This window comes from Amblyomma mixtum, chromosome 3 (genome assembly GCF_055824585.1).
Source record: "Amblyomma mixtum isolate Tamu chromosome 3, ASM5582458v1, whole genome shotgun sequence".
NCBI lineage: Eukaryota > Metazoa > Arthropoda > Arachnida > Ixodida > Ixodidae > Amblyomma > Amblyomma mixtum.
The window spans coordinates 60,180,642-60,252,563 of record NC_143014.1 but is presented as its reverse complement, the minus strand read 5'-3'; the positions used below and the strand labels follow the sequence as shown (position 1 = coordinate 60,252,563).

Below are 71,922 nucleotides of genomic sequence, written 5' to 3'. Positions count from 1 at the left end.
TAAGAGGATTAGGGTAAAATGTTTAACCTTTCTATCTTGCTGTTCGGCTGCGCTGCGGTCGATGGAAATTCAAATTATTTGCTCACGTCTACCATCAGCATAAGCTCTGAGCCTCAGAAGAGGGAAGCTGGACTAGTGCAGAAGATGTCGGGACTACAGCAATAAGAAAGTCGGCCCAGCGAACTCCCACCCTAACTAGTTCGTAATATATGCACCTCTTACATCACGGCAAGCTTCAGCCGCTACATTTCGTTGTGATGCATCGGCGTGAGCCTGCGCCTGCGGTTTGTCACACCTGGTCGAGGCAGCACACACACGCACACACAAAAAAAAGGTTTGCGGGGCCTACATAGCGACAGTGCCTTCTGGGCTTCCCATGCATGTTAAGCCTCCCTTGAGGGTGGTGGCGAATGGCGTCTGGTTGTATTTTAGCATTTCATCACCAGATACCACTACCACCAGCTGCCGGTATACTGCATGCGCTGCAAGTGGGGCTGGCGGTAGCGGTATAACAGCATACGGTAGCCGTCAGCAGCGATATAGGGCAGCGTTCTGCTAGATCTTCTAATTAGAGCTAATAACCCCGCAGGCAAACAAATGACATTCTTCGCTTTAGTACTTCAGTCGGTTTTAATTGTCTTGATGATTACATTTATAATGGCTTTAACTTAGATCAGGGCGGCAAAGTTTTAGTGAATATATAAGAACTAAAGCAAATGGCACTTGCTGATTTGCGCGGTCTTGGATTTATGTTCACGCGCATGGTCTCGTGCCTAAAGCCTGCGTGCGATCTAAATCTAGAGTCACTTCACTATTTTACGTAAAAACGTATTTGCTTGCGTAAAGTGCGCGCTGGCACATTGAACGCGCCCCATATTTTGGCTCTCATAAAGTACAACTTTTTTACCTCCTGTAATAAGCGCCCCACTTCCTTTTGCTGTGCAGTTTGCTCATGAAGACAGTGAATGCCACCAGACACCCGTCTTCGAACCCTGAAACAACTGAATCCTGACTTTAAGATAGATAAATAGCTAGATGATAACTATTGGTACCCACTTTGTATTGGGGCGTTGGCGAGTGCCACCTTACGTAGTAAATGAAATGGTTATATAGCTCTGATTGCGTTAGAAAGTCCCACAGAACTTCCCGGCTTACATGCACGGTTTGTTTCTAGAAAAGGTAACCATAGCGGTCTGTTTTGCGTCCTAGCTATTTCAGTGCGCTGTGCTACTACAGACACAGATTGTCCTCCAAACGTCCGCCCTGCCTAAAACCATTTGCAGTTCTCCCAGTACTGCATTTTTCTCTGTCCATATTTGCAGCTTAACTTTGATAGCCTGCGTCCCAAGCCTGTATACAACCGAGATTATCGCGATTGGTCTCTGTGGCTCTATTCCTGCTTTCTTTCCTTTACCTTTGCAAATTAAACTTGGTCTGGTTAGCCAACCTTCTGACGGATGGACGGACGGACGGATGAACGGACGGACGGACGGACGGACGGACGGACGGACGGGAGCGTCCCCTTTGAAACGGGGTGGTGGCAGTTGCCACAGTGCACGGCATTATTTCTTTATTTTTATTGAACTGCGTTGTAAATCGGAATTAAAATTCACCATTTTCTTTAAATACGTTTCCAGTCCTACCCTTCTAACCTTATGTCACCTCTCTGCTTTTCAGCTATCTGTCTTCAGATAGCTATTTGCTAACTTCCACCGCAGATTTATTTATTTGACCATTGTTAATTCTAAAGCTAGGGCCTCAGGGAGAGTGGCTGTGCCTGCAGCGACATCCGGATGGATACCACCACATTCGAGTATGAGGTGTTCACTAGTTTCTACAGATTTACCAAACACAGCACATGCGTCATCTTTTTCATTAAATTTCTTTTTGTAGCCGCTCGTTCTAAGACACCTTGATCTAGCTTCAAAAATCAGGGCACTGCCTCTTAAGTTATCATAAAACGATTCCTTCCTGATCTACCATTTCCAATCCAGTTTTTACCTTCCGCGCTTTTTACCTATCGCTTAATGCTCTTTCTTTCTCCGTCCTCGTGTCCTGCATACTTACTGGTTAGTTCCTTAGTTCTTTTCCTCCATTCTGAGTGAACGCTCTTTATAAATATTGAAATACCTTACCTGCCCACCTGTTATCGTCCAATTTCCTCAGGCGTTCTTCATATAATATTTTACTCTGAGCTTTCCGCGCTATATCCCCCTGTACTGCCTCATTTGTGGTTTTGCCTTTGGCACCTAGTGCTTTATGGGATAAATATGGAAAGAAGGCTATAATAAAGCAATTCAGGTTATAACCGGGCGTGCAGATCAGGCGGAAAGATAGTTGAGAAATGGTTCCCCGGTTTAATGTTTGCCGACGATATTGCACTGTTGCCAGATAGCCAGGGAGGTTTGCTGACTCTGGTTAATGGTTGCGGAGACGAAGGTGACGCTATTGATTTACTTCTAATCTCGACTAAACTTCTGTCCTTATGCACAGAACCGCATTCACGAAAGTAAGCCCCAGCACTATTATTCCTTTCCAAATACCTCTCAGTATACTTCATATTTGTTGTACCCCCATAATGCCCTATGTTTCATTATCCCGGCACCTCTTCTCCCTTTAGCCCTAACAGACTGCTCGTGATTTTCCCTGTATATCTGTCCTTTGTTTACCCATACCTCGAGATATTTGTATTCGGCCGCTCTGAGTATGCCTTGTATTGTAAGCACCTGATCAGTTGTATCGTCGAAAATCATTGCATCTGACTTAACTGCCCTAAAACTGAAACCTAAAGCGTCATCTTCGTCTCCACAACAATTAACCAGAGTCTGCAAACCTCCCTGGCTATCTGCCAACAGTGCAATATCGCCGGCAAACATTAAACCGGGGAGCCATTTCTCGACTATCCGCCTGATCTGCACGCCAGGTTATAACCTAGATTACTTTCTTGTAGCTGTCTTTCCATATTTATCCATAAAACACTGACAGCAGCGGTGATAGAGGACAACCTTGCCTTAATTATTTGCGTACCTCGACAGCTGTCGAGGTACTTAACAATACAAGCGCCATTTCTCGAATGTCAAGAATACTGTACCTCACCCTACGGGATGAACACGCAATAAGAATGTTCCGCGAGGTATCAAAGAACTAATCACAAGGCCTCATCACAATGGGTTTCTATGTTTGATCTGCCTTATTAATGACTGTAGCAACTTGTTTCGGTTGGCCTTCGTGTGAAATTCTGCCTGCTGTGCTAGACTGAACTCTAGCATGCTTTCTTCGGACAGCATTAATATGCACTGCTACGGGGGTTATATGCACGCGTTGCAGATAAAAGTTGTTGACTATGTTCTCGAACGCAAAAACCGTGCTGATGAGTGCGTTTTGTTCTATTTAGAATACGAGCCGTACCGGATGAGGCATTTAGTTCCCTAGCATAACCTCTGTCGCGTTTTTACCGTTTCAATTTTTTTTTCTGAATATTTTACCACGCGTAATTTATTGTACCCACCATTATTTTTTTTTTTCAGATAATTTTCATTATGCGACTAAATACGGTAATGCGCCGAGGGAACACGCTTGCACTCTGCCAAACCGCGATCGCACCGCGTCCTTCCTGCACACATGTCAACTTTCCAACCACCATTATCTTCAAGAACCTTCGAGAAATCTTTCAGTATTTGAAGCTAATCATAAAGCAACACGAAGAAAGCAGAACACAATTTGTACTGCACTCTTCGTTCATGCATGTCAGCTCACGAAACACAGCGCGTCCACCCGAGCTCGCCGAGCAGAGCACTTACACGCAAGCGATCCCAACAGACTGCCAGCCTGAGAATAATCCCCGACTGCCCAGTATAGAAAAAAAAAAAGCCAGGAAAGCGCTTTCCGGCCTTTAAGACCGGCGCAGGACGAAGTAGACTGCATTTCACTGGCGACCCTTTTCATGCATTTTAAGGGGGAAAGGAAGTCTAATAATCCGCACTGCTTAGTACACTCGCTTGTATCTCAAACCCCTGTTTTTTTCTTTTTCTCTCTCGCTCTCTCTTCGTGTTCGGCGAATCATGTCTCTGCTAACGCGTGCGCGCTCCTCGGCCGCATCACACCAGTTCAATTTACATTCTAAATCAGCACGGCCCTCTTTTCGTCTTCTCGCAGGGCCGCCACGGCGTTCGTCGGGCCAAGCCAGAAAGACAAAAGAACAGTTTAAGAATGCAGCAGGGCGGCGAGTCGCAGGCAGACACACACCCCGCAGAGGCAAGGCCAACGAATAATAATGATAAGAGAGAAAACACTAGCGTTCCTCACGGTGATTACAACGATGGAAGAAGATTGTCCCACTGGGCAGGGGACTGCAGTGAGCAATTCTGGACTGCACCGTTCTCGCTCCGGGCAGCGCTAGCGAGCTGCTGCTGCCTCCGCCGCCGCCACGGCTGCAGCTGGGCTGGGAAGCCAGGCCGGTCTCCGCGGAGCCATCGGTGCTAATGGGGTAAACGCTTGGACGAGCCGGCCCTTTCGTCGCTGTCAGTCTCGCAGTTCCCTTTATTAGCTCCAGCGGCGGGGCAAGGGAAACAAAGACGCCACCGCCCAGTATCTCTGCCCGCGCGCTGCCTTTGACCGCTCACTGGGAAGACGGTAAAAATGGCCGCGTGTCGAAAGAGACAAACTTTCGCCCGGCGGACAATGGCGCTCGCCACCGGAGAGTGGTCGGGAGAGACACCACTGCCAACGAGGCGTTATGCCGGAGAACGAAGGGCCTGGCGAGGGTTCGGCGCCGGAAGATTATTGCGTGCACGAGCGGACGATAAATAAAGAGGCTGTTTTTACTGCAGACGCGAACCCGAGACGACGAAAGGGCGGCCTGGTCTCCTGTCGGCTTGTCAGGACCGTAGTAAGAATCACAAAGGCTATTTAGTCACTCGTAGGGCAGGCAAAGCGCAAATACTGCAATGACACATTCCACCCTGCTACGTGTCCCTTCTGCTCCGAAAAACAAACTCCCGGGATATTCTGTATTTTTCTAGTTTCTTTCAGAAAGAGAAGGGCAGAGGGGGCAAGCTTAGCATTCGTGAGTGCCTTTGCTAAACCACACTGGTCTACCCGATCATGATAAGTAATTACGAGAGCTCAGCATGTGCAGAACGGGAGAGGAGCAAGCGGAGCACGACCACTGTATTCAACACTGTCCTGGCAGAAATCAAGGGTCGCAGTGCGCTCACGAAAGACCGTATTGGCAAGACTTTCACACCTGCACATACCACGCGTGGGGATTTGGGTGAGCTGTTTATGAATGAAGGCACTTTGTGACGCAAACACAGCACATGACGTAAAGACGGGTAGACATACACAACTGCTAACCGCGAACAGTCTAGCATCGATAGTGTCCTTGTATATCCAAAACTGCTGCTTCGCCACCGATCGTAGAATCCACGTTCCATCATTGCTCTTGCCACCTATGCCGCGTGTCACGTACAATATCTTCCCTACTCTATTTTTTCGAGGTATTCTGCTCTGTGCAATCATGGCATTGCTTGATGGTTTATAGCTGTCAGCTAGTCACGCAAAAAGAATCTGCACGATTCTGTGATTGGAGTGGAGGCGACAGTTTCGGATCTTCAGGGACGCTCTCAATGCTGTTCTGTTCGTGGTTGGCGCTTGTATGCGTATACTCGTATTTACGTCCTGCGCTGTGTTTTCGTTTAGAAATGCGTCTAAGCACTAGCCGCAACTTCCGATGTCCGCTTAGCAACGCGTGAACTTAGTTGCCGAGGAGCAGCGTGCTTCATTCGGTATATTCTGACATTGTGCAGGTGACGCCATAAAAAAAACTAAACTGAGCACGTTTCCGGCCTGCAGTGCGACACTGTGGAATTGAGCGGGCAAGCTCAATCACTTATTCTTACGCATCAACACAGAATGCTCAGTTTTTTTTGCGCCTTCGCTGCCTTCAGAAAAGTTGATTAGATAAAGCAGCTTTTCATTATCTTGTCAATGCTTCCTCCTGCACACCGTGGCAGAAAAGCTATTAGGATGTATTTCACATCCATGTAATATGATCACCCCGTTTCGTACTTATCGTGCCAAGCTGAAAAAACTAGCACAGCGCTGGCTATGTTAGAGCCCAAAGGCATTTCGCCATCTGCGCAAAGTACTACACTCAAATGTCGGTTGAATCCCAGAGAGCAACAACTGAACACTTGACTATCACGACAAATCAAATGGCCTTGACTGCGACAATCAGCAAGTGGCACGATTTGCTATGCCACGAATGTTTTTTTTTTTGTGCCTTGCCAATAGGACCGACACGCGGTGGAGGGATATGCTTTTGCGTGAGCACTAGCTGTTTGCGCAGCTTCCACAGCGTTCGCGGAGAAAGGAACTGAGTATAAGTGTCAATAATTTTACGTGTGGAAATTTGAGTCGGTCGGTCGGTCGGTCGGTCGGTCGGTCGGTCGGTCGGTCGGTCGGTCGGTCGGTCGGTCGGTCGGTCGGTCGGTCGGTCGGTCGGTCGGTCGGTCGGTCGGTCGGTCGGTCGGTCGGTCGGTCGGTCGGTCGGTCGGTCGGTCGGTCGGTCGGTCGGTCGGTCGGTCGGTCGGTCGGTCGGTCGGTCGGTCGGTCGGTCGGTCGGTCGGTCGGTCGGTCGGTCGGTCGGTCGGTCGGTCGGTCGGTCGGTCGGTCGGTCGGTCGGTCGGTCGGTCGGTCGGTCGGTCGGTCGGTCGGTCGGTCGGTCGGTCGGTCGGTCGGTCGGTCGGTCGGTCGGTCGGTCGGTCGGTCGGTCGGTCGGTCGGTCGGTCGGTCGGTCGGTCGGTCGGTCGGTCGGTCGGTCGGTCGGTCGGTCGGTCGGTCGGTCGGTCGGTCGGTCGGTCGGTCGGTCGGTCGGTCGGTCGGTCGGTCGGTCGGTCGGTCGGTCGGTCGGTCGGTCGGTCGGTCGGTCGGTCGGTCGGTCGGTCGGTCGGTCGGTCGGTCGGTCGGTCGGTCGGTCGGTCGGTCGGTCGGTCGGTCGGTCGGTCGGTCGGTCGGTCGGTCGGTCGGTCGGTCGGTCGGTCGGTCGGTCGGTCGGTCGGTCGGTCGGTCGGTCGGTCGGTCGGTCGGTCGGTCGGTCGGTCGGTCGGTCGGTCGGTCGGTCGGTCGGTCGGTCGGTCGGTCGGTCGGTCGGTCGGTCGGTCGGTCGGTCGGTCGGTCGGTCGGTCGGTCGGTCGGTCGGTCGGTCGGTCGGTCGGTCGGTCGGTCGGTCGGTCGGTCGGTCGGTCGGTCGGTCGGTCGGTCGGTCGGTCGGTCGGTCGGTCGGTCGGTCGGTCGGTCGGTCGGTCGGTCGGTCGGTCGGTCGGTCGGTCGGTCGGTCGGTCGGTCGGTCGGTCGGTCGGTCGGTCGGTCGGTCGGTCGGTCGGTCGGTCGGTCGGTCGGTCGGTCGGTCGGTCGGTCGGTCGGTCGGTCGGTCGGTCGGTCGGTCGGTCGGTCGGTCGGTCGGTCGGTCGGTCGGTCGGTCGGTCGGTCGGTCGGTCGGTCGGTCGGTCGGTCGGTCGGTCGGTCGGTCGGTCGGTCGGTCGGTCGGTCGGTCGGTCGGTCGGTCGGTCGGTCGGTCGGTCGGTCGGTCGGTCGGTCGGTCGGTCGGTCGGTCGGTCGGTCGGTCGGTCGGTCGGTCGGTCGGTCGGTCGGTCGGTCGGTCGGTCGGTCGGTCGGTCGGTCGGTCGGTCGGTCGGTCGGTCGGTCGGTCGGTCGGTCGGTCGGTCGGTCGGTCGGTCGGTCGGTCGGTCGGTCGGTCGGTCGGTCGGTCGGTCGGTCGGTCGGTTTATGGGGTTTAACGTCCCAAAGCGACTCAGGCTGTGAGAGACGCCGTAGTGAAGGGCTCCGGAACTTTCGACCACAAGCCTCTAGAATTTCTCCTCCAAAGAAATTCCGCCGCCGCGGCCGGGATCGAACCCGCGTCTTTTGAGTCAGCAGCCGAGCACCATAACCACTGAGCCACCGCGGCGGCTTGATTCAGTTGTGGTCCAAGTACGAACATCCTTCAAAGTCGGGCGGTGTCGTAGAAATGCCTTTTTGTATGGGAAAGGGGGGCAAAATGCGACATTTTGGTCCTTAGCACCCATTAAATTTTTAAAGTGCAATAAAAAAATAAGTATTTATGTGGCACGACCCGCCCCCTGTCTACAAAAACTTGGCTTAGGAACGACTCGGTTGGCTGCTTCCAAAAGGAGAAAAAAAAATAGCGAAGTCAGCATCGGGGAAGGGCAAAGTGGTCAAAAAGGTGCGAATTTCTGCTCGCTACATTTTCCCGTAACGGTGCAGGTCAAACAGCGCCGAGGCCTGGAACAATGTAAGCATTTAGTTACTAAGATTGGCTATTCGTCTTATCGTATGCAAAGTATCGGAGTGTTAAATTTGCGCATTCTTAATAGAGAAATATTTCGCCAGCAGATTAACACATGGGCCAAAACGCGATATCATGGTGTTCTCCATCGTCTAAAGTAAATATAATGCGAGGAATAGTGCATGTAACTTGTCACCAGCTGTTTCACTACTCTGTGCAAAAGTCGCAGCAAAGCCACATTGTTTCTAAAGGTATTTTGTGATACTCGAAGGACTGGCTCGTGTAAGACCTGCACTTGAGCAAAATTTGTGGGAAAAGTGTAAGTCGAGTAAAAACAGTGCTCCCAACCATATAGGCATGTGCATTCGAATACTGCTAAGACTATTTCACAGAGCTGACCAAGCACTGTAAAATAGTTGCCTCACCGAAATGTTGTATTGTTCTTTTCGACAAAAGAACTGGCATATGTGGACTCTTGCAGACGGCACTGATACTTCTCATATAGACGGCGAGCCTTCCTCCAACGAATTTGGTGAAAGCACGTCTAGCAGCACGCGGTACGTTGGCAATTGGAAGCAGATAATAAATAGCACAAAATGATCCTAGCCCACAGACAGGTGATTAAATAGCAGAAAAATTTAAAGCTTTGTGCTTTAGGAAAAGAGACGTATCATATCAGCAGCACAACCGAACATTTTCAGTACGAGTTTGTTATCCGACTTCCTAAACAGACGGCTAAAGTTTTCGTATTATTCATCCGCCTCATTTAAAAAAGAACGGCGTCTGAACCCGGTACAGCGGTTCTTAGAGTCTAAGGTGGGCCAAAAAAAGAAAGGCTTTTTCCGGATAAGTCCGTGCCCTCGTATATGGAGCCCAGTCTACGCACCTTCTGGAACGTCAGGCTGCGGCCGCCAGTCCGGCTCCTGAGGGTTCCGCTCTGTTTGATGAGGCGAGGCAAAAGAGACACAAAGGGAATTTTCACCCAGAGGAGTTTCAAATGAATAAATTCAACGCGCGCTTCCCGCGCGGGTCTGTGGCAGAAACCGGGGCGAAATAAAGACAGCGCATACGCGCGGCAGCGAAATCGCAGTGGGCCGGCGAAAATTATGAGCGGCCGAGGGAGAATATCGGGTGGCTGCCAGCGCGCGGTGCCCCGGGGGCCGAGCACGTGGGCTGCGATTAGGACTCTGCCGGCGCTCTACGCCCATCCAAATTGAATTGTGCGAGGCGCGCGCTATCGATCTCTTGACCTTTCGGCGGTGGCTCAAGCCGCGCAGCGCGTGTTCATTCAGACACGACTCGGTCGCAGCCTCCGTGTGATTGATCGCCCACACGCCGCCGAGGACTAGCCGTCGGCGACTGCTCGCTGCTGGGCGGCCGCCGTCGCTGAACCAGGCCGGCGCCAACAAGTTTTCACGCCTTTCGGCTCGCCGCCGCCTCTCGATTCTGTTTTCTGCCACCGTGCCGCCGAAGTTTCCGAATGAGGAGAAAGAAGAGCGGCGCTGCATTGCTTATTCTCTCTGGGGACGATGTGTATACTCTGCCAGCTGCTGAAGCAACCGCCAGCCGGCAATATTTCTGAGCGTTTCAAGCATATCTGAGTGGGCGGCACGACGGTTTCAAGCAGGTTGGAAACGTAATAAAGCCACAAGTACACAGAGAGCAACGAACTTTATTACTGTGTCCTTGACCTGTTAAATGCGCAAACAACGAAGCCTTTTAGTCTTCTTTCTTCTATGCTTCCTTCATCTTTCTTTGTTTCCTGAAATTTTCCTTCCTTCTTTTTTCACCCTTCATTTCCACCACTCCCTCCCTCTCTCCCATTTTTCCTTCGTTACTTCTTCTGTCCTTCCTTTCCACCCTTCGTGACGTCACTCTACCTTGCTTTGACGCGTTGGCAGGACAAGCGACTGTTCCGGGAGTGGTACCCAACCAAGGCTGCTTACTGACCTCAGCTTGCCGAAAGCCGTGCAGCAAGAAATTGAGTCGCCAAATCGATCCCGCTTGTGTAGCGACGCGTGCGCACGCTACATAAACACACAATCATGACGCCTGATCCAACAGCGTATTCTGTTGCAAGTGAGCGCCACAAACCCGTTACGATGCTTCAACTACTTCGAAAGAGAGCTTCCAGGGATCAGTCCTCGCGGGGATCAAAGTTAGCATACCGGCTCAGGTCGCCCGTTAGCGATACCGACTTGTGTTTTTTTTTACTTTTGTTTGTTTGTTATTTTGTTTGTTTGTTTGTTTGTTTGTTTGTTTGTTTGTTTGTTTGTTTGTTTGTTTGTTTGTTTGTTTGTTTGTTTGTTTGTTTGTTTGTTTGTTTGTTTGTTTGTTTGTTTGTTTGTTTGTTTGTTTGTTTGTTTGTTTGTTTGTTTGTTTGTTTGTTTGTTTGTTTGTTTGTTTGTTTGTTTGTTTGTTCAAAACAGTGTATCCAGCGGCTTGAAAAATCGAGGCCGTAATCCAAAACACCGTCGAGGTTGCGGTTGTTGGAGCTCTTGCGATCTGTTTGATTGCAAAGCACCATTAGCGACCCTGCAACCTGACCGTGAGGTATCGAAGATCATCTCTCTTTCACACCTCAGCTGCATGTGCACACCTGCAACTGGGCATAAAGGTGCTTGCGGAACCACGCATTCTCGACAGTATAAGCGACTGCACGTCGTGTGGTGGCCACCAATGTCGAGAGACAGAACCTGGACCTATTTTGCACGCTCCTACACGGCTTCTGTTCGCGCATCTCATTCGTATACATTGCCGGTGGCAAACTCGGCGCTGTGGGCGGCGCGCCTATTAAAGTAAAAGAACAACCAATTCTCACTGTGCAATATTTGTTTATATACCTCCACCTCACACCACCGACATTAGTGTTTTTTTTTCTCTCCCACTTCAGCTGACCGAAATACAAACAGAAAAAAAGGCGGCTGTGGGGCGGGCGGGAGGGAATTTCAGCGTTTAGATTCACGGTGCCCAGACGTCTGCTGTGTGTTGTCTAGACGCATCCAGCGGCACGATTTTTTTTATTGTCATTTTTGTCATTTCCTGTTTCTTGAGGGCAGTGGGGAAAGTGGGAGGGGCGGTTTGGAGAAAGTGCATCGAAGAGGAGAAGGTGCAGAAGATGACTCGCCGGTGTTGCGGCGCAGCCCGAGAGACCCACGTGACCCCGTTCCTTCTCATTACCTTTCGCGCGGACAGCCGAGGAAGGAACGACGTCGCGGTGTGAAGACAAGGAAAGGTGAAAGTAAATACGGCGCAAAAGCAAGGGAAGGGGGCGGCAGTGGGGAGGGGGTGAACGGTGGCCCGATTCGAGCCCCTGGATGGCGGCGCCGACAAACGGGAAAACAAGGAAGCCGCGCGCGCTCCGCTCCGGGAAAACCTCGGACGAGGAGTGCTGTTCCTAATGGGTTTCTAATCGAGTTGGCTCTTTTCTTGAGCGCCCGCGAGGACTTGTCGCTGAGCTGAACGGCCATTACGCCTCCGCCGCTGCAAAGAAAGCAGCAGCGGCGACGGGCAAAAGACACAAGCGGCGGCTCCCCGCCTGGCTCCCTTTTCCAAGAAGAAAACACTGGCGCACGGCACAGCTCGAGAAAAATTGTTACACACCGCAGCCAACGTCGCCTCCTGCGCGCAGGTAACGGCCGCGGGAAGGCGGTCGAGAGAGGCAACAGCGATTGGCCCGCTGAGGGCGCCGCGACGGAACTGCAATATTCTGTAGTAAGCAAAGCGCTGGAGACAAAGCCCGAACTCTGCAAGTCTATCAGGCGTTCGTGGCGCGAAGTATAACAATAAAGAGATTATATTGAAAAGAGGCAGAAATGAGAAAATGCGGCAGGTTAGGTTTGCTGTTTCGTAGCACTGTAGTCTGTCATTTTATTACTCGACGACTATTAAGATGGCAGGTAGCGGCAAACAACCGCTTGCAAGGGCGCAGTGCGAACAAAAGCAAACGAGAAGCTGGAAATGAGGAAATGCAAGATGGGGAGATAAATTTTTCAACGAACTTGACACAACAACCGACAGTGAACACCAGCGATTTTACATATGACAGGTGAGCAGTAGTCAGAAAGTAAAAGTTAACGAATAAGGCCAGGCACTCATGGATCCATGCCCGAAAGCTTCTTGTAGTTAAGGAAGAAAGCGTTCGCAAGCATACACACTACAAGAAAGAACTTACGGCTCCAGCACAAAGCTAGAAGAGGACAAATCCTTTGTGAACAAATCTCTTTAGAAATCTCGCTGTCGCGAGTTGTTTTGTGCAGGAAAGCGAGTTGATTTCATTCCACAAAAATGGTAATCGACAGTTACAGAAAAAGGTCATTTCTTATTAACAAACTTGTACACACAGATGTCCAGTGAATACTTGATCAAGTTCTGAACCGATAATTCAAGAAGGGAAAGAGATCACTCAAGTTTCAGTGTTGTTTAGAACGTGGACCTCGACAGGGCACGACATGTAACGGCCATAACGACGGAAAAAAAACTGTTAGGTGCCGATGAGTATAATAAGGGGTCAAGCCACTCACATTCTGGTCCATGAAGCCAAACGATATTACAATACTCTTCATAAAAATTAAGTTGAATATATGGGACACTAGAGAACCTGTAGGTTTTGGACGCGAATTATTTCACTTTACACTAGTTATTCGAGGCCGGTGCTCGTTTCTCGCGGCAGTTTATTTCCAACATCTTTCACGGCTTTGTATCAGTAGATGATGTAAATTCTAGGAACTGTTTTGCATCGCTAGACAATGCGTAACAAATACAAAAATTAGACCAGATGCTATACCACGCATGCCAACTACCAGCTGCATTTCAAATGCTGACTGGTCCCCGCCTGCCTAATCGCCCCAGTGTCGCGCATAATAGATGGTGAAAAAATGTATTACCGCATAAACTCGGGAATGGGCCGCACTTTTTTTTTTCAAGATTTTCACAGTGTGTGGTTCTTACATGAATGCGGCATTTTTCACTCACGTTTTCCGACTACAGCGGTACACAGATTGTGCGGATTCCCACGACCCGTACTTTAAGAGGAGTCAGCGTGGCGCTGGAGGACCCTTCATAGAGATAACGCACTGACAGCCTTGATGATACGACGACCGTCAGAAACCACCCGCAGCAAAAACGGGCCGGTGGGGCACTTTATTGGCGGACGTCACGTCACCCCAAGTTTTTCCCATCAAAAATTAAAGCGGATACTTGTGTGTAAAGCCGTGAGATTTGGCACTCGACAGTAAAGACGGTTTGCCGGGAGTTCAAAACGGTGTTTCGTGCGTTTGATCTGCAGCGACCCGCGGCCGTCAGTGCAATATCCGGCCCTCCTCTGCAGCCTGCCTTCCCACTGGATTCGTGGCACACGGCTTCGCGGAAATTGGACAAATCTGAGGTTTTTGTGTTTTTCGAAAACTGGTAACAAGATTAGGCACTTTAAATCAGCGATTGATAGCTATAAAGCACCTTCCGTTGCGGCTGCGATGCGAAACGCGCTGTAGGACTAGACACCAAGAGAGCGGAGCGCTAACAGTCCGCCCTCACCCGGCGCGCCGATGCGCGGTGCGTGGCTGCAGATAAGCATACCGCTAGCATGGGTAACCTCATCCTGGCAGGCGAGCATTGTGATAGCGTTTTCATCTTTTCCGGAGATAATACTTGGCATGTAAGACCATTTAGCAGCGCTGAAGCATAGAAGCATTTTAACGAAGCCTCCACATGATAACCATTTCAGGCGAAATCTGAACGAACGACGCGTCTTTGGCACGGTCGCACCACACGTCGCAGGCAAATCTCACAGTCCGGTAGCTGCCTGCGAAACGTGCTACACGAGGAAAATCATGGGCATGTAAAATGAACTCGCATTCTGTAAGCTCTGATTTTGCTTTTCTTCAAATAATCGCCTCCCGAGGTGGATGCTGGGAGCGGCCCTTACACGAGGGCAAGCGGAATATAAACCGATTCATAGTTGCCCTTCTGGGCGCAGCCATATTTCCACTGGACTATGGTAGCAGCGTTTCTATCGACCGAATTCATACAGGTGGCTAAGTGCGCATGCACGTCGAAGTCAGCAACGCATTCGCTCTCCATCGAGCTGTAAACAGTCAAAATGTCCATCGGAGCGCCAAGCAGAGGCGAGCAGAACCAGTTTTAATGTTTTGAAGCTCGGCTGAAAACATCTGAAGCGTCAGGATAGAATGCAAAAATTTACGTGCCAACATTATGCGTGAATTCAGCATGGAACACTACGGAACCGTGAACAAAGGACTTGGAGCTGTCGGTTTTAAAGCAAACAAAGTGAATGAACGTTTATACAAGGTTTCATTCTCCCTAATAAAAGGTGCTATTGAAAAAAAAACGATAACAGAATTAGCTATCAGCAAGCACTACGTTGTGCTGAAATCAATTCTCTGAAAGCACTTTTTCCTGCTGTAGTTTAGTGACCTAATGCCAAATGCTCTCTTTAGACATTCAAATGCCACTCGTGTTGCGTTTTTAAGTGTTGCTGATTGCCCGCGGCACAATATTTTGAATTTATTTGCTTCTCTCACTTGCTGGGCACTTACGTAATGGCACCGCGTCCAGTTTTCACCTCAACTTGATTACCAGAAAGCTTACCCTAATGACCACATAGGCCCGACCTACCTAAGAGTCCCGTGATTACACAGGGCGTACGTACTCTTGACAGCGCCCCCTCCCAACACACCCAGTTAACACTGTTACAGACCTACAGGCGACCTTGGAAGTTTTTGGCTACTGTATGCTAACACGCTAACGCCCGGGCAGTTTACTCCGGAGAATCTCTAGCGTATACACCTATGGTTGCTTAAGTAGCTTGGAGACTGCAGAACGGTACTGGTAACACCTGTGATACGAATCTGTTTTCCAATGTATCAGTAAGAAAAAAACACACCGAAGCAACTTTATTACTGCTAGAAAGTTCAACAGTTGGGTGTAGACAAGATATCACGAATTAATTTAGTCTCAGCGAGCTATTTTGTGTACATTAAAGCGCGAGACACAATGCTGGGATTTTCATTCTTGGATTACATGCTAGCTTAGCTCTAAGCACGGCCGCCATATTTGGAAGCGTACGTTGGCTCTTGGAAACGCGTTGTAATATTTTTTAGGAAAACTTTTATGGGTAAACCTCCCCTTTACTCAAGGGCGTAAATTCTGAAAGCAGTTATCCTTATCAGCGAGCTTTGCACGAAGGCTTCGTTAAGACAACGGATGAAGTCACGTGGACTGGTTTAAAAACTTTAGCAGTTATTCACGGTAGAACTGCAGACAGTCTGCGATGCCTACTAAAACTTAAATCTTCCCTTCTTTGGCTAGCACTTTCAGTAGCGAATGAGTGCATGCCAAATATGCTGGTTCAACTATGACCGTCGACTATACACGCTCCAAGAAAGGCAGCCATGCAAGCACAAGACTTTATCCCCGCCGACTCGAAAATCTGAGCTTCGAAAATTTGGTCGCCGCTAGTGCAATACGTTTGACCATTGCACTTTTTTTCCATCCGCGTCTACTCTATGCAGAACGAGATACAACTTCCAAGCCCTGACTATATCGTCTGCTTTAATAAGCCCCCTATGTGGACCAGCGAGCGGATAAAATACACGATGATATGAAGGAAGGCTCCAGAATTGAGCATTTTTCTGCGGGCACACGTCGTCTCCCTTCATCTCAGGAAAATTGAGGTCGATCACACTGCTACATTCTCAAGCTTCTTTGAGCATTTCGGGTTTATACGCAACTGAATCAAGCTAAAAAAAAAAACAGCATACAATAATTCTGTTCCGCATTTTGTGTAGCTCGGAAAGCAATTGAGTTAAAACAGGCCGAAACAAAAACAAATGCACTACATTATTATATAGTGACTACTTTATCTGCCGTTACCCCGCTTCTCCCACGACAGCCATAACGAGTGCAGAGCGCCGCACCAGCGGCACCCGGTAGTGAAGCGTTCTCTACGCTGTCTACAAAAGATAGTATCAACTAAACAAAAAAAAACATAGTCGAACCGACACACCAACAGAGAGCATTACTAAGGGAGTTAGTCTTATAGCGCTGATGACGCCGGTCTTCAAAACCAATAGTTTATTTTTTTCTTTTCATTCTCCTAGTTTCTCTCAGCAGCTACACGGAGATGAGATTTTCTTGGCGATTTTAACTCATCTCCAAGAAACACTTTTTTTCAGCAAAGCTTCCTGGAACCCGAGGCAAGGAAATGCCATTACCGGCCCCCCCATCCGGACCACCGAAGAAAAGCACCCACTCAGTCCGCGCCGGCGTATTTGAGCCACTGGCAATGTGAAAAGCTTACGGCCGAGGCAATTCTCGGGCCTGGCTGCGGCACGGGAGCAGTTTGGCACGAACAGCCACTTCAGTAGCCGAGGCAGCCAAAGCCCACATTAAGCTCCTGTGCAAACGCAGACCGAATTCACGAGGACCCACCGCGGCCACTGCGACAACCGCAGAAATGTGGCGGCGGCGCTCGATCTGCTCTTGCGTTACAGGCAAACATTTAATTGATGATAGGGGATTTAAGAAGAGCCCGAATTCTGCTACTACCTTGCACTGAAAACCAGCAGAACGTTGGAGACGGTTAGAACGCTTAAAAAACTATTTGTTCTAACTGCAGCCCAGCCTGATTATGGTGAAAGAACGGGCCCGTTTTACCCAAATAGTTCGGTAGATAGGTTTCATACAGCCTAAGCGTTTAGGGATGCTGCTTATTGTTTAAAGAAGCCCCGAAACATTTTTTACAGTCATATTCTAGGGCCCTAAATCTGAACAGGAGTCGTTGCGTGCGTTCATGTAAAGTGTAATACCTCTGCCTGAGCCCTGTAATACATCATTGTTATCGAGGGAGCTTAAATGCAAAAGTAGAACGTGTGCTGTGCCATGTCAACGCACACTGAAGAATCCCAGGTGATCTTAACTGATCCGGATTCTACCACAATGGTGTCCCTCATAGCTCGCGCTCAGCTTCGGGCCGTTAAACCGCACATATAATTCCATTTTTATTTTTTTTTAGTTTGCGGGGATTCCTTAACTGATTGCAGTACTTTACGGTTTACAAATTTCAGCGCGTTAGCAGTTTAAGGCGACGGCCGTCCGTGTGTTTGTAGCTGTCCTAGCTATGTATGGGGCTAGCCATTTCAATGGGCTCCTAAAGGAAAGGCCACCACTCGGTCCTTCCGACCCATCACTTTATTACACTGCGAAGACAAGGGTTTTCCCGGCAAAAGCTATTCCTGGCATCCTTCACATCCGCTTTCTAAATAAACTGCTATTTCGCATTCAGCCAACATGAACCACCCGAGCTCTGGCTTTCGAGTGAGCGGGGCGCTCCACAGTGACAGTCATATGACCGTAAAGTTTCACAGGCGGCACTGGTGCATTCATAAAGTTGGCAGAAAATTTTATCTTCCCATCATTCGGGCACTAACTTCATATGGGCTGATCCAGCTTCTTAGCCCCGAAATATTTATCAGCTCGCGTGTGCTGCGGTCGTAAGAGCTTACTGTCTTGACGCCATATTTGCTTGCACTACGTTACGCTTGTGACAGGTTCTTGCAGGATTATTCACTTTGATTCACTTCATTTCAATCGAAGTCCGTAGCTGCTGCCGCATTCGTAGCTTTTAAATAACCCTATTCTAAGTTTCTTCAAATACTGGGTTTACGAAGCTGATTTTTTTGGACTACATATTTTCGCAACCTGTGCGGAAAGGCGCCAGGAGTCTTCTCCTTCCTAAGCACTGATTGTACTTTGTTTAGTTTTTTAAAGGTAATTCTAAGGACACATGCTATTGAACCAAATCTATTAGGAGTATAGTCGTCCATTTTCTTTTTTTTTTTTGAAACGCCTCATACGTCCGAGTGTTATCGACTGGAATCTTTCCAGCAAGTTTCTTTCCATTCTTTTTTTTTTTCTTCTCAGTGAACACAGCGAAGCAAGGCGTTACGCCATCCAATTTATAGAGCAGTTCCATCACTTCAACTTGTCCGATACTTTTTGATGAAGCGTACGCAAGGTGACACTGTTATGTTTCCGTTGGAAGCGTGATGCGCAGTACGATGGGAGCAAAATGAAACAAGTCAATCATCCGAAGCGAGCACCCATTCGCTCAGCCATGAACCCCTCCCTAACGCTTAAAGGTCCCTTTTTTAGCCTCGCCTTCCGCCTCGCTGTCGGCAGATCAATTCAAAAGGGCGTGGATGGCTCTCGTGGTCTTTCGTTATGAGCCTGTAATACTTCGCTGTCGTGCCGCTCGTTAAATAAGCGAGCAATCAGAGGGCGTTCCGCTGTTCCCCCGTAATGGGCCGCCAAGGCCTCCGCAACCGCCGCCGCACAGCTCTTGAAAACAAGGCAGCGGTGAACGCTTAAGGGGCCAAGCTTTCTTGATACAGCGTTCTTTATGCGCATCTGGGCGAAGCGTTTCTGGGATGGGCAGTGTTTCTACATCGTACTTGAAGCGGTTACGGTCATGCGGGCCGCTTTTCGAGAGTTCTCGTGTTCGTCCCCCATTATGTTTCCCCTTGCTGTTAAGAAAGAAAGTTATCAGAATGTGCGATCACTCCTCCTCTTGGCTGCTAGATGCCTGAATAAAAACGAAACTTTGCCAGTTTTGTTGATGTTTTTCATGCTGTTATTAATTTTTTAATGAGGCTACTGAATAATAAATAACGGTGCTCCATGATAGCGCTACTCCGAAAGCGCGTATCTACGGGTATAATTTTCCCCTATTTTATTCAATCCTCGCAAGCTCTTCGCTTCGAAAGACTCTTGCATCGTGGCTGGCTGGGAAAAAAATTAAGCTACTTTGCGAAATACATATCAGTGCGATCTCAATTTAGGTTTCTACGAGAACTCATGCACCCATTTGTTACCATGCAGTGATAGCGATATGCGGCAAGAACTAGTGCAAGACTACCATGCTGCTGCTCGCTACAAATGAGTAAGTACAAGTGATTCGGTTATCAATAACGGAAAAGTTAATTTAACGTGACGAAGGGACATTATAAGGGCTGCAAACTGGCACCGTTTCATGCTGAGCTCCAAAATAGCACCCACTCTGAGTTTTCTTCTAAGTTGTTTTCCTCTAGTGCGGGTTTATTTTTATTTAAGCTCGTACCTACTTCTCCTGCATGCCTATTAGTGCTCATTTTCGCCTCCTGGTATTTGCTTACCTCAATTATTTAGGTCTCGTTCATGGCTTCTTAACCGTCATGATTTCTGATTCTGTTTGTCAACTCTTCCAACAGGGCTTCTGCGTTCTCGCTGCCCCCTGACGATTTTATTTCTCAGCGTTCTCAGGGCGGCCGTCTCTGGTTACCAGTTCATCACAACTACACCGCTGTTTTCAGCCCAGCCTCACCGTAGGCTGCAAGCATGTAATCAAGACAATCCTTCTAATCCGGTTTGACGTAGAGGCAAGCACCAATATGCATACCCACGTAATTAAGGCGTTGTTGAGGAAAAGTGCTTCTAGTCGTTTTGGTTTCCCCAGCAGCGTAGTGATGGCGACCGCTGTGCCGCGCCCCATCGATGCAGCTGACTCCTGAAAAAGACTTGAATGCAAAAATAAACCGCTGGAATGTCGTAGTCGTAGAACCTCCAGCTTGTGTTTGAAAGGTACGTGATTCATAACCCTGTGCTCACAGAAACACACCAGGTTTTTTTCTTATCGGGCCAGGGGACCCTGCCTGATTGGTCATATTTTGAAAAACGCTAAAAAGTGTCTTCTGTGGAAAAGCATCCGCCTCGTCGCAGAGAGTTACGATTGGGAGCAAAAGCCCCCAGTATCGAAGCGCGGGGAGCTATTCAGACGCACGGGTGTCATGTCTGCTGAGGATCACCTCACTTCACCGGCACGCATCAGAGGGTGTAAGACCGACTTTCATCTCCGCAAGGATGATATTGAGCCACCGGACGATTGATATCGACTTCTATTGGAGCTAACGGTTCCTTTAAAATTTTCACCGATGGTACTCGATTCCAGACCCGCTGCTGCCGGAAACGCGCCGGTTTTTCTAATGGCTATAAGAATCCGCCGGTCAGGTGCTCAGATTTCCCAAGGGTGGAGTGCTTGGATAAGGCACTACGCGCTTTAAGCTTTGATTACAAAACGCTCTCAGCTCCCGTTCTCGGAAAGGGGCTCATTGTCGGCAGATGAATAGCGTCCGTAAACCGCAGTGAATTGAAGCCGAACTTGAGGGCGAAATTATCCGAAATATTTCGATGTCCCTTCGAACAGCATTAAGAAGAAAAACGTTGCGGTGTAATTCGTGCTGCGCCTGGACTATCTCACCGCAGGTATTCATGCCTGCTCAACGACATTTTGTTGCCATACATAACCAACGAGCATTGTCAGTTAAACACCGTTGTTACCGCGTTTCGCTGTGGTTCTCTTTTGCGGGGTTGCCCAGGACGACGAATAGTGGCACGTGATAGCTGAAATACGACACCGAATTCATGCTTGATACAACTAATGTGTCATGCACAGACTTAGTTGAAGAAGCTGCCGCTTGTGTGGTTGGCTGGAGAGCGTCGTTGACTACATTCGCACTGAGAAGTTCATCCACGTAGTCCTGTAACCATAGCGTTTGATTTTATTCGACGCTGAAGTCGCCGCAGCGCAAATGACGGTGGGTACGTAGAGCCGTGGGAAAAATTAAGAGGCTGCCCCCCCCCCCCCCCCCCGTTCTTTCCTGTTCCGAACGGGTCTCGACGACAGGAGGGTTTCGTCAGGTGGCGCCCCGATGCAGAGCGGCAAGCTTCGGAACACGAAGGGTAGTGTCTGTTAATTTCATCCAGGACTGTTCAATGACTAGTATAGCAAGCGAGCACTTTAGTATGATAGAGCATAGTGTGTGTGTGTGTGTGTGTGTGTGTGTGTGTGTGTGTGTGTGTGTGTGTGTGTGTGTGTGTGTGTGTGTGTGTGTGTGTGTGTGTGTGTGTGTGTGTGTGTGTGTGCGTGCGTGCGTGCGTGCGTGCGTGCACGTGTGCGTGTGCGTGTGCGTGTGCGTGCGTGCGTGCGTGTGCGTGCGTGCGTGCGTGCGCGTGTGCGTGCGTGCGTGTGCGTGCGTGCGTGCGCGTGTGTGCGTGCGTGCGTGTGCACGTGCGTGTGCGCGCGTGTGTGTGTGCGTGTGTGCGCGCGTGTGTGTGAGTGTGTGCGCGCGTGCGTGTGTGTGTGTGCGCGCGTGCGTGCGTGCGCGCTACTTACTTGCGCGCGTTTATTTGCTCGTACCTGCAGGTGCAGACAACATTACTTAATTCACACTTTTCCATTGAAGTAAACCTACTTTTCTATTTCTGAACTGCGAGGTAGTCAACAGCACGCATGTTCCGCGTGACCATTAGATAGGCTGCAGATAATATGTGCTTCACAAACTCCTTGCTGAGCAGGCTATGCAGCGAGAAACAAGTAAGAAGATAAGCTGAGCGTAATGAAAAATATAAAACAACAGGTAGCAAAGACACCCCCCCATGCCAAGACCGGAAGGATGAGGTGCCTGCTGGGCATAATTAGACAGCGACTTCGGACACGAAGTAACGACGTGTAAGAAAGGTCTCCGAGAAAAATCGCTCCCAGAAAGGCAAGAGGACGCCTAGGCCTAACTCCTTGTCATGTAGGTGCGCACTTAGATATAAGCGAGTAAACGATGTGCTGAAACAATTAAGTTTTGTCTTGTTATAGGTGTTTATAACGACCTTAACGAGTTCTAAGCTTTAAAAGTTGGCACTTACGTTTGCTCTTGCTCGCCAGCCACCCTGTCAACAACATAAAAAAAAACATGCAGCCCCTGTACGGAGCTTTTCATGTTGAGCCCCCACATGCAAAAATAGGCCATTTCTAGAAAGGCGAAAAGTAGGCGGGACATCTTGTGCCTAACTAAATTTTGAGATTCACAGAGGACCGGGCATGCAGCTCTTAAGGAACGTACCGCCACAGCTGAGTACGCAAATCATGCATCTCATAGTATCGATCAAATCTTTATTGCGCATATCACAGATTTTACACATGCAAACGAGAAGCCTTCGTAGAAGGATGATTAATCCCTCGTAGGGAGGATGGATTAATCGCGCATTAATGCGAACTTTACGAACGCGCTATACTAAAGGCTGATTTAGTCGTCGAAAAACAGTGCGCATATAAAGGTGCACCGTATATTTGATAAAGGGGCATGCATATATCCAACATCGAACGCATGCGTGGGCAGGCTGCAGAATAGCACGAAGTGAAGGCGCTTCGCTTTGCACAAACACAAATACGCATCCGAAAAGTAAGTCGGAGCCGCACTCAAAGGAGATATTGGAAGTAATCTACAGAGAATGCACGTAAGTTATGCTTCAGTACTCCTTCGTTACCATGGTACGCGACCGAGGTTGACTTCTTGGAAGCGTCTTTGTGTTAAATGTGCAGCGAATTTGTTGCGCTTTGTTCTATATGCTCCCCCCCCCCCCCCACCCCCCCCCCCGCGCATGCGCTCGATACAGCATGTATGCGTGCCCCCTGATCAAATCTGCGATGCACCTTTATGGTGCGTACGTCGCATGAAATATTTCTGTGAACTCCTTTTCTGTGAATGAATCAGTTCTAAGTTGTCCATGTCCGCCGCGGTGGCTCAGTGGTTATGGTGCTGTGCCGCTGACCCGAAAGACGCGGGTTCGATCCCGGCCGCGGCGGCTGAATTTCTATGGAGGCGAAATTTTAGAGGCCCGTGTAGTGTGCGATGTCAGTGCACGTTATAAAGAACCCCAGGCGGTCTAAATTTCCGGAGCCCTTCGCTACGGCGTTTCTCATAGCCTGAGTCACTTTGAGACGTTAAACCCCATAAACCAAACCAAGTTGCCCGTGTGATGCAAGTCGTCATTGCTGTGTCTCCTCCGTTGCGCAAAGTTTCCTTCAATAACAAAAAAGGAAGAATCATGAGCTTGCCCTACAAGGGCAAGTTCATGGTTCTTTCTTTTTTGTATAATATAGTAAGTGTAAGATAGATAGTAAGATAAGATAGTTTTGTTATATTGTATGAAATCGCTCAGAGTTTACCTTAGTCCAGAAAATTTAGCGCCGAGTCATGGACAGCAAACTGTGGTCGACTTAGGATACAAAGTCCAAAGTAGGCAATGATTGGTCTTTCAGCAATCCAGTGGTCTGTAAGTACCGCTGTACACAACCGGCATTCAGAGTTTCAGTCAACATTTTTGCAGGATGCGTCCATGCAGTTTGCACGGCTTTTCCAGAGGCAGCGATGCATCGTGTGCTCAGCCTATTCATTCAATTCGCCTCAGCACAGAACGAGCAGCAGCTCTATATTGGTCGGAATATCGCCGCTTTTTTCCAATAGTCGGCGTACCCCAGGGACTCCTAGACGGTGAGGGATGAAAAGGACGCTTCTGCCCTTGAAGAAAGTTACATTGAAAGGACGACCGCTTGCGCCAGGCTCCGCCGTCTTCAGGGAGGCAGCAGCCTTCAAGATTGATGAGACAAGTGTGGCACGTCTCTTAGGGAACCCCGAACTAACGAGGTCGACATGGACCGTACAAAGTGGCGCTGTTTTTATTTGCCGTTAATCCGCCCTCTTGCGAAATCGAGACGGGCCCTATTTGCCGGCTTCAAGCTAATAAAGCTTCTCCCCCGACGTCTCTTCTGTCTCTTCTAGCCTTCTCTTACTTTTCGAGGAATACAACTTCGCACAGCAGATGATAAGGTTTTGTCCTTAAGCCTCAAGGATGTTTTTTTATTCTATTTCTTTTTAATTTTAAGCTCTTTAGCACCCGACCTTGCTTCATAGTCCCATTCAGAGTCTGATTCTCTTGGGAAATTTCTTCGTGCTCCAGTACACACTGCCTATGATTAAAGATTGATGGCTAGAAGTCAACAGTTACGAAAAGAATGAAATAATCAAGCACAAACTGGAGGTCTCTTTTCATTTTTTTTTTTTTGCAGTTTGCGTTTTTCCCCTACTGCAGCTCAGCAGAGTGCGATTAACCGCAGCGTCCATACATAGCTTCGTTTTTTGCAGATCTGACGAAAAGTAGTCACTTCGATTAAAGCATACGAGTCAGCTCACTCAAAAACAGTTAAAAGAGCCATAGCCACATCAGGATTAGGATCTGCACTAACAAAATCATGCGAGCATTGCATGCAAGAGAGCTTCCAACTGCAGACCGCACGGTTAATACAGGCAGGTTTTCCGCAGACTGTGATTTCGGCAGTGACTGAAGCTCTGCTTCAGAAAGTTAAAGGCAAGAAGAAAAACGTTACTCAGGAAAGCAATACGAGGGTGAGGCCTGCCGTTATCCCGTATTCCCACCGGGTAGCACATAATTTGAAAAAGGTTGCAAATAAATATGAGATTCCCGTAGTCTTTTCTGCCCCTTGCAAGCTAGCTACGTTGTGTCACAGGATAAATAATGAAAAGCCAAGACAGCAAACCTGTGGCGTAAAGCATGCCAACATGTTCGTCAGGTGTAGGGAAGGTGTGATTTATCAGATTCCGCTTACATGCGACAAAGTTTATATTGGTCAAACCGGAAGGTGCCTGAACGAACGTTTAAGGGAACATGAGCGCTCACTTGAAAAAGGCACTGGCTCTAATCTAGCGCTTCATTGCAAAGATTGTAAATGCATGCCTCGATTACGCGACACTATTGTTCTTGATAGGAGTAGAGACAGCGTAGCCCGGGAGTTGAAGGAGGCTTTCTTTATAAAAAGAAAGGGCTTGGAATGTGTCAGTGACGCGTCAAAATCGTTGTACAGGAGTGAACTTGCCTTTTTGGAACAACATTGCTAAATTTTTATTGTTGACTACGCGTGTTTCAATCGTTGAGTGTCACTGTTTCATTGTTTTATTGTTAAGGCCTGTGCATGTTTTAGCCATACGTTGTTACATTCAGTTAGTTTTTATTCTTTCCACATTTCCATTTCGTCATTTTTTTTTTTTTCGGTTTTACCCTTGTTACCTGCTATGGATATTTTATCGGTTTTTATGGCTCTTTACACCTTGTGACATTAACTGTTTAAGTCATCATGTATTTTTTGTTACCATCCCCTTGAGATTCTGCTGACTTTTAGCCTTTTCACCCTGTTATGTTTTTATCGCTTTTATGGCTCTTTACACCATGTGACATTAACTGTGTATAGTCATTGAGTGTAGTTTTCATTTTGTTACCATCCCTTTTGATATTCAGTTCACTGTTAGCTTTTTCACCTTGTTTTGTTTTTATCGCTTTTATGGCTCTTTGCACCATGTGACGTTGACTGCATCTGACTATCTTTGGCACTGCCTTCCTATATATTGCGCGAGTTTCGCTCAATAAATTCAGTTGTCAGTCAGCGCTCTTTCCTGTCACTTCCTCGTTTCGCCTTCGGGCTTCTTCTTTCGCGCTGTTTTCACCAATATCATGTTGGAAGTCAGCGCTCTTTCCTGTCACTTCCTCGTTTCGCCTTCGGGCTTCTTCTTTCGCGCTGTTTTCACCAATATCAAAAAAAAGTTTCAAGATTATTTTCCTTATTGTGCGATAATTACTTGTGCCTCACCAAAGAACAGTGGCATCAATCTCTTCCATTTGTGCATCCTTTTTTGTACTTCACTTAGAAATTACAGATTAGTGGGCTTAATTTTTGGAAAGGGCTCTCTGAAGCAATGAATACTTATATGAAATCGATCCTGCGATTCCCTCAAGCATGGAAATAATATACAGAGTGTTCAGTGCTGGTCGTAGATTTTTACAGTTTTGCCGCTTTGCTGCTCAAAGAAAATCATGTGCGAATCTTAAAACTTGAGCTCTTCATACGTCGGTGGTCGCAGTCAATAACGGGTCAAAGAAAGCTTTGCGATCTCTGTCTGCCCTCTTCTCCAGGGGACAGAATGACTTCGACGACCAACCACGCACACCCGTTTACCACCTCGCTGCTGTCACAAGCAGCGACGGAGGCAAATTTGAGAAAGCGAAGGTCAGTGAAAAAAAAATGAGACAGGTGCCGAGCTATTACAAGAAAGAAGAAACTCTCTCTATCATGTCGAAGCGCGACGCTGACTGCCGCCACAACCGAACCGGCTGATCTATTAAGTGACGCACAAAAGTCTACAGGATTCAAGTTCGTGGAAAAAATGAAATTACTTCTGCATTGTCTGAAAAGTATGAGACAAGCTTGCCTTGCTTTCTAAACTGCGTTTTCTCCCAGTATCGACAAAGCTGTTGCTGTTCTTTGGTGTTAAGGAAGTTATTTTCTAGCTGATCTGATCGCTAACCAGTAAAAAACGTCCACAGATTCGTCGAGTAGATCGCTATTGAATTTCAAAGCGCAGAAGGATCGCATACTTCTGTCCTTGGGTCTAAAATCACGTTTCCTTGCTTTTAGTAAAGTTCCTTTCTGACTGGGCAGAAGATTTTTTTTGTGTGTGTGAGCCCGCTTTTCGCAGACTCTAGTTCATGACTGCATGTTTCTATCTGTATGCATGTGGAGACAAATGCAAAAGCTGAAAGTTTTTAACCTACATACATGGCACATCTGCAGCGTAACTTTAAACTGACAAAAAGACAATACAAGTGCATTCAATCATTCATTCATTCAATTCATTTATGCTGTCAGCCTTTATGGGCTATTACAGGAGGGGAAAATTGAACAAATGCACATTCAAAAGAAGGTATACATTTCACAACTATGACATCCGACAGAAAAAACTGGAGAATGCACTGGACTTAAAGGAACAAAAGTCAGACACCATCGATCAGAAAACGCACGTGCAGAGGCAGAACTATTCTATTGATGTACTATGGTCCAGGTATGATTTCAGGCATTCTAGAGAGGAATCGAGGGAATCATTTTAGGGAATCAGACAGCATAACTCTCAGCCGCTGAACCTGCAGAGCTCAGAGGACAGCTTGTGATAAATGCGCACATGGTAAGCCAGCGTCTAAATGATTGACGGACGCAGACGAAAAAAAAAAGAACGTATTGCAAAACGTACGTGATTACAGCAGCTAAGAAGCCCAGAGAACGTAAAAAAACTGGGTTACTGCGCGATCTGCCTGCTCCTGGCTCGTTTTCGCCGCACTTATTCTTTGCATTCGCCATGAGCCGAGCTGCGCTGCGGGGCTTGCATGTGTGTCATAGTGACCAAGATCGTTTTTCTCTCTCCTACCTGTTTTTTCTCCCCCTTCTTGGAGAAGACGAGATGGGCGGTTTACTACGTCGAGTGCTGCTTTTCTTTATACATGTATGCTTGAGCAGGGACGCTTGATCTTCGTTAAAGGTACAACTAATGATGCGTTGCCGTATGATTTATTCAGATGCGTGCTCTCCTCAAGGAAGGTCAACCGTTAATGTTTTAGGATGTTGCCGAGCGAGCCACGGGGGGGGGGGGGGGGGGGGGGGGGGGGGGGCCTGCTATCCCAAGCACGAGTGTACAGGACTGAAGCAGACGCAAAGCAGTGCCTTATGTATGGTTGAGGAGAAGCGAACGGCGGATGTGTATTCTTACGTGTCTAATTTCACTATTTATTCATTTCACTATAGTCGAGTCCCCTGCAGGGTTATAGGAAAGAGACGCAAAGGAAAAGATGTAATGCTGGCAATAAATACACTATAAATAAAATGAAAACGTATTAACATAACAGGAGCAAAACAAAAACAGCTCCCAGGTGCGAAAAAATTGTCTTTAGACGCGCAGAGCGGAATGCCCAGATGTGGTACAAGGAAAATAATAACGATGAAGTACGCAGGTTCAATATGGGGAATGTTGTTCGCGACAGCACTTTTATAAGTAGTTAATAAGACCACAAAGGTTGACAGGTTGCTCTCTTAATTAGCAGTTTTTGATCAACTTAATCGTAGTATGCAGCTTTTCAAATTAACTCTCCGGGGAATGGTCATATTGCCACTGGCGTGTGGCAGAAGCGTTCCAAGTGGCGGATATCACAGCGGCAGCTTACAATGCATACGCGCACAGTCCAGAATTCACGTGCGCTCAGTGAAGTTCTCAACAGTGAAAATGTGTATAGTCTTTGCGGCACTGAAGGACTACGCGGTGGTGATCGATGCAGGAGGATATACTTCATCACATTTAGGTTGTTACACACACATTTGTGGCGCTCAGTTTAGACTTCCCGGCTTACTTGTTAAATGATCGAATAAGATGATGCTGCATGCAAATTAAATTTCATAGCATCCTCTCTCCTAGCAGCGCATCGCTTCTCGACATAGCCGTCTGCAGCGGCGATGTCCTAGCACTTATGCGCACTACAGTCTGTGCCAGCACTGATCGTAGAAAAATGAGGGCTCCTGTCGACGACGCCATCACCACACTGAATTGGTGACTTCTTTGTCAAAACTCAAAGCGCTTGCCCTTCAGACGTTCCTTCATCTAAAGAAACAACTAAAAGTCCGACAACGCAAGGTTCGCTCTGTATAAGGTGGGTGAGTCGAAACAATCTTCCTCATTCTTCTACGACAGCAAGCAGAGACTAGTGTGCCATTGGCAGAGGAGCATCGCCGCTGCTGGGGACTATGTCGAAAATTCTGCGCTTGTAGAAGAAAGGATGTTACAAACTTTCATTTGTATCTCAATATTCATTCATTTAAAAAGCAAGTCACAACCGGGAAGTCAAAGCTTATTGAACATGATTCATGCACCCCAAAACGATCTAAATATCACCAAGTATATCGTGTCGGATCGATCACCACTGCCACGTCCTCCAGTGTCATGCATACTTATCGTATACTATACATACAAGGCAAAGGCATAACAGGCAGGAAGGGTCAGCAGAAATTAAGCACATACATTGCACATAATTATTTTACGCTTGGAAGCTAAGGTTTCACGCAGTTCTTTCTTGCAGCGACATGAATAGCAGTCACAGAGACAACAAGGGTTAATACCGCTAACTGACGCACAGTGCCTGTAGTAACAATTACGCCTGGTTCAGAAGGAAGGTGGTTTTGTTCTCACTCCGTAACATCGCACGCAGCGGTGAGAGTACACCAATGTATAAAAACTTCGTCAGGACCTTACCCAGCTGTGGTAAATTTGAACTGACGGCACGCAGAGCATATTCAGAAGGGAGTGCACCTTTGAATCCTTTCAAACACAAGTTTCTTAGAGAAGCCCAATCCTTACGCTTGCAGAAAAGCTCTAGGTATTTGGCGGATTACTGCGACGCGACATTGAGCATGAATAGAGAAAGTGCACTGCTTTAAGTTCACTGCTCTTTGCGCAACTTCTTTCTGCTCTTACAACACTGTTCCACCGTTGTTGTTTTCTCACATCCCTCATCCGCAGTGCGGTGGGGCATTACTGTCAGTTCAACGCCAGTTGGGAGGCTAAAAACCTTCACTCTTCGTTCTAATGTGGCAACAGTCTCCATGCCGAATAAACTGCAGCTCAATTTAGAGACCAATCTGCACTTAGCCACATTCATACAGATTTTGGACGAGCCGCTGGCTCGTTCCTGCGTTGCTGTGAACCACTCCTTACTTCATCCATGGTGTAGGTGTGGTTTTTTTTTGTTTGTCGATGAAAATAAAGGCGACTATTACCCGATTTGTTTTGTACACCGAATGGATGAGTCGGTTCACGAGAGCGTCTTGAAAAAAAATTTAATGGAATTAAATGCCTTGCCTCTGGGCTACGCACTAGTAATGCTCAAATAATAAGGAAAACTTTGAAAAGCAAGCGTCGGCAAAGAGTAGTACTTCAGCGCTGCTTATTTGAACGCAGCCGACAGATACGCGCAGTTTACGCTTTTCTTGGTTCACATAGCCTACCTGTGATGCGCATAACTTTTTGGACGTGACTTCGGCAAGACATCTTGTAGCTATACTGAATATGTTCACGAAAAATTGAATATTCTCTGACAACTGTGTGTCACAAAACTACCGTGCTTTCATAGCGCAATCGCGCGCGACCTAAATATTCTCCCTCGATAATAATCCTTCCCTGATAAAACTGGCGTGTTTTTCGTACTAAGTGGGAAAAGAAAACGATACGCAAACCCGCATTTCGCTGCAGCCCATTCTTTCCTCAACTCGAAGCCAAGGACCGCGCCCAAGCCGTGCAGTGGCCGTCTTGTGCAGGTCCGTGCGGGGAAGCGGCTGGGAGGGGGCGGATATCGGAGGCGAAGGTTTTCCCCAGAGCCAATTAACGAGATGCGTGTAAACAGGGCCTAATTGGGGACGCTCCGGCAGCACCTCGCGGAGAGGCGATGATGCCGCTGCGGCCTCCGCGACGACCGCCACCGCCGGCTCGGTGGAAGAAGCGGGAGCCGCTTTACGCTGCTCCGGGAAGGGCTGACGACAGCGCAGCGGCGTCTCCGCGTCCCCCCCCCCCCCCCCCCCCCCTCCGCTGTTGTCCTTCGCGGCTTTGGGAAAGGCGCAGCAGTCACGAAACAGCGCCGTGGTTTTGACTTAAAGCAAGGCCTAGGAAACGCGTCAATCTGCGAGGGGTCGCACCTGAGGGAGTTACGCTACGCAAACTTATAGGCGGTATATTAGTAGGATGTACGCTCTTGGTCCCAAGTCTTCAGACCATATAGTTTGCTTTTCAGTCGTGCAGTGTAGCCCTTTATATCTCCAAATCTCTGTAACCCCTTGCACTTTTTTGTGAAAGCCTTTTGCTCTCTGGAGGTGGAACAAGCGCTGCACTATAGCGCTGAAAAGCCAACCGTGCGTACTGAAGACAGGCTGTACAGCTCTGTACACAGAATGTACTGGACCGAAGCTGTACAGCAGTCAGCAAATGAAAGCGACACTAAAAGTGCTCAACTCTACGCGTATTTCGCTTTGGGTGAGGCATACTGGTAGTATCTGTACTGAATGGAAGCTTTCGTATGAAAGCTGCAACAGTACTGGTGCTAAGATTATGTGTTTTACTGCCTTCGAAACGTGCCTGCTCGACCGCGGCTCAGATATAACCGACGGCCACATTCTCGAGCTCTCGCCTTTCATTTGGTCATGACTGTACATTTTCAATCACTCAGTTGCTGACAGTTTGCACTCAGGGCAGATTCGGCGATACTGAAGCTTTACTGAACACAAGTCTGGATACGAAACGTGACTAAACGCCTGTAGCCTTTAGCTTTAATGCCATTTACGTGGTGACAGGTGGATCAGTGTAACGGTGTTTGCACTCTTGCGATATTTTGTTCCAAAATTCGGTCACCAAGACTGATCACTCTAATGTTAGAAGAATGCCGACAATTTGACTTTGTGAACAGGACTCAGGTGAAAATTTTCACGTTACTTCCGGAAATAATCACCATCGTGTCATATGTGGCAAATTGAGGATATTTGGTTTATATGGGGCTTCTATGTAATACCCTCGCACGAGGGCCCTTAGGGGTATTGTCAATAAATAAATAAATAACGTGCCAAAGCGACTCAAGCTAGCAGGGACGCCGTTGTGAAAGTCTCCTGAAATTTCACAGGCTTCTAGAAATTCGCCTCCATCGAAATTCCACCGCCGCGGCCGGGATTCAACCCGCGTCTTTCGTGGCAGCAGTCGAGCGCCATAATTACTGAGCCACCACGGCGGTAAAGTGTGCATATGTGGCACCTTCTATTGCATGAATGGCATTAATGAACTTAAGGTATCAAGGAGACAGCATTCCGTTTGTCCATGTATCCTTATAGCGTTAGACTACTACCTATAGTATCGAGCGCCACTGTGTCAGCGTAGAGTGCTAAGTACACAAGACATTACATTTGGCCAGTATCATTCGTAGCTTGGCTGCAATCATGCTAAATCCCAAGTTTCAATATGCAAAAATTTACATTTTCAGCATTCAACTCTTCAAACTCGTAGCTGCTTGAAAATCAATCAGATTGCCCACTAACAGTTCCAATCTTCACTAATCTATGATGTTTGGTCCTCTTATGAATTAATCACGAACATCACTTCTCAGGCCAAAACTAAACTTTTCCAGCTCATAACAGAGCCGACCTCCGATAATTCAGACTCGAGGTCCGCTGAAAACTTTTGATCGAATTTTCCGGAGTTCTAATTAACAGGAGCCTATTTTTAATGAAAAGCCATGTTTCCGGGCCAGAAATTCTCAGTCGGAATGAAGCGGCAGTGCTAAACAGGCGAGTTTGATTTACCGCGTATAATCTCCAAATATATGGATGAGGGTTAACCTTCAACGCGCGTCTCGTTTGCTTTTTTTTTGTGCCTAGCATCCCGCTTGGGCTGTTAATGCAGTTCAAAATGAATGTTAATCAACTAGGTCGCCTTTCTATTCTTCCGCGGTTTACCTCTGTTAAGAAAGCCCCTTATGCGGGCCGAGAACCTCTTAAATGAGCGACCCGCATGGCCAGTGCGAGCAACGCGGAACAGAGGCCGAGATCACCAGCAAGCGCTAGCAGAAGCTTGACAGAAAACGCCGGGACATTCGCATAAGCCGGACGCAACTGCCGCCGTTCCCTCTACAGGGTCGCAGTCGCATAGTCGATGACCGAATGGTATTTCTCTCGTTTCTGCTGCCACTCAACTTCTGATGTCATTTTGGACGAAGTTTACACGGGTCAGTGCTACCTTATATTAACCTTGATCACTGAACCAATTTTTTGTTTGCCACTTACATAATATTATGTTACTGCACAAGAATACTCTACCTTAAATACGCGTGAGCGTGTTGCCATCTCTCAAATCTTTCATTTTATAGGATTCAGAGCCGCACGGTTCGAGCAGGCCTCACAATGCTGTTATAAGTCTCACGTCAGAGCTTTCTCGGGAGAGAATGACTTGTTATGCTGCTCGTTCTTACGTGCTTTGGCATAAACTTCTACTTCACATTTTCGATGTTCTTTAGAAAGTAAAGCGCAGACAACAGGAGAAACCAACAGGCATTATAGAATGCGCAAAGGGCACTTCAAACATGTGCGTCTTCGCAGCTTTCCAGCAGGAAGTAGTACCTAACTGCACAATACGAGCGGGGCAAGAAGGCGTTCAAAGCATTAATAATAATAAAAATAATGATAATAATGCTTATTTCACCATCAAAATGTACATGGTGGCACGGTGCCCATAGTAAAAGCTGCCTCTTGGACAGCTTGACTCGGCCATGGACACCCAGGCGCTAACTTTGGCAGCAAAATAGCAGGTAAAAAAAATAAAGGGTCTCACCGAGATTCGAACTCGGATTGCTGGATTCAAAGTCCAGAGTGCTAACCCTTACACCATGAGACCACACATTCCGACGCCGGGAATCGAACCCGGGCCTCCTGGGTGAAAGCCAGGTATCCTAGCCACTAGACCACGCCGGAACACGACGAAGTGGAGCAAGAGGACACTTTAGGCATTATGCGCTTGCACAAAACCCTTAATTTCCAGGCTCAATGGAATCTCATGTATTAATATTCCCTAGCCGATAAGCCACTAGTACGAAAGAAACTAGACTAAAACAGGACAGGAAGTCAAAATTTGAAAAGCAGGAACCAAGGCTGCATCGAGCAGTCTTATCCCAGTATCCCAGAGGGAGGAAGACGAAGAAGAGCGCTGCTAACGGCAGCTTCTCTTGATCGAGCTCTTTGTTTTGCAAAATATTTTGTGCTTCTGTGGCCTTCAAGGCGACCTCGCCGCCCCAGGCGATGGCGGATGACCCGCCGCCTCTGCGGCCTTCTGTGGTTAGCAGTGCAGACCAAACATATCAAGCTGGATGCAGTGTGGATCTTCCCTCAGAGCTCCCGGGGTCATCTAGGTTTTCTGACTCGGATGACATGGAGTTGGACGGTGGCTACATCGAGATTGTGAGTAGGCGCCTGAAAAGGAAGCTCTCCGAAACGCCGACAGAGTGTGGGCCCAGTGTACGTACGAAGTGGGCTAACCAGTCGTGTGAGCACGAAGGGGCTTAACCAGCCCAGTGTGAGCAAGAAAACAGTTAACGAGGCCAATGTAAGTGAGCAATTTCTCACTTACACAATTTCATACATGCCTGTCGAGGATTTAGAGAATCTCAACTCCATCAACAGGCAGACTGACTCTTCTTCTTGAACGACTGGTTCCGGGCCAAGTCAAAGAAGTGCGTGATTCACGAATATACACTGCTAGGAATCGCACGCCCACTAAGACTGCTTAATTAGTGACTGGTGTGTGTGCAAATTAACTCAACGGAATGACCCACATTTGAAGGATGGTGCCTATCCGTACTCCGGTTACAGTCCGACGCCCGCGGAGAGCACGACTCGCTCATCCGAGTACATCAGCTCCGCCATCTTTAGACAAGAAGTTAGCCTGCATCGATGATGACTTCGGCGAAGCAGTCATCTTGGACGGCTTCCTGAGAAATGGAACGCGTCCCAAGATGGCGGCTACCCGTCTAAACGCCTAAGTAGCCGTCTACTCGGAGGTATTGAAACGCACCCCAAGTGTCACGCGGCCCCAAGTGCAAGCAAGGTTGCAGCGTTCAGTTTCCATTACGTCTGCGTACTTGCGCCGTGAGGGGCTTGAACTTTCACCAACTAAAAGCGTAATCTTGGCTTTCATACGCAAGTTAATGGCTTGGTATCCGGTCACAATCGGCGGACAAATTGTTGCGTACGTAACACATCACAAATTCTTAGGTGTTACGATAGACCGTGATCTGTCCTGGACGAAGCACATTTCTTTGCTCAATAAAAAAAGCTTGACAGCTTTGCAAGCATTCTGCGGTGCATGACAGGGAAATCCTGGGGTCCCACTGAGCGATCTTTACTTCACGTCTACCAGGCGCTGGTAGTCGGTCTTCTCAGATACAGTGCACCCGTTCTCTCGGGCGTGAAACTTTCAGGCCTGCGTGCGCTTGAAAGCGTGCAGGCTCGTGCTTTAAGAGTATGCTTGGGTTTGCCATGCAAAACTTCTAGATGGGGCACAGTTTACGAGGCCCGCGCCTGCCCAGCACGAATTTATTTTCAACAGGAGTCTCTTCGTGGGAATTTGCGACATCTGACCAGGCATCCTCATCACCCCCTGACCAATATTAGTGCTGTGCGTCCAGATTCAGCCTTTTCCACAGCCTCAAAGCCTCTGGATGCAGTGCAATGGGGTGCCTTCGAACTACATGCTACACCAGATTGCGGAGGTGTCACTTTGGGCAGTACCGAAACCATATATACGTAAACCATTCCAGGGATAACAAAGAAGACGCACATCCCAACAGTCGGTCTGAAACAGCTGCGTTGTCATACATTGCATCTATGTATGGTGACACGCAGAATGTTTTTGTGGGCGGATCCGTGACGATCCCCTCTTCAGCTGTAGCGGTGATAGTGCCAGGAAACGCCTTATGTCACCGTTTCAGGCTGATGCATAAAACGTCATCTATGCGACAACCGAATTGGCAGCCATACGAGAGGCCGTCCGTTATATTATTGGTCACCATTCAGCGCACCAATGGACTATATTCTGCGACTCGAGATCGGGATTGCAGGTCATACAAACTTACGTAAAACCAAGGAAAAACGAGCAGCTGGTTCCCTTCAGTTTATGCAGCCATAAACTGCAGGGAACGCCTTGCACTTCTCTGCTTGACATGCGCAGCGTACCTCACAATGTCTGGCTGTGCCTTCAGGCTGCGAGGAAATTAAGGGTTTTCGTGATTTCGCCATTCCGAAAACTTGTGAGCATCCGTACGTTTTTGCTTCTTAATTTCAGCGAGAATATCCTCAATGTGTTTTAGTTCTCTACGTTATGCTTTTGTGCCTTTATCTGTTAATGCTGTACCTTCCATTTCCCTTGTCATGGTTCACAGTGCTGTTCTTAACCTTATTTCAAGTGGTTTTGTAATCCTCTGAATTTGGACACCATGTGTGAATACTGGCGGTATTCATTACTTATACACTTCTCTTTCCGTGGAAATCGATAAGCAGCTGTTCATAATTTGAGAGAAAGGCCTGCCATGGCAGCATAGTGACTGACGTTCAGCTGCTGATTCCAGGGTAGCGGGATCTAATACTGGTTGCAATGGCCAGATTTTAGTGGAGACGAAATGCAAAAGCGCCCATGTGCTGTGCGATGTCAGCACACGCTAAAGGATGGACGAAATCACTGATTCCGACCGTGGACAGATTACCATGTGACCCGATGTCACTGGCTCTGCCTCGTCCGTGCACGACGCAGGTTTCGCTAGCCAAGAACGGTTATGCAGGTTCCACACTGTCGCCTAAGCTAGTATTCTGCGCTTTCAAAAATACAACTCTTGAGAGTGCGCCTGCACCCCCGAGCAGGCTCCCTCAATAACCTCAATTACTGGCATTTTCGCTTATTTCCTCTCCTACTTGGATGGGGGTGCTTTTATGCGATTAAATTGGTGTGGCTGACGTGGTTTCGTCGTGTGCTTATTTCTTTTGCTTTATGGTGTAGGGGGGGTTTAACATACCAGAGCGACTCAGGCTATGAGGGACGCCATAGTGAAGGACTCCGGAAATTTCTGCCTCCTGAGGTTCTTTACCGTGCACTGACATCGCAAAGCACACGCGCCTCTAGAATTTTGCCGCCATCGAAATTCGACCGCCGCGTGCGGGATCGAACCCGCGTCTTTCGGGTCAGCAGCCTGAAGGAAGCGGGTTCGATCCCGGCCGAGCCGGTCGAATTTCATTTCCTTCGTGCTGGTACAATTGCGTGTGTGTGTGTGTGTGTGTGTGTGTGTGTGTGTGTGTGTGTGTGTGTGTGTGTGTGTGTGTGTGTGTGTGTGTGTGTGTGTGTGTGTGTGTGTGTGTGCGCGCGTGTGCGTGTGCGTGTGCGTGTGCGTGTGCGTGCGTGCGTGTGTGTGTGTGGGGGGGGGGGGGGGGCATTTGCTTCACTTTTGGGAGGGAAGTTGTAGTGAGGCAACGGGAAGAGTGGAAACCAACGAGAGGCCGACGGCGTGGGAGGGAGAGGCTTACCACAACTGGTTTTCTCGTCTGTCCTTGCCGTCCTCGTACTGCGTGCTCTGACAAAAAAGGCCAAGGTAACCTCAAAAGTTACTTTTGTCTGCACAAGAATGTGATATGTCGCCGCAAAAAAAAAAACGGAATTCACCTGCCGAAAATGATATTCGAAAAAAAAATGTGAACTATGTTCTGAAATAAACACCGCAAAAAGTCCACTGGGTTTCCAAAAAGTAAAAGCCGAAAACTCTCTATGCATACTGCATAACTTCAGCGTAAGAGCCAAATCCACTCCAGGTCATTCTCATTTTTATGCTAATTGCTCTCTTGTGATCAGAATATGTAATTGCTTGGTCGAAGGACATGGATTTCATCAGTAACTACCTGCAGTTGCCTTATCATCTATTGTCAAGTGTGGCTGTTTTGCCCAACTGTTGATATTACTTTCGTTTCCTTGCACTCGTTTCCTTCGTTTCCTTGTAATGCACTTATGTTGAACTTCCAGTTTCTTCCAATAGACCCTTTGGTACTGTAAACATCGGGGCATCCAAAAAGCTGCCCTGAACTCTGCTTAATTTGGACAAATTTTCAGTTCCCTTCAAATCCGAATTACCTGAGGGTCAAGTGATTTCATATTTTCACTTCACGTTGTGATTTGCCTGTCCAAGCCCTCGGTAATTTGCTATAGTTCCTCTCAAGTTGTTTTGCAGGACAATATTCGCTCCGAAATTTCTGAAGTATTCCCCATTACTGTGTATATATTTCTTCGCAATTTAATGCTGAGAGTGCCCCTTGCGTGCATGCAGTAAATAACAATAAAGACATCGTGTTTCTGTGTCTCACACCCTTTTTGAACAAGCGTAGACAGTTGGGCTAGTTGGGTGTGAATTCACATTGAGAAACAACGCGAAAGACGAGACAAAAGTGTTTGTGGTGTCAGTCTTCCTTTTATCCAGTCTTTTACGCTGTTTCTCAAGATGGAACCTTTTTTATTTATATTTTCTCATTTCTTTTTTCGAGGACTGAGGCCATTTGTTGACATTTTTAGCAATTTACAGTAGACTTCCGTTAAGACGAACTTGATTAAGAGGAATTCTCGAATATGACAAATGTAAGCGCATTTGATTGGTTTTACATAGACAAAATTAGCTTAGACAAACTGTTGCATACATACAGGCGCGGAAAAAAGTAAACGGAGCACGCAACTGTCTTCGAATATTTTTCACGCGTCACCTAGTTCAAATTTCAAGCAGTTGTGCGCGCATGCTGGTAGCGGAGGTTGGTGGGCTTTCTTGTAGACATTTCTTCATTACCAATGGAGAAAGCGTGATTGCACTTCGAACGCAATAGCGTGCTCCGTTTACTTATGGCCGCGCCTGTACATTGGTTAAGACTAACTTTCACAGAGACCATGAACCACAGACTTAGCACTGCAGTCCTCGTGGAGCGTTCGCGTGGCATTCTCGATTCAAGCGAGAAAGAAACTTCATCTCGCCTACTAGAGGACTTCCTTTTACCTTTGCTTAAAACTGTGGGAAAGGTTTCTTGAAGGGGCGCATTTTAATGCGTGCGGGGAAGGCCAAGCACCTTCGCGCCGGCATGGATGGAGCGAAGAATTCTGACGTCATCAGATCTCGGCATCACACTCGTCTTTTTTGGAGCTAAGATGGGAGCCGAATTCTCAGCTCCCATGGCGTTGGAACACGCGTTATCGCGGCACAGATACTACCTGTCACCTGCGGGGACAGAGATGAGTGATGCACTGAAATGAGTGCGCACTGAACTGAGTGTGCACTGAACTGAGTGTGCATTCAAATAAGTGTGCAAGCTAATAAGTGCACGCAAATAAGTGTACGCGCAAATAAGTGTGCTCTCAACTAAGTGCTCAATGAACACAAGTGAAACTAACTCGGTGTTCATTTATGTGATTCGCTTTGTGTGCGGTGTGAGGTGCTCATACAAGGCCTTCAGTTATCGCGCTGAACATGTATTGCTCAGCAGTGTGGAGGTAGCGTGCCCAGCTCCTGGCCTAGGCGACAGTGGTTCGATGTCGCTTGACCACCTTTTCGCTTGACCGTCTTTTCCGCTTGACCGTCTTTTCAGGAAACTGCTTTTCTACTTAACTGCCATATCAACCGATATGGATTTTCCAGTCGCAACGACGCCAACGCCTCGTTTTCGACCGAACGGAACCTTCAACTTCACGTTAAAAAAAAAAAAAGCTTTTACACTGTCTTTTTTGTTTTTCTTCTAAGAGCGCATGTGGTCTTCAACTTCTTCCTTTGTCTCTTGTCCAGTATGCGCTTTTCTGCACCATTAAGAATGTGCACTCACTAGCCCCAACTTAAGCTCTGCTGCGCTTAAAATGATGATGATGATGTCCTCACGCTTAATTTTCGTGCAGTGGGGCTCTTTTTTCTTCTTTTCTAATAATTAGTGCGTGTGGCATCTTCATCGTCCAGTTTCAACTGTTTTCCACCATTACTTCAATGGCCTCTAACACGCCCGGGACAAGTAGTTGTTTTTGCGCCTCTAAGTATATCCCTTAGAGCAAGATGCATTTGTTCGACTCTCTTCGGGAAATGGAGAACGCACATGCATTCGTTAGGAAAGATGACATTATACTGCACGGAAACAGGCGAAAGCTGGCTTCACGTGAACAGAACTAGGCGACACAATCCTTAACGCCTCAGAGTGCGAATGACCAGAGATAATCGGGGAGTTGTGCCCAGTTGAGCTTTAGAATGGAACTGTACCAGGCAGTACAGACGTCCACACACCTGTCTGCAGAACTAGAACGGAGCACATAGGCAGCAGGTTTATGGAGGCTGATTGCCCAATCGATCTCTCTCCCTTTTCGATCTGGCACTGGAAAAATTTGAGACTGCAAACAAATGGGAGTGAAATCGGCGTTTACGCGTCTATTTCGATAATGGAATTCAAAAAATTTCGAAGCCAACAATCAAAACAAATATGAAGAAAAGAAACTAGTGCCAAAGCAAATGAACGTAATTTAATAGCATTCAGGATTATCACTTGAATTTTGGTTTCGTTCCGCCACTGCTGAAATGCAGACGTGTTTTTTTTTTTTTGCAGGCAGCGTGTATCCCTGGCCAAGCTCTTGATTTCAAAAAATTTCTGAGATTTTTAAACACAAGGAATCCGCAGGTCCTTCCTCGGTTCTCGAAGCAACCTGTACTTGTCTGAATCGGTTTGCACATCGCATCTAGGATCACTCTGACATCCCCGTCTAGTCTTTGCTGGCCCCATGCTTCCTCCGGGTGCTTGCGAGAGACCCCGAACGTCGGATTTTCTTTTGGCTTCTCATCGCAGCTCCGCTGTCCGATGACACGCTCGTAGAACGGTGGTGGCGGACGCCTCTGTGCTTACGACCGGCGCTGCGTTTCGAAGACTTCGAGCGGGAATGGCGGCGCTTCCTGGGCGCTTGTTTGCCCGAGTCGCTGCGGCCAGACGAGCTCACCCTAGACCGGCGACGGGATCGGACGCGACGCCGTCCGCCACCGCTGCTTCGAGAATGGTGACGCCTGCTTCGGTGCCGCTTCTCACCTCTGACACTGCGAGATTTGCTTCCTGGTCGCCGGCGGGTAGCGCGCGAACGTGCGCCCACGTCGATGTTGTCTGATGGCGGCTCCGTTGCCTTGCCAGGAGAACGGCCTCTCCGGCGGAGGATCTTCATCTTCACTTTATCCGCTGAGGGCTCAGTGGCCTCGCTTCCAGGCGCAACAGCCATCTTTTTTACAGACTGATTCTTGGCGGTGGCAGGCGTCTTCTGCAATGTTGATTTGCCTGATGTGCTAGCAGCGGCTTCCGGTACGACACGCTTGAGTGCCACGGGTTCCCTCGGCGAAAGATGTTGAGCGCTGCGGCGCCGTGTGCTAGGTTTTGCAGGCGACAAGTCAACCGCGCCCGCGGCCGCCGTTGTCTTCTTGCGGGTTCGCCTGGGCTTCGGCTCCTCGGGGTTTTCCTTTTTCTGAGTCCCTGTGAGCTTCGAATCGCCGGGGTTGTTTTCCTTGGGGGTCAGCTTTCGCTTTGGAGCTTTCCTAGAACGCCTGGATCCGTCGCTCTCCATGATCCGTTCAGGTCAGCCTCCGTGGGAAACTTGGGGTTCCACCTGGTGCGATGATTCCGGCGGCCGCCGTCGGAGGAGCAGGCGACCCAGGGGCTGGACTCAGCTTCGCGAGGCACGGGAAGCGACTCCACCGCAGGTGCCTCTCTCCGTCGGGGCAAGGGACTTGTAAACCGGCCTGGACCGGCAAAGCCCAGGACAACCGTCGGCCCGCGGGGCGAACTAGCGCCGCGACCGCGCGTGGCACGCGAGAGCGGCTGCCTCCTCCTTCTCTTCCTCTGCTCGCACTGCCGTTGTAGCGCATGCCCACGTGGCATGGCCGAAAGGTGCAAGAGCTCAAATCATCCTATTTAAAGAAACACTTTTCGAATCACGAAAATGAAAGAAAAGCACCTTTACGTATAGCATCCCCTTCACCTTTTCTGAGAGAGGAAATTTTCAAAAACGAATCGCATAATTCTTGTTTACCTCAGTAAACATGGATGATTTCGGATCCATATCTTTTTTTTTTTCGCCGTAAGGAGTTAGAGAAATGCATTGTGCAAACAGTACCGCTCCCTCTAAGAGTTGTACATAAATATTCCTTGCCCTGCCACACTGTAGGACTGTCAGCTACATAGCCGTAACGGGACACCTAAGGCAAAATGAAGTCGACCAGTATCAACCCAATAGTACATTCGATCGAAAGAAAAAGAGTACACTTCGAGTGGTTGAAAAGGTAAAAAATAAAATTAAGCTTGTTATCACCGTTTTGTAGCCGCTTTTGCAAGTGAAGTAACCTTTTTTTAAAGGTTACATCGTCACTGATTCCAGCTGTTGTTGCCGAGTCGTCTCCTGTCTTGACTTCACGAGTTTCACTCAAGGGGCGTGAAAATTTTTAACTCTTAATTTGTCAGCTATACGCCCTTTGTTGCCTAAGAAACGTCAACGTATCGAGAAAGAGCTGTAGAATTGATTTTTACTCTGAATTAAAAGTGTATGAAGTCGTTTGCGTTCATTTAAATTCCGATAGGTCCATCTGCATAACCCAAACCAGACTTTCCCGGCTCGGCATGAAGTTCAGCAGGCACTGAAACCCAAGCTGGCATGCTGAAAAGCTAGTGTCTGACCTCATTGTTCATCACCAACCTTGGTGACAAGACCTGAACGTCACCCTTCAGAGCGCGACAAAAAGTAGAAGCACTAGCGAACCATGAGGAATGGCAACTCTGGGGCCGCGCTCATCGCCGCAGAAAACGGTGCTTCCGACGGCTAGTCCAAAGCTGCCGATGAGTGGCCATGGAGGCAAGAAACCGCCTTGTGAGGAAGGCGAACCAGCTTCCCAAGCGTATATGCGGTCTCTACCCCATCCGTCCATCCACCGTGCACAGTGAACTCGCCAAAGCTCATTATGCAACACCCATCGGGTACACGAGCCAAACACGCAAGGCGCTTCGTTAGCTGGCCGCCAGCACGAGGACTGCCACCTTATTTCTCTATGAGGATAAACACCGCCTTAACATAGAATGGTGGAGGAAAACCTCAACAAAAGCACACAAAACTGACGCCACACAGACACAAGCCGTTCCTGACCTTTGGGAGCAGCACCGCCTCAATTTGTGGCCAGTCCATTTCCTGCTTTAAGTGCACATAACATCCGACGAAAATTCACTGATGCACGAAAGGTTGTTTTCAGTGGATTCGAATAAAATCACGGGCGGTTGAGCTTGGGGCTAATCACAAATTAACTTGCGCTAGTAGGGTTAGGAGCTGGTTTTGCACGGCTTGTTTTGACTTTCTATGGTTTTGCTGGTTTGAACGGGCTTACCTTGGTTGATACGTCATATGATGTAAGTTTGCGTCATACTGCATTATTTTCGACTTGTACTGCGGTAGAATTGGTCATTCTCTACATTCATAGATCCCTGAGAGTCATCATACCACTCCTGGCGCATTGGTGCAGCGGTTAAGCGATGCGCCACATCCCTGCGATGGCAGGTGCTGCCAATGGTGGGGATTTTGAGGCCTAGATTGCTACGAAGTCTGGTAGAAAAGTATCCGACCTTTGGCCGAAGAAAAAAAAACTGGCATAACTGGAGCGTTGGAAACCTAATCACCTTCAAAGTAGTCTTCTTGGGACTCCACACACTTCTTCCAGCTGTGCTGCCATTGTTGGAAGTATTCCGAAAAGGCCCCTTTCGGAATGGAGTTTAGCTCAGCTGTCGTTGCAGCCATAATGTCCTCTCTTGTCTGAAATCGCTCTCCTTTCAATGGCCTCTTGGTCTTGGGAAACAGCCAGAAGTCGCAGGGGGCCATATCAGGAGAGTAAAGAGTCTGCTGAACTACAGAAGTCTGGTTTTTCGCCAAAAAAGTGTGAATCAAGTGCGAGGAATGTGCAGGAGCATTGTCGTGATGGATGCGCCAATTTCCTGTTGATCTCAGCTCCGGTCTCTTGCGCCGCACAGCATCACGTAGGTGACGGAGGACATCCCTCTAGTACTCTTTGGCCATTGTTTGATCATGTGGGGTGCTTACTCCTGGTATGCTACACAGTGGGAGTCAAAGAAAGCAGTCAGCATCACTTTGACGTTGTGGCGCATTTGGCAGGCCTTCTTTGGTCTTGGTGACGTGAAATGCTTCCACTTTGACGACTGGGATTTGGTTTCCGGGCCGTACCCGTACACCCAAGGCTCGTCACCAGTGATTATGGTGTTGATGAAGTCGGGGTCACTGTTTGTGGAATCCAGCATGTCCTGTGAGACTTCAACACGAAGCTGCTTTTGCTCCATCGTGAGCAGCTTCGGCACGAATTTCGCCGCAACTCTCTCTATGGCCAAATCTTCGGTGATAATGGAATGTGCAGAAAAATTGCGGATGTCCACCTCTTCCACAACTTCTCGGATAGTCACACGACGGTCCCGCATCACCACAACGTTCACTTCGGCAATGACCTGGTCATTTCGGCATGTTGATGGCCGACCGGAGCGTGGCTCGCTCTCCACCGATGTGTGGCTGTCTTTAAACCAGTTGCACCACCGCTTAATCTGTGTGCTGCTCATAGCATCGTCACCGAAAGCCGTCTGAATATTCCGAAAGGTTTCCACTTGGTTGTCGCCCAGTTTCTGGCAAAATTTCATGCAATAGCACTGCTCCTGTCGCTCCGCGATTTTTCTCGCAATAAAAAACCGACAAAAACACTGCGCACTGCCTAACTCAAACGCTGCGTCTCAGCGACTGATGCTATCGGCAGGCGGGAAAAAATTCGTGCATGCGCACGAAGGTTCAAGGTCGGCTTATGCAAGCGCGCTTGCTTCATATCCATCAGGTGTTCGCAAAAAAAAAATAATAAAGTCGGATACTTTTCTAACAGACATCGTATTCCCGAGGGACCTCTCGCGTTTATCATTAATTGAAACGCCACCTGCCCCAGTGGGCAGTTTGCGCACTATCCGATGGGCAGGTTGTGATGATGTCACAAGGTCAATGGACCTAGGTGTCCCACCTGCCACCCAGGCGGTTGAAAGCGGGTTTCAGACAGACATGAAGCCAAGGGCTTTTCGGCGGAGTAGAAGTCCTAGAACTAGCGCACATTTATCTAGCATTAAAGAAGACAGTTCGAGAGTTCTAAAACAGGTTTACTGGAACCCAGCAGAATGTTTTACGTGCATTCGGAAACAGTTTCCTGGCACTCCACCAAAAGTTTTAAATAAAACTCGTTCTTCCATTTATTTTACAACTTAAAAGAAGAATTCAAAGTGCGTTTATTTAATTACGAGTCATCTCGTGGATCAGGCTCAACTACTTGTCGAATGAAACTTCGTAGCTCGGGGAGAGCATATTCTTTTATACCAGTACAAACTAGGAAAAGAGGAACTAGAAAATTATATTGCGCGCGAAATAAAATAGTACCGGCCGAAGCCAGTCTATGTGTGTGCACTCATGGACACGTGTTTACACATAAGGTTGCGCAAGCGTTTGAATCAACACACTCGTTTTCAACATTTCCTTCAGCATTCGCAAAACGGCTCCAAAGACATTTCGTCGAAAGGCAGAGGAAGCGATGCTCCGAAAATTACTCGTTCCGTTTAACGCTGCCTCCGCCTACTTTCTATCGCGGGATTGAAAACACGATTTCAGCCTTCCCGCGTGTAAGTTTCTTCATTGTCTCTTTTTTTGTTTGCTTGTTTTTGCTACTAGCGATCGGGCTAGTGGGAGAAGGCGGCTTAACTGGTAACAGTGTATCCAATTTTCGCTGCCCGAGAACGGCGCCAAAGCAAGGGCGCTCTCCTGCGGCGCCTGGCGACGATATGTGGCTTCACACTACGCGACCGTTATCGGCCCGACTTACGGCCGCCTAAGCGCGCGTCCATTGCAGCTTTTTGGCGCGGCTGGTGCACTTTAGGTCAGGTCAAACGCCCCGTAAATCACCGCTCAAAGCCGACAAGCGCTGGGAAGCAATTGGCGACCGGGAACGCGCCGGCGGATGTTGAAAAGATTAAAGCCGCGGAGACCAAGGCGGGGGCCAACGCCTTGCACCGGCTATCCCTTCTTTGTTCCCGGGGATCGGCCAGAGAGCGGCGCGGCCGTCGCCTATTGTCTTGACAGTCTGGAGGAGCCTGTCCTGCCTAATGTGGCGTGCCCTGAACAACGACGCGCACGGCCCGCTGCTCGAGATAGCAAAGCCCGGCGAGCAGGAACTTTGTTTGACGCAATGCCACGCGCGGTGTGCGTGCTGCTGCCAGCGTGTCCTCGGGAACGCGACGACAAGCGCTAGCGCCGGCATGAGCAATTAAGGCTCCTGTAAATTATGATGCGCTTGAACCGCGCCACAAAGGCCGCCCGTGCGAGCGTGTATGTACGCGGGACGAGGTAAGGGAGAAACGCGTTCGTGTCGACGGGTTCCGAGGACGCAGTTTATATAGCATGGTTGCCTAAGGTTATTTCAGTGGTCCACTAAATGATGGTGTCGCAACCGCTGCATTGCACGTTTGTCGAGTCGAACATTGAGCAACGCTCAGTTTCGCCGCGAAATATATCGCTGTTGCCGCCCAGTGGTCACGTTACGGTCGCGTTACGGCATCTGCAGTTTGTTTGCGCAAACCCTGTGTCCTCTCCGCCGCCAACGCTTCATATCATCGTTAAAGAGCGCTTGCAGTGATTGTTTTTCGCTCGACTAAAGTAATAAGAGCCGGTCCTGCTCATTTGTTTTCTTTTTCCTTTTTTCCATGGTGGGTGCAGATCGGCGCAGCCTGTGCTACGTATTTTCAAACGCATGCATATTCCCGATTAAAGGTTCGTGGCGGAATGTGGATATTTTGGTTTCCTGCCCCCTTTATCGGCTAATTTCGCGCAGTAAAAACACAGAACAGTTTTCTTGTGTTTCCTTCATTGTTTTTCGTCGATGAATTAGCGAAGATGCATAATTCATTAGAGCAGAAAACGGGTGCGGGGGTGGGGGGGGGGGGGGGGGGGGGGTTACTTGGTAATTCGAAATATGGACCACTACACCTGCATTAGGCTAGAGATATAGAAGCGGAGAATTCATGAAAATTACGGGGCTTCACTGGTTTATATTAATTGAATTTGTCGACTCTACGTTTGTCCAAACAAGAAGTTAGTGTTCAATTGTCAAGAAATTTTCATGCGCCAAAGCAACACTACGAGCTGCGAGGGTCGCCGCTGTGGATGGCGCAGGGGTTATGCCGACCACCTGGGGAGGCTCACCCCCCAACACAAGCACTGGAACAGCAAATAAACTCGTTTGAAAAGAACGGCTGTTTCGCGCCCTTTTCACTTCCACGCACAGTTGGCCTTCGTAGAATCTTCAGAGTCATCTTTTGTATTCTGATCTGGAATAAGTTAGTTGAACGCATGTCCTGCAAGCATATCGTCGAAGTAATTGTTCAATCTCGATCAGTACTACAGGCAAAAATTACTTAGACAGCACAAAGGCAGCAATAAAGGCATGCAATTTTCAAAGCATATTTTCGTCGCTAACGCTTGTTTTGTTCTCCTTTCTTTCTTGTTTTTTAGAGCGCAGCTCTTTGGCGTCCGTTCCTGGGTTTCGCGTCGTCGTCGGCCTCGTAACCAGCTCCGCCCCCAATGTCACGCTTTTCAATTGGTCGAAATGCTCGTGACGTCACAGTGCGCGAATTTCAAATGGGGCCAATTGTACTTTGGCTAGTAACCATGCAACCAATCAAAGGGATCATATAGTGATGCTGCAACTAAGTTGGACTGAGTTTAGTTAATTGCTTAATTAATCAATTAGCCTAATTAATATAGAGGAGAATGAAGAGGTCAGAAGAAAAGAAAAGAAAGACGCGCGCCGCAGCGACAACAGCGTCCGCGGAAGGAGACGCTGCTGAAAGAAACAGATAAGTACGAAGCCGCGTTCCCTCCACCACCACGCACTTCCCCACTCAGTAAGACGTTGCTCGTTTCATATACGTTGTGTCGAACATCCTAGACAGTTCCAACAATTGACAGGTTAATGACAGAACACGATGGATAGAAATACAATAATATAAATATGAAATAGCCTAATTAACCTTTCTAGTTAGACCGCATAAATCAATAAAACCGAGAACGAAATTGGTCGAGTTGGGGAATCGAACCAGGGTCTCCGGAGTGCGATACGAGCACGCTAGCCACTCCGTAATGCCAGCTGAATGGTTTGGAATGAACAAAGGCGCGTCTAGCTAATACGGCGTCTTCGTTCACTCCCATCTTCCCCCTTTCCCTTACGGCGAAGTGCAGGTGTCCACCCAGATATGCGAGAGAGATACATTTCCTTTCCTCAAAAAATAAATTTACCGTCCAGCAAGGCGTACAGCCGAATTGGCGATGGCGTTCTGTGGACTCCCTGGCAGCGTTGCAAGACGCTGTCGCGTTCCACTCTTACAGGCGAAGCTTAACATGTTAACCACACATCAGTAACACACGCAGACAGCCAATGGACGCGTCATTCGCTGGCAGCACTTGATTCATCATTCAAAACCACATTCGTGACAGAATGCTGTACTAAGGCTTTCGCCTTGCACCACTTTAGTCGCCAAAGTGACTCCTAATTTTAGAGCGCAGCTCTTTGGCGTCCGTTCCTGGGTTTCGCGTCGTCGTCGGCGTCGGCCTCGTAACCAGCTCCGCCCCCCTTTCATCCCCCCAGCGCTAGCAGCGACCGACTGATAACGACCGACTGATACCGCTGGATGCCGCTGACGCCGCTAGAGAGTCAAGATAACGTGACTGCATAGAACACCGTCGCCGCCATGCAGAAAGAGGAGGAAGGGGTCCCCCCCTGTTCTTGTGTGGCGGATAGGGTGCTCTTCAGTTGCTGACGCGCCGGTTATTTCACGTAGGCCCCGGCACGTCGACGAATACGTGACCACCTTCCCACGGCTAGACCTGGTTCTTAGCGCTGCGGAAGCGAGGGTATCATATTGTTTGTGTCGGCATCGGCGGCGTTGTCCCTGAAACCAACTCCGCAGCTGGGGTTGACTCACTATCGAAAAGGTGAAACAGCTTATTTGCTGCGTTCAAATTTCGCATTAGGAAGTAACGTAATCGTCGGTAATTTTTTTTCCTTCCTTTACACATTTGTTGTGCATTGAGGCATTTTGCAACGCAGTTATAGAGTTTATTGGAGAAGACCAGCAATTGCTGTCCTCAAAGCCTCTGTAACGGCTGCAAATGAAACTCATCTTACTCTGCAACGCATGATTCTCTTTACTGGTATAAAACAGGAGCTCCGTGCCTAACCCATGATGAAAGTTCCAAGTTTGCGGCTTTCATTCCAGTTGAATTGTGCGACTCGAGAGAGCTTTGCTCAAACTTCGCCGGTCCAATCGTGACAACAAATTATAGTTGTTTCTTCCTTGCCAACGCGACACTGTGAGCTATGAGTGACGCCATAGTGCAGGACTTCGAATTAATTTCGGCCACGTTTGTGTTCTTTTTTTTTCGTTCACCGAAACAAAAGTACTCGAACGTTTGTGCATTCCGCCGCCACCGAGACTCGGACGTTGCGGCTGTTTCTGAACCCTCGGCCTTGGGTGCAGTACCAGTACGCCACATAGCCCCCGAGCTACTGCGTACGTTTGTTACCACTGTCCTTCGCTGAACTTTTAACCATGTCACTTTCAAGGCGGGTCATAAGCTGTCAAAGACAACTGAATTTAGTGCAGGAAACAAAAATGCTTCTTTTCGCCTCATAGAGCATACTGTCACAGACGAGTACAATTGCGAAAGTGGCACCTACTACTAGTGGCGATTCTCACCACACGTCTTAGACAAAAGGAGGGACTCTTGCCTAGAGCAAGAACTCACACAAGCAAAAACTCTTTTTGCCTTTCTCCTTTCTTCGAAGGTCCCCGTTTGTTACGAATTTTAAGTGCATGTTTGTCCGCCTGCATTTCGTACCGTAACACCTGCTGGACGCCATTTCATACATGGTCAATGACACGAACAGCGTACATAGCTGACGGTTCAATGTCTGTAACCACGCTTCGCCATCTACAAGGCCTCTAAACAATAATTCGTGTTCGTGTACGGGACCTTCGACCGCATCAGGAGTCTGCTGAGTAGTTGTCAATTAAGCATTTTCCCATTATCAGTCACTCTGCAAACAGTTGTGTCGCATCACCGCGATAGTTGCAGATGATTTACTGCTAACCGAAATAGTTGGGTAAATTTCTATGGAGGCGAAATTCTAGAGGCCCGTGTACTGTGCGATGTCAGTGCACGTTAAAGAACCCCGTGTGGTCGAAATTTCCGGAGCCCTTCACTACGGCGTCCCTCATAGCTTGAGTCGCTTTGGGACGTTAAACACCAATAAACCAAACCAAACCAAACCAAATAGTTGGGGACACTGTATAGCTCAAATTGGCCAGCACGTAATAACATTTCCTCGGGTGACACTACAATAGATAACTCAACACAAATATCAATAGTTGATGAATTTTTACATCAAAAACCTGAACATTGGGCAGTGAGGCGCCCTGTAGTAGTGAGCTCTGAACTAATTTCGATCACCTGCATTCTCTTAACGTGCACCCAAACCTCAGAGCACCGGCGCTTTTCCATTTCGCCTCAAGTGAAGTACGGTCGCTGCAGCCAAGTTAGAACCTGTAACCTCGCGTTTAGTAGCTCAATGTCACAACCACGCGACCATCGCAGCGGCAGTGAGCTGCGCCACGAAAAAAAAAATGTATACGAACACATAAACCAAAGACATCAAACACAACGTGCAATGTACTTTGCCGCATTATGAAAGAGAACAGCATCCAAATAAAAGCAGTCTACAAATGGGGCTTTCTTTAGAAGACGTAAAATAGTAGGCTAACAGTCATGTTTGCTGTCAAACGAAGTCAGCATAACCGCAAGGAGTTGTTGTTCGGCCTCTTCGTGCTATGCTTCGTATACACACGGATAAGTATAAGCCTTCATTTATATTTTAAGACGGAAGCCTTTAATGCCTCAGCGTTGTAAGCAGGAGCTGTCGACAGAAAATGTCACGCTTTTCAGTTGGTCGAAACGGTCGTAACGTCACAGTGCGCGAATTTCAAACGGGGCCAATTGTACTTTCGGTACTAACCATGCAACCAATTAAAGGGATCGTATAATGATGCTCCAAGTAAGTTTGAGTTTAGTTAATTGCTTACTTAACCAATTAATCCAATTGACCTTTCTTGTCAGCCCAGATAAATCAATAAAACCGAGTAAGAAATTGGCCGAGCTTGGGAATCGAACCCCGGTCTCCGGAGTGCGAGTCGAGCACGCTACCACTTCGCCATGCCAGCTCGATGGTTTGGAATGAACAAAGGTGCGTCTAATGAACACGGTGTCTTCGTTCACTCCCATCTTCCTCCCTTCTCTTCCGGCGAGGTTTAGGTGTCCACCGAGATATGAGAGACACATACATTTCCTTTCCTCAAAAACCAATTTACTGACGAGCAAGGCGTATTTGTCCGCGTTTCAGATTGGTCCAAATTGTCGTTGTGTCACCATGCGCGAATTTTGACGGGTGTCCACCGAAATATGTGAGACAGTTACTGCGCAACTTTCTTTCGTCAAATACAATTTTCGACTAGTGTCTACTGAGATATGCGAGACAGTTAATGCGTAATTTCCTTTTCTCAAATACAATTTTCATTTTATTCATTACGGCCCCTCTTTCTTCTTTCACTCCACTTCCTCCCTTCCTGTACAGTGCGGCTCAGGTGTCCACCGAGACGACAGAGAATTACTGCGCCATTTCCTTTCCTTAAAAAGCGTTGCGTTCAAAGGGCAAGGCATCGCGCCGAACGGGTGGTGGCGTTCAATGGACTCCGTGGCAGCGCTACAACACGCTGTCGCGTTCCACTCCTAAAGGCGAAGCTTAAGCGTCATTAATTGGCAGTTAATTAATGCACCAACAAAATGTGAAGTGAACAATCGCGTAGCAGAATGCAGCACTCAGGCTTTCGCCTTTCAGCACTTTAGCCGCTAAAGTTCCTCGTAATTTTTTAAATCATATCATTCGTCCTTGCCGCACTCAGAGCCTTTCACCAATACCGCTGTCCGCCCTGAGCCCCTGTTTTAGACGAATAAGAAGAAAAAAAAACAATCACTATAAGCCAAGTACGCTGTGCATGTGCCAGGATTACAACATTACACTTCCCAGCTCTTGTTTAAATGTCAGCGATGATCGTTGTAAAATTACGACCCCACCTATAATCTTACCTGCGCTAAACGTAACGCTGGAATTTTCCGACAAAGGCATATTATTACTGAAAGGAGGCACAAAAATTGCTGCTGCTGAGGAGAAAAAAAAAATCGAGCGCCCAAAAAGCCGCTCTGAACACGATCGTGTTTCGCGGAGGCAGACAACGGAGCTCGCCTAACTGGACGGGTGGGGGCCCGAAATACTGACAGGAATGAGAGAAAAGACACGCCGCGAAGAAAGAACCGCAGGGACGGCGGCTCCCCAGCGGGTAATCACGTTACGCTGTAATGAGGATTGATAAAGAAAGCTGACGCCGCGCCTCGGACGGAGCCCGGGCCGACTGCGTCGTTCCGGGAGAGGTCGCTTCCATGGTCAACCTCCGCGCAACCAAGGGCAGGCTGTCGACGGACCGAGGAACCGGCGGAGAAACGACGACTCCACCAGGGCCTGCCACGTGCGTAGCAGAAGCAGTCGGTGCGCCCATCAACATTGCGATGGCGCCCATTTTTGAATGGGCCCAAAAACCTTTTGCCACTGCATCTCGAAGATCTGATGTCAGCGACCCCGTCTAGACGAGACGTCGTTACATCCGGCTGGCTCTACGAGCATACTCTCCTTCAGAATCCGCGAACTATGTCACATAGTAATACAGACAACGCATTACAGACGTTTTCGAAGACATGGGTTATCTAGCCACTGCCCCATGTGCTCTTCTTGAGCGCAACCGGCGGTTACCTCATTCCTGCTGTGGTCAAAAATTGTTTCTTCCTTGAACAGACGAAAAACCCGACCGTTTGCTGGAAGCTTCCAACAGAGCGCCTTAAGATAACTGTAGTTTGCTCGTGATCGAATATTCTCTGTCGGAAGCAACTGCAGTCACTTTGCTTCCTCCTTACGTTTCCGCAAGCCGACTCATGCGCGGGAAGATGAAGTTCGCTCGTATCTGTCGCCGTTCTTGAAACTTGGCGGAAGTTTGCTTGCGTTGAGCGTTAATTTCATTGATGTCGAGTGACGAGGAAACGACTCTAGTGCTTTCGGATATGAACCTACAATGAGCAAAGGATTAAGCGCTCATTAGATGACAAACAAATGACTCTATGACATGCAGTGCCGGGCACAACTGAAGTACCAACACGCTCGGTCTGCTCTAGTATGGTTCCGCCCTGTGATGACGACAGTATACGGAACATAGGCCTTTTTCGTCTCAATCACCGGATCTCACAAGGCTGTTGAGAACTGAAGCGAAGAATTCAGCAGGAGGCTCTTCGCTTAGGAATGAAGAGGATTAAAAAAAATTTATTGTTTTTTCTGCGAATCGCGATGAATCGGCGCCCCTTTTCTCTGATACGCCATATTAATAATCAGAAGGAGAATTTGGTAACCACATGCATGAAACCTCAAACAAGGCAAGCGCGGCATTTTTGAGTTTAATATAAGATAGAGCAAAAATAAAAAAAAAATGTAAGTGGGCACGTGGACGGTGTTGAGGTAAAAAAGAAACCAAGGACTGAAACGAACGCCATTTTCGGGGCTACCTTTCTTTGAATTTGTTTTCCTGAATAATGGTGATTATTACTCATCTTGTTTTCGCATAAAGCCCGGCCTGCTGACAGCCTTTAACCATCGTATCCTAGCTGTGGGAAATGGCCAGCTGCAAATATACTCCAGCAATCTTCGGTGCGCGGTGAGCGCCGGTTAAAAGGGCTTTGTTTCCCTTCAGAGTACACAGCGTCGACTTCTTTCTTTTGTATTCGTTAAAATGCTTGCACTCAAGCAGGGTATTTATCTCACCTCATGAGGTGCTTTGTTTACGAACCAAGAAAAGATGGTTAGAGCTGCGTAACTGCCTGATGGGAGGAGACTAATAGAAATATTAGCCGGTTTTTCTTTCGTCGTGATATTTCCGCATTCAAAAAATAATATGTCGTCATGAGGATGGTGGTAACTACGAAGGGCAGCCAATTTCAACATATTTCCCGCTCACCTGTATCCCCTAATATGTTGGTGCCCATGGGTGCTTATCTCATGGGGCTTAATAACAGTTGTTCCCCTCGTAGTGTTTGAGTAAGTGTAAAGAAAATGGTTAATAGAGAAATAAAATGGGTGTGGCGCATTCTGAAGGAACAGACACCAGGGGCCATATTCCATAAATTGTCCGTTTTAAAATTGCCATTTCGCGTCCATCTGGTCCTCTACCATTGGTCGCTCAGATATACCCGCGACTTTCAAGCGTATGTGGAAAGCGACCCAGCCAATAGGTAGAAGGCAATGGCCGCCAGCGGGCAGGTCCGGTCGCCTGCTGTGAAAAGAGCATGGGGGCAATTGCCACCACCCCGTTTCAAAGAGGGCGCTCGTATCCATCCATCCATCTATCCATCCATGTTGACAGAGAGCTTCGATGCACCTCACCATTGGCTGCATATCGCAGCCAATGGTAGCCAATGGTGAGGTCTGGTCGTCAACCATCCAATGGTGGGATCGCTTCCCGCACGTGCTTGAAAGCCGCGGGTATACCTGAGTGACCAATGACAGAGGACCAGGCGGACGCGAAATGGCCATTTTAAAATTGACAGCTTATGGAATACAGCCCCAGCTTATGTGTTCGTCACGCGCATTCAAGAGCCCGTCCTAATATCAAGCGTGCAATCAATAGAATGCCGCAATGAGGGTTACTTAAATGGTTTTCGTTTATAACAAAACGATCCGCATGTGACTGAAAGCTGTTTGGTGCAAAATCATACGATGCACTTAGCTCTTACTGAACGGCGCACTGATTGGTACTTCGAGCGGAAACACCCATCAAGACCAGTGCGTCAGCGGGCAGCCCGTTTGTGTTTAAGAACAACAACAAGGGAAACAAATTTTATTTTCAGTTCTTCTGTAAACGAAAATAAAATGGAATATGATACAATGTACACCCTGGGTCAAACAATGCAATGTACACTAAGGCTAGAATGGAACGCGAGCATTGCCTTTCATACAGAAATGACCTATGGGCGTCTATGGAAAAACTTCATGGTACGCTGTGTACGCGTCTTGGGGTTTTATGATCGCTTATACATACCGAAAGAAGCTTGCTTATCGCCAGGTATTGAAAAATTCCTTCCCGTGAATGAAGCAAAATATCTTAACCGGTGTACTTTCAGCTGCGGTGTACAACTAGCAGCCTGCGTGATGTTTCTGAGCAAGAGCTCCAGCGAAGTGCCCCCTTTGTCAAAACTTTAGAGCCCCAGTGGTTTTGCGCCTGAGTCACAACGTGTGTCTTGTAATGCATCCTCAGTGATCAAACTCTTTGAAGGTATGAAGGTCTCTGACCCTGACCATTCCAACAGGTAAGACTTCCACGAATGCTACAGGAGCCCCACTACACGGATTTGGACCAAACCGCCTAGGCTCTAAACTTTTGACAAAGGCTCACATATTCATTAACTGGTTGTAAAGGAATACCTCGGTGCGAAGTAGAAAAGTACGGCATACGCATGTCAACGTTTCGTTCCGACCTGACAGCGTATCTTCGAAAGTAATTTGACATGCAAAGAACAGTACGAGCTAGTGGCACAGCCAGAATATATATATATATATTTCGGGAGCTAGGAGTTCGATATCTGTCAAGATACTACTCTTACAGAGGAAGGGGTAAATGGCGGTTGCTGCCGCAGGCTCGTTTAATCCAACTGTCAATTCTAGCAGCTTACGTAGCTAAACTCTAATGATCTTGAAATGCTGAAGGCTTTGTTGTGTCAAACAAAGAGCAGAATACAGCCGTCAGTAACAGCGGACACTGCCGCGCGAGCAGCACGAATGATTACGACATCCGCCTTGAGGTCGCGGTTGCTTGTAGCGGTAGCGGCTGTAATTTTCGCCGTACTGCTTCCATGCGTGTGGTGGACTGAAAGTTAAAGCGAGGAAAACTAGGTGGAAAAAAATTTCCCCCAGCCTGACATTTACTTGGAAGAAAAAAAAATAATGCTTGTTGCGATAAAGAAAAACAAAGCAGTCAACACTGAGGCGTTGTAATCAAAAGTTTCCTAGACCATGAGCTTACTTGTTTTTTCCTCACAACAATGAAAACAAGAATGTAAGCTAGCGCCATCGCTAACACCAACTGCTTCTCTTTTTTTTTCTTTCCTGTGATGCGCCTTCGCGAGAATAATAAAACCTCTGTACGCTAGTGAAAGAAACAAAGCCAGCAAAACCACCGGAACGAAAACAACGTTTTGCGCACCGAGAAACGAGAGGAAAACTAGAGCACATCCTCCTCCAGCTGCACAGTGAGGAAAGCGCCATCAGAGAAAAGCGCCGCCTAGGATGGGGAAATAAAAGTAAATTTAAGCGCGAGACGAAAGAGGAAAACATGGAGGAATGAGGAAAAGCACAACCCTCACTAGGCCTGCACGGTCCGCTGCGCTGCATTACGCAGCATGATACGCCATTACAGGTGTCGCTACTAAACGTTACCAAGTACTGTGCGTAGCGCTTCGGCAAAAGTAGGGGGGTGCTGCTTGAGCTTGCGTACCAAGTTGTCCACACTGTACCTTTAACCGTGTGTTTACCTTCCAACTAGACGCGGTCGCCTCAAAAAGCCCCGTCAATCAGTTTAATTTTTTCTTTATTCTCCTTTCCCCTGTGATTAGATGGCGGCTCCGTTCAGCATCATGTGCAGCCCAGCAAAGGAAGAAACAAGAATCTCTCTCGATTGATTACAAACTTAGCACGGTGTGTTTCTTAAACTTTATTTCGGAACTTGCACCGTACGGCAAATACCATGAGCTCTCAGTGGTTAGCACCCAAGCAAAAATGTGGCGACAGCGTGCTGTAAATAAACTGCACAAATTTGCACGCTACAGGAAAGGGGAGGACAGCAAAGGTTATTCATCAGGACACCGCAATCATTAGGGCGCCGCAGTTCTGCATGAGCTGCGGCATGTACACATTGCCGCATTGATTTTCCCTGTTGCTGATGCGAGCGGAAATTTGCCCTGGCTTAAGTCTCAGGGACAGCGACAAAGTAATCAACCAGGTAGCGACGGCGCAATTTGCGCTGGGCGCAACTTTCCCAGTGCAGCTTGTTCAGGTGGAAACAGGAAAGAAAGTCCAAATGAGATCCAATAGCAGCGTAGAGGCTCGTCCTAATGAACTGGAAGCACATAACATTGTTTTACTTGATTTCAAAACAACCGTTGAAATGACCCGAATAAACATGGATGACATGACGCAAACACCCTTCTTGGAAGCACTCCACGCAGAGAGTTGTTATTGCTTTGTTGGGAAAATACTAAAACACGAGAAGACATTTGGCATCTATCTTATTAAACCAGCGCGTTAACTGAACATTCTATCACATTAGCTGGAAAGGGAACAAGTGTAGAATATATACAGTATGTACCGCCAGCGTATGTTCAGCACTACAAACAAAGACACATGTTTAAGAAAATCGCCCATGCGAACTCGTTTCTGTACGCTGATGAGCAGTAGATGCCGTTGTGTTAGCAGAGCGACCTCATTTAATTAATGCACATTTAAATTGCGGAGTTTAGGTTCCCGAAGCGACGCGTGGGCTGTGAGGTACGCCGTAGTGGAGTGCTCCAGAATAATTCATACCACCCGTGATTTTTTTAACATGCGCTGACACCGCCCAACACACGGTCGGATGTTTTTGTATTCCGCTTCCATCGAGATACGGCCACCGCATCTCAGATCGAACCCACGACCTTGCGATCAGCAGCCAAACGACACGTCAGATACGCAATAGAAGCGCGGCAGCCGCATTTCTACCGAAGTAGAGTGCAAAAACGCTCGTCATAGTAAAGATATCGTTTTGGTTCACCGTAAAGATGTGGTCGAAATTAATCCACAGTCCTCCATTGCGGCGAGCCTTGCAATCTTCAGTGTTGCTTTGATACGTGAAGGTCCATAATTCAGTAACAGAAAATATTAAGGACGCAGCTGTAACGCAGCCCACTACTATGAAGGTGAGCTAGAAATAGTTAACCGCATTCGATGTGACACGTCCAGGCAACTGAAATTAACCTCAAGCAAAATTAACCTCAAACGGGGATGTTGGTTCGCTGCGCCCGAAGTTTAGTGATACCCCGACGAAATGGTTCCTCTGCTGAATAATCCTTGGACATTAAGTAGAAAAATGTGAACTCCATCGCCTGCGTAGGCGTAAGCCACGTTTTTAGCAGTATGTCCTGACATACGCATTGAACTCGACATTACGTTAAGTAACACTCTTAGTTCGCTTCTTTCGTTTGCTTCGTTTCCAGCTTAATGAGGAAAGTAAGATGAAATGAAATGTTACATATGCTCGGAAAAGCGACATATGTTTTTTTCGTGCATTATTATCATGGTCAGAACTTTTCGAGAGGCCTTTCTCTTTCTATTCATAGACTAACGGTGTCTAATGATCGGAAGGTGAAAAAAGAGCAGAGCATTCTTGTGGTTTCGTGCGACCTGTGGAACGCGACTAATTCCTGCACTCGCAATTCCTTTTTTCTTGATGTTGTGCATCTAAATCGCCCAAGGAAGACATATCAACATTAGCTCGCGTTTCTATAGATTCTTTTTTGACTAAATGTTGATATTACTTGAGCGACAAAAGTTTGCTTCTTAATAGAAACTTTAAAAGAAAACTGGGCGCGTGGAGTGAAGCGCGACATCCTGGCGTTCAACAACGCAGAAATAAACGCGGTTCGCCGCCAAGCTTGTTTCTCCATCATATTTTTCATACTTCATTTTATGAAACACATTTTCCGCAAAAAAAAAGAAAGATAGAAGTGCGAGCAGGTTAAAAGGAGGCAAAATTAAACCGAGAAAGCGCTGTAAACTACCGAGGCACCGGGGTGCTGCACGCCCGTGGCTGCCATAGTTTTCGGCACACTTCTGTTCATGTCGTGCACGGCACAAGGAGAAATGGATCCCGTTAGATTGCGTTAGAGCAGACGGAGTGCAACTGTGCAGGTTTTTTTTTTTTTTTTTCAGGTGCGTCGAAAACTTTCTTGCATTGCGATTTAGAAGTTTGAGCGACCACTTTATAACATCTTTTCTTTCTATGTTTTTTCACTTTTTAGATGGTGTGCTGCCAGTAGCGTGCAGCAAGCTGTAATAATCGCTTTGAACGCTAACGAGATTACGACACCATGAAACAGCGTTGCACTGTCATAGCTAGTTAAAAACGAATAATTTTCATTAACGGCTGGTGCTCATTACTTTTCGCAGTTCTGACCCGCCTTGAGCAGGCAGTAAAGAAGGCTTAATCAACAAGGAATTCATGCACACTGCGTAAGACAGGTGCTTTAGGGCAGAGTGTAGCTAATCATTTTACTAGCGGGCATAGATTCTCCGCATGCGTATTTTGTAGTTCTTTTCCCGCTCGCGGCTATCGATGAGGACATTCTCAAATATGCAAAGAACATGCCACAAGCATTGGCGTCGCCACCAAATTGCAGCCAGCAGCGTGCCGCCTGCATGAACGGCAGCCAAAATCCCGAACTGCGTGAGAAATTTTCAAGAAGCAAATCGCAATGAACTGCTGCCATGAGCCAGCCTTAGGAAATTGTCATTTGCCTTCAAAAAGCCATTGCATATATTGGATACACTTTTGACGAAAAATTACGAGGAACTTTAGCGGCTAAAGTGCTGAAAGGCGAAAGCCTGAGTGCTGCATTATGCTACGCGATTGTTCACTTCACATTTTGTTGCTGCATTAATTAACTGCCAATTAATGACGCTTAAGCTTCGCCTTTAGGAGTGGAACGCGACAGCGTGTTGTAGCGCTGCCACGGAGTCCATTGAACGCCACCACCCGTTCGGCGCGATGCCTTGCCCTTTGAACGCAACGCTTTTTAAGGACAGGAAATGGCGCAGTAATTCTCTGTCGTCTCGGTGGACACCTGAGCCGCACTGTACAGGAAGGGAGGAAGTGGAGTGAAAGAAGAAAGAGGGGCCGTAATGAAGAAAATGAAAATTGTATTTGAGAAAAGGAAATTACGCATTAACTGTCTCGCATATCTCAGTAGACACTAGTCGAAAATTGTATTTGACGAAAGAAAGTTGCGCAGTAACTGTCTCACATATTTCGGTGGACACCCGTCAAAATTCGCGCGTGGTGACATCACGACAATTTGGACCAATCTGAAACGCGGACAAATGCGCCTTGCTCGTCAGTAAATTGGTTTTTGAGGAAAGGAAATGTATGTGTCTCTCATATCTCGGTGGACACCTAAACCTCGCCGGAAGAGAAGGGAGGAAGATGGGAGTGAACGAAGACACCGTGTTCATTAGACGCACCTTTGTTCATTCCAAACCATCGAGCTGGCATGGCGAAGTGGTAGCGTGCTCGACTCGCACTCCGGAGACCGGGGTTCGATTCCCAAGCTCGGCCAATTTCTTACTCGGTTTTATTTATTTATCTGGGCTGACAAGAAAGGTTAATTGGATTAATTGGTTAAGTAAGCAATTAACTAAACTCAAACTTACTTGGAGCATCACTATACGATCCCTTTAATTGGTTGCATGGTTAGTACCGAAAGTACAATTGGCCCCGTTTGAAATTCGCGCACTGTGACGTTACGACCGTTTCGACCAACTGAAAAGCGTGACATTTTCTGTCGACAGCTCCTGCTTACAACGATGAGGCATTAAAGTATTCCGCCTTAATATGCACTGACATGTAGCTCGCGGGGCTAACCTGACCGCTCAGCCTCACAACCGTGACGCCACGGTCAGCAACGCACCTTCTCCTTTCAAGAAACAACTGCCACCATTTCATTAAGTTTAAAAGAATTACAGAATTAAAGAAAAGAATGCGGTCATATCTTCTCTGACCTACACGTGGGAGCAGCCGTGTTGCTGCACTACATCTGCGCTTCCACTTCAGAGAGTGCAAGCCAGCCAAGGACTGGTGCTGCACTATAAGCAGGCACTTTCGCAAAACTAATACGAAAGTGCAGCGGGCGCGCGCTGCACAGGCAAAACGAATCCGAATGTGCTGCACTCCTTGAACTGGCGCAGCAAGTGCAGCCATATCGAACAGACCTCTGGCTTCGTCCCCACTACCCTACTCGCCTACTTTTAAAATGACCCGCGGGAGCAGCTGGATGGCTCCGCATCGACCGGAAACAACAGAAACCGCCTGGCCTGCGTTTGATTTGTACGGCACCAGCATAACTTGGATTTATGCACAACGCCACAACTGCCACTTAGATATGATCGTTTCACCGAGATGACCTAGATGCTGACCGCTTAGCGGCTTCATTGCTGTCCATAACGACGACAACACATGTGCTGAATGGCGGTAACCGGGCAACGGTGGTGTGTTTCTTAGCCGAGTAGCGAAGCACTTTGGGCAGCCCGTAGGCTCTGAATCTGTCTACTGTGAACCGTTGTCCTCCCGTTTTGACAAATTTCGGTCTTTATCGGTACCGTAATGGCTCTGTTATATGGTTGAGAAGCAGAAGCCTGTTGCTCGGTTACTTTCGGCAAAGGGGATACGTAATGCCCCACCCAGCGTCACGAGGGCGCTGCCAACAGATGGCTACGGTATGTATTCGCGTCCAATAGCCTTGTGAGCCGTGACATGTATACCACATTTCATCTGAAACGCATAACCGACGAGACGTTGTACTGAATCCTACGCTAGCCGTAAACGAAGTCAATGCACTACACAGTGCGCCTTTCGCGCGTTCTCGTTTAGTGTACGGAACCATTAAAAAAAATGGAAGATACTTGCCTCGTTTCTCACACCACAAAGCTGAGGCGGACGGCTGATCACTAGAGTGAGAAGTGGTATGACCGTCGCCCGACTAATATGAGTCTGAATCTGATATGGGTCGTTTGTTACTTATCGACACTTTATCATGCCGCGGATCGAATGGTAGATACTGGGGCTAGCTTTTTCGGAAATACTGTGACCTTTATGGAAGATTTTATAGCGCTCGTAAAAAGAAAAAAAGATTTTAACACTGTGACGTTGTGAACCTACAACTGGCTCAGCGATTACAGTAATCGATATTTTCTTCTACAGTTTACTTTGCGATGGCCGAGTGGCGCCTGTTAGCAAAAAAGGCGGCCCTAACGGTGGACAGGTTGAAATGAGCCTGCGGGGAACGCTGCAGAGAAAGATGAGTTTGCTGGCTTTTTATCGGTTCGCAGTTATGTATTGTTGTGAATAAGGAACACCATGAAAAAAAAATGTGGACAACTCTGTGCAACGCCTAGATTACCACACTGCAAGAATGCATGCATGCTGTTCAATGTTTTCATCTCATGCATCCACAAGGAACAACACAAGAAGGTTATCATGAAATAAACCTTTATGCACTCATTTCGTTGCGTGACATCTAACTACAATCCGCTGCGGTGTCTCAGCGGCTAGTTGCTCGGCAACTGAGCCCGGGTTCAATCCCGACCACGGCGGCCACGTTCCGATGAAGGCGAAGCGCAAAAGCAGTTCTTGTGCTGTGCGATGGTAGCGCACGTTGGAGAACACCAGGTGGCGAATAAGAGCAGCGTTCCTGCGCCCACCGAGATCATGTTGATGAATTCGACTCTCACTAGTTGACGGGAAAAGATGCGATTGCCCATTGTGCTTGTGGGAAAATGAAAAGCTGCACCACGCCCCGCCGCGGTGGCTCAATGGTTACGGCGCTCGGCTGCTGACCCGAAAGGCGCGGGTTCGATCCCGATGTCCGCGGCGGCCGAATTTCGATGGAGGCGAAATTCTAGAGGCCCGTGTACTGCGCGATGTCAGTGCACGGAAAAGAACCACAGGTGTAGTCCTTGCCTTGTCCGTGTCGTTTCTTCGTTCGTCCTGTCCCTTTTGCGCTTTGTATCATCTAGTCATGTACCAACTCGCCCACCAATCGATTCTTCTGAACCACAAGTGGTCGAAATTTCCGGAGCCCTTCACCACGGCGCCCTTCATAGCCTGACTCGCTTTGGGACGTTAAACCCCCATGAACCAAACCAAACCGACAAGCTGCACCAATGCGATCAGGTCTAGGAAACGAGCGTGCTGACCGTAGTCGACAAGCGGCGGCCTTAATTTCAGCGAACACACCAGGGAGGAAGACTGTCTAAACGATGCTGCTCATGGAGTCAGTACGATGAAAGTCCATGCAGCCTGCATATTTCAGTATCAATGGTCAAAGCTGGACACTTGCAGATGTTTAACGTCTTAAAATGTCCTTCTTTTTATTGACTTCAATTCTTTTGTAATGTTTAGCGCATCCTCAAAACTCCACAAAAATATCCGCGCCCGAAAAAGGCATTCACGTTTCGTTCATCTCTTTTTCTCTTTATAATAGTATGAAGCCCAGAACTTTACCATTTCGTTTTAATGGTGTAGTTAATCTGCAGTACATTTTACATATCTGGAGCAGTACTTTGTGCGTCTGTAATAGATGCTAGTTTCTGTACTACAACGGTGGCTGTAGATACTTTTTTTAGTATTTCTCCTGCAATAGAGGTGGGCCCCTTTTAATAGAACACTTCTTATCGACGTGGCGTCGGCAGTGCGGTCACTCTACCGGGCGTACAAAACCTTCTCATAGCGTTACTCCGAAGTTTTATTAGCAGTAGGAAAGCTTGAGAAAACACTGGCAAAGCGTTACAATGGCCCGTGCCACGGCATCGGAGAACGGAAAGGCGTGGTAACTGTACATCGAAGGGAAAATGTCTAAACTAAACATTTCCGAGACAGGTGCCACAGGTTTCGATCCGTGCAATTGACGACAGCGAATTTAAATATTTCATTCAAAGAGCGTATGGCAAATAACTTATTCGCGGGAGCTCCAACTTGAGCACTTGTATGATCGACCGCAGTAGAACAACTCAATAGAACGCACGCAAGTATGCAAGACTAACGCAATGTTTGTTTGATCAGTGAACTTCCTTGACTTGTGAAGAATCCAACTCAACAAAATGGTAAAGTCTATTCCTGCTATTATTTAGAACTGTTAAATATTCAGGTCTAAGGTTTCTATACACAAGAAGGCAGTCTGGGACGTGGCGCGTTCGAAGTGTCTGCACCATTGCTTGTTTTCAGTGATTACAGCCGTGCTCCTTCTCGCCGCCTTCTTTCATACCTCACAGCGTTGTCCAGGCGTCTACCCAAACTGAAACAGCTGCCACGCGTTTACTTTTTTCATGGGCTGGAAAAACTTTTTGGCTATCGGAAACTGTCCGTTTCCAGAGCATTACCAGGAGCAGTGATTTCATACCATAACCAGCCAAAGCAACAGGTGATTGCAAAGCGAGAAGCTCTAAGCATAGGGCCAGGAAGGACGTCGAGGTCCTTTCTGCTCATTTTTTTATGCAGCGGATACACCAATACTGGGCCGGCACTTAAGCTATAGGCAACATTCATCAAGCGTTTTGGCCATCTCCCGCTACAGGCAAGAAAACGTAAAAAAGCGTATTGCTGGAAGCTTAAAAAATGTAAAGTGAGCTCATCTTTGATTAGAACGATATTCACGTCTCTGTGAGTAGCGAATTGTTGTTCAATTCCAGGCGTATGATTCGGACCTTTCGATGTGAAGAAACCAACAATATCGACAATAAAGACGCTAGCCAATTGAGCCCAATTTAGTAATTCACACTTCCGAAGACACTATTTCCTTGTTCTTTAGCAGAATCGCTTTGAAGACCATTCAGTCGATTGGATCGTGAATAGCCGCCTTCAACACAAGCAGCAGCCCCAACAAATCCCGACGCCATTTAAAAGGCAGCTTTTTCTGTGAATATATCAGTGCTCTGCTGCTTACTAAGGCTCCTTCGAAGTAGCAGGTTTCTGGGTGGGGCTCCCGGGAGTCGAGCTAGTCGCTGGTGGCACTACGTCGTGTTTGTTTCCAGCAAATGGCGTTATGAGAACGGTTCATTCGTTTGGCTTAGACGCCCTTCTCATGGCGTCGCTTCCTGCAGTATTACACATACTGGCACTCTCTTTGCTTCTCTTGCGTCCTTGGCACGTACTTCCCGCTTTGAAGCAGACTGTAACGTCTTCGTTAAACTTTGATTTTTCTTTATCACTTCTCCGACATTTAGTTGTTCTCCTTGCTTCCATTTTTCTCCCCCGTTTCAGCACACTGCACTTGCCTATTACGTTAACGTCGGAGGAGTTGCTTGTGGGAGCGAGATAAGTTTTGCTCCCGCGGATGAAAGCTGCGCCGTTGCATGATGTGCTTTTCTTCTCAGCAGTGTGTTTCAAAGCACTGCGCTTGTCGACCCCACTGTTACTCGTAAGCCTGATGGACTGCCATCGTGGGTTGGTGCTGGGCCTCTGTTTGTGCTAGTTTTCAAGGGGCTTGGGAATTCCCTTGCGGCGCCCTACTACGTTTGCCGATTTTTTTGTAGACCACCTCTCGATAAGTGCAGCGGCTGCCGGCGAGGGTAACTTGGCTACAACATATATGCGGACTGACTTCAGCTCCTTCCGGAAGAACTTCCAGATTGTCACTGGGATATCTTCCTTGCATAACCGAAGCCAAAGAGTAAAAACGCGGAAATTTTCCTTGTGAAGCGACGCTACCTCTGGCATCGCCCCTCGGAGCGGCAGCAGTCCGTGCCCTCGCAGCTCACCTTTGAAAAGATGGCAAGGCTTGGCTGTCACGGAGTTTCGGCAGGAGTCACAGGTTTCAAAGCCTTGAGACATAGCGGGGTGCTTCTTGTGACCCCTCTAGGAACCACCTTCAGCGACGTGTAGTACATTTGGTAGCAGGATAACGAGCCCGTCTTCTCGACGTTCGTGGTAAATGTGGAAGTGGTCAAAGCTCGATTGCACTCAGCACCTGAACGTCACAGTCGTCTTCATCTATGCTTTCATGTACGCACAACATATTTCCGGCTAATTCCCTTCCTGTCTTCTTATAAAAGGAAGGTTGGTTCAGTTTTTTTTCAATACGCATAAAGACAATGTGTATATATCTGCGCAGCCAACAACACTATCAGCAATAAAAATATTAAGGGTGACGTGCATAAAGGCCTAAAGTCGCTGAGCTCTTGATGTTTCTTTTTTTATTGCGCTAGCATTTATAGTGGACATTCACCACATTCAGCCGCTGTCTGTCTGTCTGTCTGTCTGTTTTTTTTGTTTGTTTGTTTGTTTCTTTCTTTCTTTCTTTCTTTGTTTGTTTGTTTGTTTTTTGTTTGTTTGTTTGTTTGTTTGTTTGTTTGTTTGTTTGTTTGTTTGTTTGTTTGTTTGTTTGTTTGTTTGTTTGTTTGTTTGTTTGTTTGTTTGTTTGTTTGTTTGTTTGTTTGTTTGTTTGTTTGTTTGTTTGTTTGTTTGTTTGTTTGTTTGTTTGTTTGTTTGTTTGTTTGTTTGTACATCCCACTTGCCCATCGGGTTGCGGGCAAGCTGCTAGGCGTGCATGCATATACACAGCCTACTGTGAGGTAGCAGTTCAATTAATGGTTGATCGCGAAAAGTTGCTCAAGAAGAGCAATCTGGTTCCCAAAAGTCCTATCGATGGCAGCGTCTGCTATCGCAGGGCATCGTGGCGCATCGTTTCACCGCTGCGCAACTGCGCCATGAGTGGTGTGAGAACTCCCAGGGATCTAAGAATGTCAAGTAGAGAACGACCACTTCCTGATATATAAGGGCGTCAACAATTTACCTCTGTCCGAACAATTTTCACCCCTGAACAATGGATCCGAACAAGAGAACCGAAGTTCTAGCGCACCATGTTCGCATATGGCCTGACTACGCAAACCGGCCGTCAATTTTTAATCAGTGCTCCGCGTCATCTTAATCGGTATGATGGTGCATAAAGCACTAAACTGTCAGTAATGGGGGCGTGATTTCCGTCGGACTAATTGTTTCGCTGGCTTTCTTGACATGCCTCCAGCTGTCAAAACAGGTGTAGAAAAAGAAATTAACATTTAATAGAACATGCGTGTCGACCAAAACTATACATGATTTGGATTTGTGGCGTTCCGAACGTTTTAAATGTTCATTCAACAATCAGAAAACATGTTCGTGGGGTAAAGCGCCCTCTGTACTAATATATCAGTTTTTGGTGTTAAGGGCCACGGAGTGGGAGTTGTCGCACCGTAGGCCTTGTCACTACTGCAGCCATGCTCACTATGGACGAACAACTTCGCATAACCTTGCCCCTAAAATAAAAAATAAAAAGGTTTTTAGTTAGTTTAGGTAATTAATCGTTCAATTATTGATCCGTATGAGATCCTGAACGTCCGCCTTGCTGTATAATCCAGCTCAACGAACTGCAGGGATGTACCTGTCCCAGTTTTTCAAGTAAAGGTCTCTAAAGGTTGAAAAAATCGCCCTGCATATTGACACATTTAGTATAATATGAGAGTGCACAGGTTAATAAACAAGATACAAGACTGTATGAAGGTTGGGAACAATAAATTGCCAAAAGTTACGGGGCAGCCTAATTATCCTTATGCGATGACAATGCGTTAGCATTATGCCTTCTTGCTTTCAACTTCTTATCTTCTCGTCATACTTTCTAATATATCATTCTTACTAATAATACATTTTTTTATATTCTATTTTCACTTATATGCTGCATTGTATTTTAGTGCTCATTATAAATTTTACAATGTCATTTTTTCCTTTGGGCTCCTCCCATGATAGCCATTTGCCGGCCCTCCCTCTACAATTGGAGTGGGGATTTCCCCATCTTCACTACGCAACCTGCCAACCGTGGTAGGGGCTGCCCAACGCTACGCCGCACGCCATCTTTTTTTCACGATGGTGTTTCTAGTGCGAAAGCTAACCAAATTTGCTATGACACGAAACCACGCGCTTCAATTGAAAGAACAAGTCTCTGAGCAAAAGCCCCGCCTTTTGAGACTGTAGACGACGTTGCAGTAAAACGTGGATTTACTGTCGTATTTTCACAATAAATGCTCAGTAATATGATAGCGCAATGCTTGGATAACCACGACAACAAGGCATAGATGTTGCTTGGGCCTATTAAGAAGCTTCATGCGTGCTTTTAACAAAGAGTGAAGACACTAATATAAAATAGCGTTTGCTTTCACGAATATCACACTATATAAAAAATAATGGTTTCTCAAAGAAAAAACAGCGCAAATATAAAATGTGCACACAACAGAGCGCTGACTACAAATGCATTTTCGTTTCAGCAGAAAGAAAATATAAGGCGAAAACATATTTTCGCGTACACCGTTAAGTCGTATTTCAGCGGTGGAGTGATTTAAAACCTAGTGTCTGAGTTGACAAATTATGTGGGCTAAAGGATTTAGTTCCTTGCAGCACTATGGAAGCCAGAGACCAACTCAGTTCATCAGGAGAGGGCGTTAAACGTGTCCCTTCTTATCGCGTTGTTTCCTTTTCTGCTCGCGGCGTATGTAGGCATGGTTGGAAAAGAGTATAAGTCGACGCTATCTACGTACCGAGCACTGAGGCAACATAAGGCAGTTTTAGAGCAGCCTGTGCATGCTTAAGTACGCTAAACACAAGCATTTTGCTCGGCATTGCGCTGTTTGTCACACATGCAAACTGACTCAGTGATAACTTCAGCCGAGTAGCGCCATCTGGTTTGTAGAACAGAAACCATTTTTGTCAATAAACCAACATTCTTCTTTCGGCTTAGAAACGGCAGAATAGGCATTTAAAAAAAAAAGTAAAGCAGGTTTATCGTTCATGGAGTTGGCTGTTGGCGAGATGAGACAAACTGAAAGCGCGATGCACATTTAGGATAAGTGAACATACTAAAAAACCCCGTAACAACGACGAATTCGCTCCGAAGCGAGGGTATGCCCCCTCTAGCCACCATAGCGAGGGGACCTGCTTCGAAGCGCGCCGCCATGTTGGAAAAGTTGTTATAGCGTACCCAAGAGTCGCACACTCTAAACTCGGGAAATAGCGTATGTATCGCAAGCGTTCGTTATGGCCCGATTTTAAATCGCATTTCGCGCAAGCGCACTTCAAAGCACGCTGTCCCATATGCCCATTTTATACTTGCCCTACATTCTGCCGCGTCAGAGCGTCGCCTCTGTAGTTATCACCGCCTTGGTAGCGCTGGAAAGAACTACTGAGATGAAATATAGATGCACGATACGTGCGATGCCATAATGCGAAATTTAACTATGTAGGATGCTCATTAGGTAAGATTACATTTGTTTTGTTTATGAATAGTTGATCCCCGTTCGGTGAGCTGAGTGTTAATTACCAGCAGTGCCACGCTTTTCTATAATAGCAAGACTGTAATAATCACTCGGATTATAAATACTTAAATAGGCACCAAGAACTGACGCAAAGTAATTTTCTTGCCTAAACTTATGCGTCAGACTGAAGTAGAATTTCGCATATTTTGGTGTGATAACAATGGAAGATAGCACTAGCCGAGAAGTTAATACCGTCCACCGTCTGCATTACAGCGCATGTGGACATCAGCAGGTTTTTATTAGAATTTATTTAGCAGAAAGTGTCGCCCAGTTTTAGGAACACTAAATGATTCCTTAGCAATGAACACAACACTAAAAAATCCTTTCGCCCGTTTTTGCCTTTATAGGGCGCAAGGAAAAGCGTCGCACTGCGATGGGGCGTACTGACAGGCTGACAAATACGCTATTAGTTAAAACAAACATAACACCTCCTCAGCCAGCTGCAACGAAAGTTGCAATTGAGAAATACAAAGGTGCGACGCACACACAGCGAGTTCGTTCTTCTTGAACTGTATCCCCGTTTCTGGATGCACAGAGTTCCAGTGAATTAAACGCGTTAGCCAGCATGGAACTCGAAAATCCTTGCAAGAGAACCGAAACTGCTACATGCAAGGTTTTACAGCAAAGAGCGAATCCCCGACCGTAAGAGAAAATAGAAAATAAGCCGGCAAGAACAGGAAAAACAGCGGAGCGGAGCCGAAACAGAGGTCCTTAGGCCAGCTTCAGTCTTCTCAAATCGTTTTATCCTCCGAGGAAACGCGTTTATCGCAACAGCGGCAGCGACTGCAGCGAGTCGCAGCGGCGCGCGACCTGACAAAGAGGAACGGGCCAAGCGGGGCCAGAAACGTCAATTGAAGCAGCCGCCGGAGGAGTGGCCCCCCTTTCCTCCATGCCGTCACGGGGCCGGCTGTCCATGCAGCGATGGACAGACAGCCGGGACGGAGAAGCCGCCACTGGAGGACACGCCGGAGGAAACCAAATTTTCGTGGGGCAAGCCGGCAGCGTGGTGAAACCAAGTTAGCAACTTTTCCGGCTGCTGCTGCAGCAGTCGGCGCTCTTGGGCGCGGCCGGCCGGGACCGCCGCGTGTCTGCCTCCGCTCACTTCGGTGCCCTTTGACAAGAAGACGGTGGGGCTGCCGCGGTGCTTTTGCAGCTCGACGGAGGCGTGCCTGCGCCATGCATCACCAACAAAAGAGAAACTTCTTCATGCGAGGCTGCTGAGCAAGGCATATTTGCACGGATCTGGACAGAGCCTGCGAAAGTGCTAAGGCATGGTGAAACAGTCGGAGGTACACGCAATCTACAGCTAGTGAGAAAATAGCGGCGCTGCAGCTAAATCGACCAGAAAAGCACCTTCCTCAACAGCTACTTATAGCGTCAGTAATAGCATCTTACAGCAGAAGTTAATTAAACAGGCGATGTGTTTAGTATTTTTGTTTCTGGTAAGCGCTGCGTAAATTATTCGCCGCGAGCTTGAATGTTATACTTCACATAACGGAAGATTAAAGTTCGTGAGCCAAAATCATATATGCTTTAAAAACTTTGCACGCAAGACCCCTGGCAACACAGGAATACCAGACATGATGTAACATGCGTGTTCATGGCGTATGCAATAATTACTTTGCAATATTTGTCGCAGCCCTGCCTCTTGGGCAATTGCCGAAACTCAAGAAAGGTGTTATCCATCGTCTTTCCGCGCGCTCTTCACGCGCTCAGAACAAGACAGTCACCATTTTCCAACACACAGCGCTGCAAAGGCTGTGCAAAAACAAAAACAAAAAAAAACCTGAGGGTTCCTCCTTCCACATGCGAATGAATTTACTGGTGAAAGCCTGGCTAACGTGTTTTGAGATAATGTTTCGAAAACCGTGCTTACTCTTGGTCAGCGTTACAGACAAAGCGTTCATTTTGCACTTCTACGTCAGACATATACTCCAGGAATGCATGCATGCGCCAGTCCTCTCCGTCTAACCTCCTCCTTCTTGCAGCGCTAAGCGCTACCAAGAGAGAAGAGGTGGTACATCGCCTTTCCTCTGCTTATAACCTTCGCGTCTCCAAAACGCTGAGCGTGAGTGAGCTTGTGCGAAAGTGCTACCCACCATTTTCACCCGGTCCTTTCGAATTCTGTATTTTTTCGGCACGGCAAGCACAGTAAGCGGCACGGTAACCAACCGTCGGAGAATTTCTTTGGCGGTGCGCTCGCCAACTACGTCTCGTCCACAGCAATCGCATCAACACGTCTTAGAGGGCACTTTTTATCACTCATTCAAACAAACATTGGTACATTTGAAAGAACATTGCAACCTTCCAGTTTTTGCTTCTTTGCTTGAACATGACAGGTGTTACAACGGGGCCTTTAACGCTATCGTGTTAATAAAATCATGGGTGCTACGGCGTTTTCTCTCGATGCCCCGAAAAATATCGGCGTCGAGCACGACCGACTGCTTATAGTGTATAGAACTATCTATAACTGGCTGCCACGTAAAAGATTATTACTACAGCGAAGTAATGCCCTCCACAACGACATGCCCTCAGGTCAAGCTACTCGCAGCGTGCCTGCCTACAGCCGCATAAGGGTGTCGTAAGTGTAATCATTAAGAATTCCAACGCCAGCGGCTTGTTCAAAGAAGGACATGTCATTCATTCAGAGTTGCGGTTGTGGGGTCACCAGCATGTTGCCTTCGCAGAACAAAGCTGCCAGAATACTGCGTGAAGAGTTCAGACTGACACATGAACTAAGTGACATAACACGATGCGGCAACGGACCCAAAGACGCTGCACCCGACAGGCTGATTTTCATCACCTCTTGTGCGCACCCCATAATTTTTGGGCGA

At 47.7% G+C, this 71,922-nt stretch overlaps 1 protein-coding gene and 2 non-coding genes across 3 annotated transcripts; all 3 read right to left on the bottom strand.

The window, feature by feature from the left end:
* Nucleotides 1–33,432: 33,432 nt before the first annotated feature.
* Nucleotides 33,433–33,504, bottom strand: TRNAQ-UUG (transfer RNA glutamine (anticodon UUG)). Its single transcript has one exon. It is a non-coding gene; the product is annotated as a tRNA-Gln (tRNA).
* Nucleotides 33,505–33,509: 5 nt separating this feature from the next.
* TRNAE-UUC (transfer RNA glutamic acid (anticodon UUC)) lies at nucleotides 33,510–33,581 on the bottom strand. Its single transcript has one exon. It is a non-coding gene; the product is annotated as a tRNA-Glu (tRNA).
* Nucleotides 33,582–40,410: 6,829 nt separating this feature from the next.
* LOC149350361 (uncharacterized) lies at nucleotides 40,411–41,250 on the bottom strand. Its single transcript, XM_089575522.1, has one exon. It carries the CDS (start codon nucleotides 41,248–41,250, stop codon nucleotides 40,411–40,413), a length of 840 nt encoding a protein of 279 aa, XP_089431648.1.
* Nucleotides 41,251–71,922: the final 30,672 nt, after the last annotated feature.

Excerpts from the sequence above, each read along its gene's own strand:
- LOC149350361 (XM_089575522.1), bottom strand. The coding sequence starts at position 41,250 with ATGGAGAGCGACGGATCCAGGCGTTCTAGGAAAGCTCCAAAGCGAAAG.